Raw genomic sequence first — 71,379 nt, forward strand, 5'->3', positions numbered from 1 at the left:
ATAAGAAGGTTTTTCATGTATGACCTTGTGTGGCCTGTCTGTATACACATGTACCACATGCATAGCAGGTACAGGTAGCTTCCGATTCCCTGGAACGAGAGCTACGGAAGGTTGGAAGGTTGTGAGCACCTGTGGGTGCTGGGCCAACCGCTGAGCTGTCGTCAGCTCTTTATTTCTCACTCACTGTCAGTGTTTATGATTTTCCAGTGCTCATGTGTGGGTTCAGGATGACTACTCCTTTCCTGTCATGTCTCCCAGGCTGTTCTGCTTCTCTTGTGACTCATACCCTGGCAAACCCCAGGACTGGGAGTGAGTCCTCTAACAACTGGACCGCACCTTCTGTCTTGGCAGTAGGTGCTATGCCCCATAAAGTAGCTCAGGCTACTGTGTTAGATGATAGCCTGATGACATCACTCATCCTGATGCCTGATGACATCACTCATCCTGCCAGTTCTACAACTGAATTGTCACCTGTATTGGGAGCTGACACTTGATATTAATCATATAATGTGAAAGAAACCAGAAATATATCAAACATTAGTTCAGACACACTGAAAACATGTTTAATTTTTAAACAACTGTTCATGACCCAAAACACTATTTCTAACTTCTTTCAGTTACTGAGTCCAGATTTAGATTACAGGTGAGATTCAGTCTTAACTGAGAACATTTTTGTCAAATGACAACCTTTTATTTTTCTTTCAAGAGAACAAAAGAGCATTAGCAAAGAATGAGTCATTTTTCAAATATTTCACATTTGATCAGATTTGGCTCATGCTAATGATGTGCCCCTGTGATAAGCATGTTCTTTCTGTGGTTTTCAGTACTAGAATATCTCCGTGCTGAAGCGGCAGGCCACTGCATGGGCCTGTCTGTACAGAAACATGGCCACTGGAGGTTTGCGAACTATTTGGAGTGTCACTTGTGCATCACATGATAACGAACATTTAGAAACAGATTCAACACCAATGAAACACTTCAAATTTCAGGGAGTGGCCCCCCCATATTACACACAAGGTGAGGGCTATTTTAAAGTCACAAATAATCCCAAACATTTATGAAAACATCATATCAACAGGAAGTCTGCTCCCAATTTATTTTTACCATCCTGCATGTCAGCCCTACGTCCCTCTAACACAAAGGTCAAACATGATAAAACGAAAGAGCGTTCAGGACAGGAATGAGACACCTATCTGAGGTTTCTGTCCACTGGGGCCTTAGGGCTCTTATTTTACATGAGACAGGACTGGGTGAGAAAATGAACACTCTTAATATACACTTTTAAAAACACTTTCTCCAACCACAGATTATGTTGTTTTGGGTATTGTTTCTGTTTGTCTTACTGAGATAGAGATTTGCTCTGCTGTTGAACATCCTCCAGCTTCATCGTTTTGTCTAGCGGCAGCTACAGCACCAGGTGCCTGTCACACACAGTGCTGCGAAATGCCCACTAACATCCTCTCTCTCCTGATCCTTTTCAGGCAGTGTCTGGTGATAAATGAACTTTGGCATATATACAACTCTAAAACCATATATTACATATGTACACTTCTCCCATATATATTCCATAGTCATTCCACAGAGTTCTCCAGTTGAGTAATAACATGATAATTGGGTTCATGTACAGTCAACATCCAGTTCATCTCAGAAGGAAAGTTCTATTTCTACAACTTGTTCATTTCAATATGCATGTTCTTTTTTATTTGGAGGAAACTGCAGAATTCTCAAGTTATACATTGAAATTGTTTATAAATAAATACATAAAATTTCATTTATACCAAGAAGCTGGTTTATATCTTTATCTTGTGGGGAAAGCTATTTTATTTAGAGATTCATATAAAAATAATAGTTGGTTTGAAGAGGTCTAAGAAAATGCTGACTCTTAAAAGTTTCACTTACTGAGTGATAAACTAAGGTCATGTGACAGGAGACTTTAACTGTTAGATTCCAACGTAAATTCAAACTCCTCCCATAAAAAGTAATTTTCGGGGTTGGGGATTTAGCTCAGTGGTAGAGCGCGTGCCTAGCAAGCACAAGGCCCTGGGTTCGGTCCCCAGCTCCGAAAAAAAAAAAAAAGAAAAGAAAAAAAAAAAGTAATTTTCACGACTGTTTCCCTCACACTTAAATAAGCTGAATCAATTAAATCTAAACTCCCAAGGTCTCATCCAGGTTACTTTTATGAGTCTGTCTGCAGAAGCCACAATCCTGCCCATTCTATACTCCCAGGAAGGTCTTCTCACCAAAGAGTTAGGCCACATGTCCCTTCACTATGAGTACACAGCTTTAAACCGATGTGTAATTATTAAAGGGGTAAAATATTTGGGTGTAACTGGCATTTACAAAGGATTCATTTATGTCTATTACAAATAATTTATCTGGACTGATTCAATAATAAAATTAACTAGTGAAACTTTAAAAGAACCACCTGTTTAATAACATATAAATATAATGTCAGCAGAGGAAGAATAGAAGTTCGCAGGGAAATTATAATAACATAGTTACAGGCTTTTCAAGGTACTTTTTGAATTCAGCAAGCCACTGGGCTCCAACTGCTCCATCCACAACTCGATGATCACAGCTGAGTGTGACAGACATCACACTAGCCACGTCAAAGCTAGAAAGAAAAACATTGGTGGGTATTCTGAAGGGAACCAATGAGCCCAAGACAACAGCCGCCCACATGCTGATTCCTACCATAATCCTACCCAGGTAGATTATTTCCCTTTTATAATTCAGAGGACTAAATTTAGATCACTTACATGATGTGCAAACAAACAAACAACAAAATCTAGTTTTTAAATATCTGAGGCAGTTAACCAAACTGGTCTTGAACTTGCTATATAGCTGAGGTAGGCTTTGAACTTCTAACCCTCTTGATTCAGGCCCTAGAGTAGCTGTGATTGCAGATATGCATATGGAAACTGGGTCCATTCACCATTTATCTTTGCCTCAAACTAGGACCTTGCAGAAAACTAAACACATGCCTGTGAATACAGGTTGCCAAACTACAAAACAAGCCAAATTCTGGGGTTTTTTTTCTATTATGATGTGGAAGTCATTAGCATTTTGCCTTTAACTACTGTCACAGTGCACTGGCAAGGACTCAGTAACAGATCATTTAGTCCAGAAAGCTATAATGTTCACTATCTGACTAAGAAGAACATGCAGCTAGGTAGTGGTGGTGGTACATGCCTTTAATCCTAGCACTTGGGAGGCAGAGGCAAGTGTATTTCTGAGTTTGAGGCCAGCCTGATCTACAGAGTGAGCTCCAGGATAGCCAAGGCAGCACAGAGAAACCCTGTCTCCAAGAAAAAGAAAAAGAAAACACACCAACTCACCATCTAGAAATCTCAAGAGCACATCTCAACTATGACTGAAGTTAGTAAAATTGAAGTGGCTTCCACTGTATCTCACACTGTCTTTACTGATTCGACTTAAAGCCATATGTAAAGCTATAATGACATAATGCGATGGCATTCCCAGCCCTCTCCACTTCCCCACTCACCCTTTCTCATTATCTGCTGGGATCAGTTTATCCTCGGAAGTACCAATTGCCAAAATACATGCCTGAGGTGGGTTAATAATCGCAGAGAAATTCTTAATTCCGAACATCCCTAAGTTGGAGATTGTAAATGTCCCACCCTAAAGGAAAAAAGCATAAAAATAGATTGCATTGTCACCATAACCAAGAAAAAAATTACAAACATTCTCTAATGGGGCCATGAGAAAACCTTTTATTTGAGTAGGACACACATGATATAAACCAAAGTCAACCGACTGAACCAGCTTTCCCATGCAGTTATGGGACTATGTTATGAAACTATGTTTTCTGGCTTTTCCCATGTAACTCAATTGCTTTGTTTTGAAGACCAAGTATCATAAGATAGAAAATGCAACAAGAGAAGGAGGCTGAGCTTCAGAGTAATGCATGCCTTACAGCTGAGGAATGGCATCCTACCTGGAACTCGTGAGGCTGAAGTTTACCCTCTCTTGCTTTGGAGGCTAAAGAAACAACATCACTAGCAATGGTTTCCAGTCCTTTTATGTGTGCATTAAACACAATAGGGGTGATAAGTCCTGCGGGGGTACTGACAGCAACGCTGACATCAACCACATGATTTCTGTCAAAAAAGAAAATAGAGTCAAACTCATCACCATACAAGACTTAAGAGCTGCACGGCCAGAGGAAGGGTTCATAGCTGACAGCATTGGCTGCTCCCCCAGAGGACCCAGGTTCAATTCCCAGCTCACAGCTATCTGTAACTCCAGTTCCAGGGAATCTGGCATCCTCACACAGACACACATGCAGGGAAAACACCGATGCATATAAACATAAATACACCTTAAAAAGTAGCTGTAGCGTCTCCCTCAATTCTTCCATCCGTGTGCCTTGCCAGAAGGAGGAGGAAGAGGAGAAGGAAGAGGAAGAATAGGAAGGCCCACCGGAAAGAACCAGCTTAAAGAAAGTATGAATCCTGAATTTCTACTTCACACTATAGGTGTTTAGGATGTAGCTTAGGCAGTAGAACACAGAGTTCCAAGTCTGATACCCAGTGTCACTAATCTCTCTCTCCCTCTCTCTCTCTCTCACACGTGCGTGCGCATACACACACACACACACACACACACACACACACACACACACACACACACACACACACACAATTTTAGAAGCAGTTGTGCTACTGTTCAGGGATGTCTATCCTATGTGTTAACATCTTGATGTATCTTCTCTTTCACTTATATTTTTTTAAAAAACTGAAAGGGGACGGGGAAGAAACGTATCAGAAGGTTGCTTTCACACTTATCCCCCTTGCTGTTCTTGACTAACACACCAAGTAGCTTACAAAAACACCACCCTAATCAGCATGAAACAAACTGACCTTTCTGGGTTGTAAGTACAAGTACATGGGCTGGAGTAAGTCCTCAAGAAAGCCTGAGCACATGGAAAATGTGAGAGGAGGGGCAACTGAGGGGTGGGGCTGGCCAGGTGGCTCAGTGGGTAGAGGCACTGCCGTCAAGCTGGCAGCTTCAATTCAATCCTGGGAACTCACACGGTGGAAGGAGAAAACGTACTCCAGGAACTTGTCCTGAAGTTGGCCATGGCATACATGTACATCAAAGAGCAGGGGTTGGGGGTGGGATGAGGTAGAAAGGTAGGTAGAAGGGAAATAGAAAGGGTGGGGGAGAAAGGGAAACAAAACCAAAAAAAAAGCTGAGACACCATGGGGGAGAAACCAGAGTGCCCAGGACTCAGAGGTCATGACTCAGGAGAAACTAAGGGAGGCCTCCCAATCTTGTCTGGAGTAGATCAGCAAGGTCCCTATACCCTGGGCAGCATCTCTGGCTTTTATTTATTTGTTGAAATGTGTTTCACTCTGTAGATCAGGATGGCCTAAATGTTATCTGTACCCTCTGCAGAGTTTCCTCAGTGAGACACTACATGAGCATTTCTCTGAGCTCCGTGACTTGTCTTGCTGAAGGGGCCATGGGGACCTGTTTGTAGTCAGCTGCCAGAGAAGAGCATCTAAGAGGGGACAGTTATGTGGGTCTAAGGCCCAAGTTCTGAGGCCTAATACGATCTCCAGGTAGATGGAATTAGAATGAAGAATCTAGCTGCTGTCTACAACAAACTGACTGGCTGTTCTCTGAGGAAACGTGTGAGTGGCCATGTGAGTGCATGAGCACAGGGAAGGGGGAAAGGAATTTTTTCTTTTTTAAAAAATATTTTATTTATTTATTTATTTATTTATTTATTTATTTATTTAGCAGTCAGTGTTTTTAACCACTGAGCCATCTCTCCAGCCCTGGAATTTTTTTCTTTTAATAATAATTGTAATAATGCTGGGGTTAGGAGGAGGATCCGAATTTGGTTCTTAGCACCTATGTCAGGGAACAACTCCAGTTCTGAGGGATTTGGTGCTTCAGGTTTCCTTGGGCATCTGCATTCATTTGCACACACCCATACCCAGATTCAGATATATAATTTTAAAAAATTAAAAACTAAGTATAAAAGTGCCTACCTACATTCTAGAAAGGGCCAGGGCTTGAGTTGGAATCCTGACACTGATCAGCTTACTAAACTGGGACAAACTACAGAACTCCCTGAGCCTCCAAGCCTTCGTGTAAGCCATGGAAGTGAAAACACTCACCTGATAAAGTGGCTCCAAAGACCTAACGCGTGGTACCCAGCCCGTCGCATGCTGACAGAACTTACTGGTGTCCAGGGAACGAATCCCACCCTGCTTCCTGACAGTCATTATCAGTGTAACCAGACTGTTTTACACCAAATCCCTTTTACTGAACCCATCAGTCCCCACACCCCTACCTGCAGTCAGCAGACACGAGCTAGCTCAGGTCACTGTGCAGTCTCCAGTCACTTACTGTCGTATAACTGTGTCCATCCAAGATGAGTTTGCTTCAGGAACTTTCAGGCAGGCCAAAGCTGAAGCTTTTATGATGAAGTCATTGACGGAGATTTTTCCTTTACCTTCAAGCATCTGTTAGGCACAACAAGCAACTGGTTTTATTAGCCCAATCGTCCGTCCCACACACTCCCATCCCCCCCCTCCCCTAGCCACCCAAAAAGAAGCAGGTTCATTTATCTGCTGACTGGAAGCACAGCAGCAGCTGGACATCATGATCCATGGCAATGTCCCTATTTTCATTCAACTGAACCAAGGCGGGGTTCTTTCGTTTTTTTGGTTTTTTTTTTTAAAAGATCAAGTGAGCAACAACCACACTAACAAATGTTTGAAAAAGAGGAAGTAGAAAATTCCTCAAATCAGGAGTGAACTGGGGACATACTATCTTTCCAACATAAAAAAGAAGTACTATGAATACCCAACACCAACAAATTACAAAACCCAGATAAAATGCACAGGTTTCTAGAAACAACCAACCAGTAAAGAGTGTAAACTCAGAACAGATGAAACTGGTTGTGCAACCTGCTAACATAAACTAGACCCAGACTTTTTTTAGACAAGGTTTCTTTGTCCTGGAGCTTGCTCTGTACACCAGGATGGCCTCGAATTCAGAGATCTGCCTGCCTCTGCCTCTTAAGTACTGGGACAAAGGCCTGTGCCACCACGGCCCAGCAACTAACCCACACTACCAAACATTTAAAGGCTAACATAAATCTTCACCAAGCCTTCTAAAGAACAGAGACTCAATGACCTAACAACTCCCCAGTGTTAGTCTGTCCCAAAATCAGACAAAAACAACAGCTAAAACCTAAACATTACCTTATGAATATAACAGCAAAGCCCTTAATAAAATACTAACAGACCGACCCTAGCAATATAAAGGAAGGCCCATTAGCTATGACCAATGGGCTTCGTTTAAAGAATGCAAGAGTTGGTAACACTGAGGACCAAGTGAAGTGTGCAGAGCACCACATGCCTATTCTTCTGTCTCCTCTGGAAGCTTAGACAGGAGAAGCACTGGAATCCAGAAGCCTGGGCATCAATCACAGTGAGATCCTTTTCTTAAAAGGGAAAAGTTCCATTACTGTGGAATGCCCTAACAGAACAGAAAGATCACATGACTGCTTCAACAGCCCCAAAACACAAGAAAATTCAGTACTACTCTTCAGAACAAAACAGTTACTGAACTTGGAGGTCCTGATGAGAAAAAGATCTGCAACCTCCCATAATTATCTAGCCTCATACTTCATGGTCCAAAAGTTATTCCCCCTAAGATCACAAGACAGGCTGTCTCCAGGGGGAATCTGTCGTCCTCTTGTGGCTAGCCGCTGTAGGAACCTATAAGTACACACACACGCACACACACACACACACACTTGCACAGATACAAAGCACAGAATAAAGCTTAAAAAGAAAAAGACAAAGACAAAAAGGAAAGGAAAGAAGGGAAGACAGGAAGAAGGGAAATGTGCTGCACAGCTGAGCCTCGGCCATGGTGAGCGACAAGCACGTGAACAGACTTCCTAAGATCATGGGCAGAGAATTCCACTTCGCCTGCTGGTAAGTCTTCCAAGACAAAAATGTAAGACTGAGGAGAATGGAAGGATTGTGGCAAGGAGCTATTTGGGGTGGCAAAAATGCTCCAAAATTTACCATGGTATTATGGATATATTCTGAAATAGACGAGGGCACTTCAAATATGTGAATTGAACATGGCATTAAAATGGCATGAATATCTCAAAACTCATTCAAACTAATACACTAAATACAATGGATACATTTATCTGTCTTAGTACTTTGATTTTTAAAAATATTTTAGTTGTAGCTGGGCAGTAGTGGTGCATACCTTTAATCCTGGCACTCAGGAGGCAGAGGCAGGAGGATCTCTGTGAGTACAAGGCCAGCCTGGAGTACAGAGGGAATTCCAAGGCAGCCAGGTCTATATAGAGAAACCCTGTCTGGAAAAACAAAACAAAAAATGTTTAGTTGTGTGTGTGTGTGTGTGTGCGTGTGCGTGTGTGTGTATACATATACATGAATGCATGTCACGTACCACATGCAAATGGGAGCCTGTAGGTATTAGAAGTACCAGATCCCCTGGAAGGAGAGCTCCAGACAATTGGAAGTTGATGTGTTCATGTTGGGAACTGAACATAACATGTGTCCTCTGCAAGAACAAGTGTTCTTAAACCTGAGCCGTCTCTCTAGCCCAGTTCAGAATTCTGACTAGAGTGACCACCATCATCTTCAATCCCTGTGGCCACTCACGAGCTGTGCTGCTGCCTCAGTCATGCAGTCAGTGATGTGCCTCACCTGCCCACTCTGTGCTGGGTACAGCATGCATGAGGCACTGAACAATAAACGAACCTGTGCTCAGGGAGCAGACCTCACAGAAGGAGTCACTGTGTGCCACACAGCATCTTACAAAGTGTTGTGTGAATGGGGAGGGGAAAAGGCTGTAAATTTAGAAAGAGGAAGACCAGTCAAGTCCTTCAGGAGGTCAAGGAGAAAAGCACATGGACACAGTGGGGTCTATATGGAGAAAACACAAGTACAGAGTGTAAAGTAGGAATTCCAAGAAACAGCAAGACAACCGGCGTGCCTTCAGTGGTGGGTAAAGAGCTCAGAAAGGTCACAAATACCCTGTGAAAGGCCTGTATGCCACTCTAAGGAGCTGATGGATGGGGTTCTTTTGCTCTACTATTTTTTTTAAGAACTTTTACATTTATTCATTTTACACAGTTGAAGATGTTCCTCATTCACTCTCTGCCTCATTTATTTTTAAAGACTTATTTTATGTGCATGCACAGATGTGCATCCTGGGTGAGCCTGCTGCCTACAGCAATGAAGCACCAAGACTTTGGACTGGAGTTACAGGTAAGTTACCGTGGGTGCTCAGAACTGAACCCATTCTCTGCAAGAGCAACGAGCACGCCACCAAGCCATTCTCCAGCCCCTCTGCCTTCCTTCTTGAGACACAGTCTCTTGCTGAACATAAGTCACAGATTTAGCCAGACTAAGCCAGCACCAGGGATCCTGTCTGCACATCAAAGTGCCTGCTGTTTTACGTTAGTGCTGGGAGCTTCACACTCATGTAACGAGTACTTCATGGCTCTCCATCTCCCAGTCTTATTTCCATTTTTACAGTCCTTGACCCCTCTGATTCTCAACCATTAGCATGAGTTTTCTTCACCTCTCTGCTAATCCAAACACGTTACATTTTCCACAGTTTGGCCACATTTGTCTTACAGCACTGTGAATTCCCCAACTATCACTGGTCTCCTTCAACACTCTGCTGAATTCATACAGTTTTACTCAAAGTGTATTTGAGTAAAAATCAAGAGGCAGTTTGATAAAGAGCCTGGTCTACAAATGAATACTGCCACCTTTATAAACCACCTTCCTTCCTGTCACATTTAGTAGTGCCCTAATTCCATCATAAACTCGGCTGAACACAAACTGCTTTTGCTCTCTATCCTCAGAAGTACCTTATGCTGAGCTAAGAGCACATGTAGTGTCTGACTATAAACACATGAATACTATTTCTAAACTACCAAACAGCCCAAGCATCAGACCACAGAGAACTTGCTAGACTAATATCCATCTATGGCAAATGAGCTTCAAATGCTACATTCTCGTCAAGGGTTAACAGAAAAGCCAGAAAAGGTGGTGTACTCCTGCAATCCTAACATTTTAGAGGCTACAGCCTGTCACAAGGTCACTGCAGCCCTGGTTATATGGAGTTCCAGGTGTGAGGTATATAGTGAGACACTGTCCAGATAGTTGCAACAAATCAAAAGAAGTTAAATGAAGTTTTCCCAGGATATTCTCTATTTAACAATTTCGAGTGGCAATAATTTTCTATCATTAACCAGTTTCTAAAACACATGGCAACACAGCAAAGCTTTCGTAGGAAAGACAGAATTTCCGGGTTTTTACCTTATTAAGTTCCTTCCGCACCAACAGCACCTCTTCCATATTTACATCAACAGAAAGGTAATAATGAGGTATAGTCTGCTTCGACTGCATGAGCCTCTGCGCAATCACCTGAAACCAGAGGGAATTCAACATCAGTTCTCAGGTGGCACAGACTGTACCTAACTCAGTCTGCCTGCCTCTTCTTTGGCTCCCTGGTAGCTTACCTCACAGAACAGAGTAAGACAAAGGACTGCTCCTCCTAGATTAGCCGAAACAGAGACTTCTTTACCCCCATTACTCAACTGACCAAATCAAAGTTCCTTAAACTAATAATCTAGCATTTTCAACTGGCAAGGTCCTTTTTGGTGTTTTAAACTACCACACACACAACTAAACAACCAGAGTGGAGATGCCCACAGCCCCGGTTGCAGACTTCGGTGGTTCTCTTACTCGACGAATGTTGCTCATGGGGATGTCTATGAAGACACCTGCAGGAGCTGGTGCCACTCTTGGACCCGGGGGAGCAGCTGCTGCAGCGGCCTAAGAGGGAAAAGAAAAGGCTCTTAGTGACTGCTGGATCTTAGCATGTGACATGCTAAAGTGGAACAGCAAAGTTCTGAGGAGTAGCTGGTTCCACAGGAGTAGCTGGTTCAATCTCCATGGAGCAAAAGGGACTCGGATTAGACTATTTGAGAATATTGCTCTTAATTCTTTTACTTAAGAGTTTTAAATCATGTTTTAAGAGTTAGCATTTTTTGAGGAAGAGTATATTCAATGACTAATTTTTATTGATGTTGTAAAAGAAGTCAAGGAGTGGTGATATGTACCTAAATTCCCAGCACACAAGATGCTGAGGCGGGAAGACTTCGAGTTCAAGGTTAGCCTGCTTCCTCAACATAACCAGAAGAGGTGGGGTGTGGAGGTGAAGAGAAAACAAAGCATTTTTAAATTGAAGAATTAAAGAAAGAAATATAAAACAAAAGGCTGTGGACCAGGATGTAGCTCAGTTACAGGAGTGCTTGCCAAGTGTGTATGAAGCCCCCAAGATTTGGTCCCCACAAGAATAATAATTTTAAGTTGACTGTGGCTAAAACCAAATGAATGAATGAAAGAAAGAAAGAAAGAAAGAAAGAAAGAAAGAAAGAAAGAAAGAAATTATAATTTTAAAAAGCCAAAAATAACTCACAGGAGCAGCCTTAGTAGGCACAAAAGAGTCAATGTCCTTCTTGATGATTCTGCCTTCTGGTCCCGTCCCTGAAGAAACACATAAGTATCACATATGTGACAGCATACCAGTGGATCTCCAAGGTCAACACTGTGACCCTGAAAAGACCCTCTCTCCCTCAGAACAGTGGCTTTGTTAATTGCTCATTAATCCACAGAGTTCCCTGGATCAATAGGAGTTCTTCTGTTTGTTGGTTGTTTTAGTTTTTTTTCGAGACAGGGTTTCTCTGTGTAGCCATGGCTGTCCTGGAACTCTCTGTAGACCAGGATAGCCTCCAACTCAAGAGATCCAACTGCTTCTGCCTCCTAAGTCCTGTGATTAAAAGGCGTGTATCCTCCTGACCTCCCCCCCCATAGTAGTTCTTTTTAACTATTGTAAATAGTTTTATTCAATTAAATCAAATTCTTTTATTTTCCTGCATTTTATTTTATTTCTTTGCTTTTAAGTTCAGGAACACTGACATAAGAATAATACTGATTATAGCTTATAAATCAAAAAGGGAAATTAGCTGTTGACTGTGGTTATCTTAAAAAGCAAAACAAAGAAATCAAAAACAAAAACAAAACAGAAGCCCAACTCACTGAACCTTGAAACACTCTTATTTAACCATAAAGTACAACCTTTGTGTAAAGTTGACAATTTTCTGAAGAAATAAACCTTTTTTACTTCAGAATAGTATGAATAATGTGTAACTACAATGATCTCATTCTTAGAATCATTCATTTCTCATAATTTCCAGGTCTTTCACACCAACTAAAACTATATCAACCCACACTACAAACCAGGGAGGAAATATTACAATGTCTCTAAGAGACTTTCAAGTTCTCTCACAGCCTTAGTTTATTCAAATTCCCCTCCCTCCTCCCATCTTTACCTCAGGGTTAGGGTCTCAGTTTTAGGCTTAGGCCCAAGTACATCATCCTGACTTTGAAGCAAATTCAGAATTTAGTTATTATAATACCTTTTACACTGGCCCACTTCTAGAAAAAAATTGGTCAAATTGATTCATCTTCCCCCATGGCAGCCTTTTAAAGGATTCCTGTTGTGTGCAGTTCTTCCCAATTCCTTTCCTTCGTTATGAAAACAGAGTTGGCTAGAACTGTCTCTCCTCACCAGGAGCTCTAGAACAGAGGTGGCAGGCAGGGACCTCTATTAGATTCCCCACCTTTTAAGCACAGAGAAACCATAACCTCCCCTGCAACCGGAGCTGAGCTTGATGCCACGACCCTCTCAACCCCTCAAGAGAAAACCAGCTACCCATCACAGTTAGCGGAATTAGCATGTTTTATTGCTTTGCCAGCTCCCCAACAAAACACAAAGGGTGATCATAAAGCAGTGTGGTATAAAGGGCAGAGCTAGCCCAGCGGAAACACGCAGCTCTTGTTCAGAGCTATACTGTGAGAACAACAGGGCAGTGAGGCAGAAGGTGCACCATGTGCAAACACTCACAACCATGCACTGGGCTCTCAACACCAGAAGCCTCAGTTTCTTCCTCTATAGTTAACGTTTTGGCTAAATTACTATGCCCTTCTATCTGACTTTTGGTTCTTCTACAATGTAGTTTTGTTTTTTTCCTTCTCTTGCTCCCTCCTCCACAACCCCAATAATGAAATAAATACATTAATTAAAATCCCTGAAATCCACAACAAACACATTCTCTCTTTGTTGGTACTGTCATAAGATAAACATAGATATATTTGGTTTTTTTCCCCAGGTTTTTGGCATAGGCCTTCCAAAATCTAGGAAATTCCCCAAGTGATATTTGCTTTTTCCAATCAAACTTCTTTACATCACACTACTTTGTGCTGATGAGGTGACTGAGGGTGGAGCTTCTGGATAAAGGACAACAGTCTTGTTAGCCTAAAGACCACGTACTTGATTAGTGTGATAACTTTCAATCTTCTTTCCATTCCCCTCCCCTGCTTCTTGCACCAATTCCAACTAAGAGGAGAAAGAGTGGAAGTTGAGTTCAATAGCCACTGACCAGTGATTTATTCAATAATGTCTGTATGACATGTGCATGAAAATAATGCTGTGACATCCTGTGATGCTGTGGCTTCCTACTTGGTGAGGATAGCAATGTGGTGGCAGGATGGCAAGTCCTCAGAGTGCACAGGTGCTCCCTGGAGTCCCCAGAGTGCATGCGTGCACTGTGAAGCCCTCCAGAGTACATGGTGCTGTGGTATCTCTCCCTGCTATATCTTGTCCTATGCATCTGTACCACTGGCCGAGCCTGAGCTGTATTCTTTACAATATCTATCAGTCATTTTAGCCAATTACCAAACCCATGGAGACCTGGCAATCTATGATTTATTGCTAATGAATTAAACATGCAGGTGGCCCTGGAGACTTGGAAGGAATCTGAAGGAAGAGCTGCCCTCACCTATGGAGTCTCATTCTAATTGAGTCGTTAACATCAGAAGTGGACTGAACCATTGGACACTCAGTTGGTGGTTCTATGGAAAAACTCCAAATACTTGGTGTCAGTGAATCACACAATCCTGGATCCTGAGCTTGCTGAGCCAGGGCCACAAAGCCTGGTTCAAGTCCCAGGACTAAAATAAAAGTACACGGAAGGAGACTACACTCTACTGACCCTTCCACTCTTCCTAGCCCTGACCGTTATCCCCACCCCTTCCACCTTTCCTTCCCTTCCCCAAATGACATTTCTCAGGCTGTTAGAATCATCCCCTGCAAGACTTCCCAACAGTGCTAATCTTCCTTCAACACCAGGGGGACTAACTGTTGCTTGGAATAAAAAGTAGGCACTTGATTGAAAGCTCAGAACTGAAAACCTGAAACAGGGTTGGGGATTTAGCTCAGTGGTAGAGCGCTTGCCTAGGAAGCGCAAGGCCCTGGGTTCGGTCCCCAGCTCCGAGAAAAAAAAAAAAAAACCTGAAACAGAGTCACAGAAATTTCTAGAAACCCAACAGTCCCCAGAAATTGATCCCAAGCCCTAGGCTACTTCATAATCTCTTTAATGTCAGCCATTCCCAGACTCTCTCTAAACTGATAACCTTAATTTACAGAAAAACACTAGCAAGGAGGGCTTCTTCCATCACCGAACCAACCATCCATAATCTCATTTAAAGCAGATAAACTGTTCTAAATTCTACTAAAGGCCAATCCTACTTCTTTTGATTGATACTCAAGAATGCTGTTTCCTGCCAAATCACTCTACCCCCAACTGTCTCTAATGGACCAGGTTCTCAACGAGGGGACCCCTGGCAACAGCTCAAGATGCTTTCTGTGCCTCGTGATGCTAGCGCTCACACAGTGCTAGACAAGTGCCCTACCACTGTGCTGCAGCCCCAGCCACCTCGGTCTGTGCAGCCCAGCAGACCTTCTGGTCCTTCTGCCTCAGTTTTTTGATTATAGGCCTGTGCCAAACAGGCCCAGCTTCTGATTCTTCTCACCCTGGATTTCTATTCTCCCCTTTCCTCCTCATGCTCCATTATGTTCCTCAGACATGTCAAGGTTGTTTGATTCCAGACCATGGGATACTGGCATAGTGCCCTCTGCCAAAATGCTTTTCTCCAACCCTTCACAAGGCTGGTGCACAGGTGACTCCTTGTCTGGAGAGGAGGTCCTGTATCACTTCCTCAGAAAGATCTTCCTCACCCATCCTAAAAGTCACCACTCCTGTCACTGACCGGTTTGTCACTGAGTCTATTTCTTTTTAGCTCTTAAGTCACCTCAGTTCATAATAAAATGCAGAGCCAGGATAGCACATATGCTTTCTCTGCACAAGCACTGTTTACTTATTAATCTTCATACCGTATTAAGTGTTATTTTTATATACAAGTAACAGCGCCAGAAAAGATCACACTGTTAGCATAAGGCAGAGCTGACATTTAAGCCTGAGCATTCTAGCTCTGGATCCCACGCTTAGCTATAATGCTAGACTTTTGTTATTTCAATCACTCCTGTTGGCCAGTGGAGTCAGAATGTTCTCCATCTTATGAACAAGTACCTGATGCACAGATGCTTCTTCAATAAATATGTGCTTAATAATAAAGCAATCACTTAACCCAGCTGTAGGATGATGTCATTATGCAGCAAGGCAGGTCCAGGATAAGGAGTAGCCTATCACTGGACGAGAAGGAAGGGTAGGCGGGGAAAAGTCTCAGGAGGAGGGAGGAGAAAGAGGAGTGAAGAGAATCAAGACGGAGACAACAGAGGACGACCCAGATCCAGGTGGACTGGGTCAATTTTATCTTGTCCAGGTGGGCGGTTTATATCTTTATTAATTGGCAGTTAATTTATTGTGTGGATGTATTGTAGACTGAAAATTTAACATATAAATCTAATTGTTAAACTACAAGTTTCCAGAGCTTTGATTTTACTGGGCTACAGGGGATGTGAGCAAAGTTCCTGGCGGGCAGAGACAGTCTGTCTCAGTTCTGGAAGCTGTGCTAGGCTACAGAATGCCTGGGGCTAGTGTGGCATGGCATGGTGCCGTGCTAGAAAGGCCCATGGAACACCATATTTGTCAGGCGTGGTAATAACCCGCCAAGGGGATAGTGTGTGAAGTGACTGGCATAGAAACAGCTGGAGCAAGTGGCTCCCGCGATCCTTGCGGAGTGGGAACGTGCGGGTACTGGTAGCCACCAATCCATTTTTATTTTTACCGCAACACCTAGCCTGCATGAAAACAATACCAAGGTTCTTCAACATATCCCTTTAACAAAATAACCAGCACTGCCACCTCTCCAACAAATGACCTGACTAGTCCAGGCTCTTCAGGCACAATTACTAACTCAGCCCCTCTGTTCTATAAAACACCTTAAACTTGTCTGATAATAAGCACAGATATGTAAAGAATGCACCAACAAACAGTAGCTTGGTGGTGAGTGAGAACCAGACTGAGGGCAACAACTGCAGATCTGAGGACAGCACAGGGTAGTAGGAAAAATACAGAAATTAAAATAGGACTTCTAATCCTAGCTACTCAGGAAGCTGAAGACAGAACATTGCAAGTTCAGGGCCAGCCTGGGCAATTTTTTTTTATTTTGAGATGCTATAACAAAACAAAGAAAAGAGAGGGGCCTATGTGTATATATATATATATATATATGTGTGTGTGTGTGTGTGTGTGTGTGTGTGTGTGTGTGTGTGTGTGTGTGTGTGTGTTGCAGTGCCTGCCTACTATGATCCTAGGTTTCTGTTTTGAGAACAAAAAGCAACAACTGGGCTGTTGAGAAAGCTCAGTGTAAGGCTATTACTAATAGCCTAATGACCTGAGTTCACCCCTTATGCATAAGGTGCCACACTGCACACAGAGGTCAGAGGACAAACGACAGGAGCAGTTCTCTGTTTCTACTGTGGGTTCCAGGGACAGTACTCAGGTCAGCAGCTGCTAGCACTTTTACCTGACGAGCCAGTTTTGCTTATTGCTACACTCAGTTAACCAAATCCTGAGATGCAGCCATGTCTATAACTCAATATTGCTCAACAAACACATATACTTTTGCCAACACTTAAGTAAGACAGGATAAAGACAAGGAAATCGTAGGGATATGAGAAGGGAAAGGATACCCCTCTCTCTGAAGTAGACAGAAGCCTCTCAACTCCTGAGAAGCAAGAATTCCAACATTAACATCTGCTAAAGCTGCTTTTCCTCCCAGTAACAAACCAATAATTTTCTAGGAAGCTCATCAAAAGCCCCATTTATAGTAAAGACTTATACTACAACCCTTATGGCTCCTGGTTTTGTCTATAGATTATAGTTCCATCCACGACATCTCCCCACAATTCCACTCACCAAGGGGAAAAAAGAGACACCACAGTGGTGTGCATGGCTAATGGTGGCATCTAATTGCAACTCTCCCTGTGTACCCACACTTATACTTGGGTATGTCTGACCTTCTCTGACTGTCTCTTAAAAAGCCCATACTCACCTTTGGGTATGAATTATTATTTCCCAGAGAATATTTCTCTCAATCTCCATCCTTAAAATCTTCATTAAAAGAATCTTTTAATAAACAACACTGTTCTTTGATGTGCTTTTGATTTTTGTGTGAGCACATTTCTTCTTTTAGTTTTTTAAGACAGGGTTTCTCTGTGTAGCCCTGGCTGTCCTGGAACTCACTCTGTAGACCAGGCTGGCCTTGTACTCAGAGATAGGATTATAGGTATAGGCCACCATGCCTGGCTTGTGAGCATTTATTTTTAATAAAACCTCAACTCAGCTTCATTCCAACAAGTCCCGAAATTCTTTTCTGCCCAAAGCCACAAAGCCTGGGTTTGCCTGAGTCCAGGTCCATAAGATCACAGGAGTTAGCCCCTCAGAGGTCAGAGGGCAAACGTGAGTCACTACTGTTGAAGATTTCCTATGAATCGAAGAAAGTTTGAAAAGGCACACAGATTACATAGGCAATAGAACAAATAGAACACAGTAATGCTTTCCCTACTCCATGAGAGCAGCAAGGATGCCTCCTTCCAAGATGTGTACAGCTGGCCTTACACTCTGCATTTAACTAAACTCTAACTGGATAGCCCCTTTCTTCAGAAAGAAACTTACCTTTAACTTGGGTGAGGTCAATCCCTTTCTCTGCTGCCAATTTCTTTGCAAGAGGGCTAACGAACACCCTTCCCTTTGGTCCAGCAGGAGCGGCTGAGGGGGTAGGTGCTAAAGGCTGGGGGGTGGGAGGAACAGCTGCCACCTTTGGGAAAAAAGTTAGAGAGTATCTACTCATCACTGCAAAGATAATCTGACAAAACACATGTTCATATTTTATAATTTAATGATGTTTATGCACTTTCCTGGTTTGACTAACATAGAAGACGAATGGCAAGAATACTTTCTGTCAGACACAGAAACAGTTTATGCAAACAAGAGAGGTGTGGAATTAAAACTGACCTAAGTATAACATACTTACTGCCTGTCACTTCTTGTCATTTTTCCCCTTTGAGACAATGCAAGCCACTGTGACCTCCCTGCTGCAGCCTCCCAAGTACCTGAACCACAAAATACCTTGCTTCTTGTCAATTCTTTATCTTCACTGAGTATATAATTAACCTGAGTTCTGCTTTATTCAATCTCATTTCAGGATATAAAATGATAGCATCAGGTCCCATGTTTCAAGTACTTAAGGAATGGACCCCACCGTTCCGACAGCATCTGAGTCAATGCGAGACTGAGAATGCAAGCTTCCTCTGAGGAAATGTACAGCTCTTCTAACCCCATGGAGGCACTGGAGAGTGTAAGTGTATGGTGCTATTACAAGTCATGTCACATCAAGGTCCAAAGTCCAAAACATGGGCTTCATCAGCTACCATCACAAATACCAGAACTAAGAGTGGACACAGGTCGTTAGTTAAGCAACAAAAGATGTGGGGTGAAACCATCACCTCCTCCCATGGACATGACCATCACACCACTAACAGGACTTTTAACCTAGTTTTGTTCTCAGCAAGGCTTAGGATGGTGGCAGAGTAAACTACTAATCATCAGGTGGGCAGCATAGCGTGTGTGTGTGTGTGTGTGTGTGTGTGTGTGTGTGTGTGTGTGTGTGTAGGATGGTGGCAGAGTAAACTACTAATCATCAGGTGGGCAGCATAGCGTGTGTGTGTGTGTGTGTGTGTGTGTGTGTGTGTGTGTGTGTGTGTGTGTGTGTGTGTGTGTGTGTGCAGATTAACATGTATTGCCAGTCACTTTCCTTCGTGTAGGATCTGGACCCACAGAAACCTGAGATATCATCTGCCTGAATGGACTACTCCCAGGTTCAGAAGTATACTTACTGGGGGTGGGACAGGTGGTGGTGCCTGTGGCTTTAAGCTGGTCACTTCTGTTGGCCTGTAGTCTGCAAATGCTGCTATATCTTCCTGTTTTTCTACTATGATACATAGCGGGGTTCCCAGAGGAACATCCCTTGTGCCTTCAGGGACCAGGATTTTTGCCAGATAACCTTCTTCTTGTACTTCAAAGCCTTAAATAGAAAGAAAATGGTTATGGGACTTAGGCCTCCACCACTCCTACACTCTCACTAGGGTTTCAGGTAAGACATTTTTCATATTCAAACTACTGGTATTGTTTTTTTGGTTTGGTTTTATTTTTTGCAAACTATTTAACTTCTCTGTGCCTCCCTTTCTGTCTTTAACATGGGAACAGGAATAGTAGAGCCATCCCTCTGTCCTGCATCCCTAAATCCATTAATGATTAAAAGTGTACAGGGCTGGAGGCATAACTCGGTAACAGAAGTCTTACAAATTTGCTCAAGGTCCAAGGTCCAATTCCAGTGACCCCACCCCACTGTAGCCACTCATTTAGGGAACTTGCACATACAGACTTTCATCCTTGAATCAGGTTGCTAACATATATTCCAAGGAATGACTGACCATGCAATCCTTACATAAATGTTATGGATTTAAATCAATTAATGCTTTTAAGTACTTACCCTGCACAAAGTATAAATGAAAAATGCAATTAGCCCTCCAAATCTATGAGATCAAAACAATTTGGGGAAAAAACTGCACTTGTGCTGAGCACACATGAATGCCCTTCTGGAGCCAATCCCTTGTGCATATTGACCGTGTCTTTTCTACAGACACAGTGCAGACAGTGGCTCATTCTAAGAGTTACTGGAAATGCCCCAAGGGCGGCCTTATGTGGCACTCACAGGACACTAAGATAGTATCAGCTAGAAGTCAGCGTTACATGGAAGTCAGATTACAAGAACTACCAGCAGGACAGCAGCATGGGACTTCAGCAGTAAGTGTTCTCAGAGCTCCTCAAAGCCTATAGCTGGCATCAGGCTAAGTTTTCCAATGTGATGAAATACACTGGAGTATCACTGGAGTCTCTACATTACCAGGTAAGGTGTTACTCAGCTACGGCCTCTCTCAAACACTGATGATGTATAGAAGTAAAGCCTAAAGCTGGGCGTTTTCTTGTAACTACACCATCAGGAGCCTGAAGCAGGAGGATGGTAGCTCAAAGGTAGCCTGTGCAACATCAGTTCAAGATCAGACTAGATCACACAGCAAAAAGTTCCCTGGAAAGAACTAGCAGCACGGCACGATAATACATGACTGTTATGGTAGTACTCAGATCTCTTGTGAGTCCCAGGCCATCCACAGTGAGTGAGACCCTGTCTCAGAAACTTACTAATTAATTTAATTCAACTAAAAATAGCAAAACCAAGCTACTGACAAGGGCAAGTTCCACCACCCCAATCTTGCTCTCTGCAGTTATGTTCTTCTTGATGGACAGACACATCTCTAAAGATTCCTTCCACTTCCCAACTGGAAATATTCAAGAGAAGATGTGTTGAAGCTGGGCAGAGGAAATGCATATCTAAGGCTTGGCAACAAGCACCTTTGACCACACCAAACCATGGCGCTGGCCCTTGCTTTTCCTTTAAGGCAGAATCATTTCTTCTAATAGCTATGAGGGAATCAGGCATAGTACTACACGCCTATAATCCCAGTACTTGAACTTCAGTCTCATCTCAAAGAAAAAAGGAGGAGGAGGAGGAGGAGGAGGAGGAGGGGGTGGAAGAGGAGGAGGAAGAAAAGGAAGAAGAGGAGGAGGAGGAAGAGGAGGAGGAAGAACAAGAGGAAGAGGAGACAGAGCATGAGGAAGAGGAGAGGAAGAGAAGAGGAGGAGGAAGAAGAAGAGGAGGAGGAGAAAAAGACTATTAAAAAGTACAGTATGTCAAAGAATAAGCTAGTGAGAAGGGGTCTTACTCTTTGATTGGCACTTGCCCTAGGCTACCAAGAGAATGGTGAAGAGCACTGTCTGTGACCACTACTGCCTGATGATGATGTCCTGCTCTGTCACTATGGCATAGATAAGCCTTCTGCTCCTAGAAAACATGGAAGAGTGGAAGGAGTTAATGACACCTAGGATTACAATAGACGCAAGCACAGATACATGACTGCATAGTGGATAAATCAATGAAGGGGCACATGGAAATGTGATACACATGAAGACCAACATCCCTGTCACTTTCAGATTATGAGACTCATCTACACCCTGGGTACTGTTTTCTCTCAGAATTACCTGAAAGGCTTTGGTATTCTCCTGCCCTAGAGGGCGTAACTTTCTTCCTCCTCTCTCTTTCTTTTCCCATGTTAAGACAATGGCATTCTGGTACAACTTCTGAGTACCATAAAAATATAGCCATGAGAGCGAACTGGGCCTAAGAATAGACCCTGACATATCCTCCAGCGATGAGTACAGCTCAGAACTGACATGTGTGGCTGTGATGACTTTGCTGTAAAATATGTTCCAGGCAGCAAATCTCAGGACTGTAAACGTCACATTATCACTCACTCAGTTCAGGAAAGGATGGCCTTCCTCCTCCTCCTCCTCCTCCTCACTCAACTACCCAGAGCTGAAGAATCTCACCTATGGTGGCCTTGTCGGTCTCTATCTCTGCCAGCAAGTCTCCTTCACTCAGCTTCTCTCCCACTTTCTTTTCCCACCTCTGGACGGTGCCCATGGTCATGGTTGGGGAGAGGGCAGGAAGAACAATCTGCAGAGACAAATGCCACACATCAATGCTTAACCAGAAAGCACTACACAGAAAAGCATTCAGTGCAGTGAGACCTTGTCACCCATCACAAGTCTTTGTCAATCCTTTTCCCAGTTAAAGCATCCTTCAGAACAAGAGTGATTATACATGACCACATGACCAGACATCCTAACCCATCCTCTATCCTCCAAAGTGAAAAGCAACAGGGAGACAGGAAAGATTTCTTTCATATGGTCAAAACAACCTCCCTACACACACACACACACACACACACACACACACACACACACACACACACACACACACACACACACACACACAGTATCTTTGCAACCAGGTCACTGGTTCTTAATTTCTAATGCTGCTACCCTGCTACCCTTTAATAGTTTCTCATGATATGGTTACCCCCAGGCATAAAAATAGATTTGTTGCTACTTTATAACTGTAATTTTGCTGTTATGAATCTAATGTAAGTAGCTGATATGCAGATATCTGATTGTGACCCATGTGAAAGGGTTGTTTGGCCCCTGAACGGGTCGTGACCCATAGGTTGAATGATCTTGGTGGAGACAAAGCACTCTGCTGAATTTGTTGTGTTCTTCAATAAGCATCTTTTCACCCATAAGAAACCACACTTATTTCACACACACACCTAATAAGTGTGTGTGTGTGTATTAAATTAAGGGCTAGAGAGAGGGCTAAGTGCTTAAGAACACTTGCTGCTCTTGCACAGGACCTGAGTTTGGGTCTCCATGGGTCAGCTCCCAACCACCTGTAACTCCAGCTTCAGTGAATCCAATCCTGCCTCTGGGAATACCAGCATGCACATGACACACATGTGCACACACAATTTTTAAAAATGAACATTAGAGCTCTTCCTGGAACAAAGGATGAGGTTCAATAGTAGAAGAGTAGCTGACTAGAAGAACAATACATTATATTTTTTGAGACTTTTTAAAAAAAAAAAAAAAAAAACACACTCTCTCTCTCTCTGCGCGCGCGCGCGCGCGCGCGCGCGTGTGTGTGTGATATGCACAGGTGTACATAACATAAACGTCCAGTACAGAAGTCTGTGCTATCTCCCTCATTTCCTTGAGATAGGGAAGTCAACAAGCCTTGCTCTCTAACTCTGTCTTTGCTCCTTATAGCACTATGGTCACAGAAGAGGACTTACCCCCACGATGACCTCTACACAGATAAATGCAGTGTACCCACACACACACTAAATGCATGTAAAAAAATTTGTATTTTGGACATGGTTTCTCTGTATAACAGCCATGGCTGTCTTGGAACTCAATTTGTAGACCAGGCTGTCCTCAAACTCACAGAGATCTGCATGCCTCTGCTTCCAGTGTGCTGGAATTAAAGGCCTGTACTACCATGGCCAGCTGATACATATACGTTTTTACTTGCATTCCTATTTATATAATTGTGTCCACTAAATTTGGGTGGCTGTCAGTTAGTACAGATTTTATCTGCTATCTTTGTCTTTTAAATAGGAATAGCCTTATAGTAAGGAAAAAAATCATTTCAGTCAAAATTGTTTCTAGAAGTGGGGGAAAAAATAAAACAAGACAGAAAATTCTTTTCTGTTTTTTTGTTTGTTTTTGTTTGGTTTGTTTTTTGTTTGTTTGGCTTCTGCTTGAGTGCTGGGATTAAAGGTGTGAACCACCACGCCTGCAAGACTTAGAAATTCTTTAAAAATTATTTTCGGTTCAGAGTTTCTTTTCTTTGTTGCATAATCACCAGTGAGTAAATGAAAGTATGAGTGTGTGTGTGTGTGTGTGTGTGTGTGTGTGTGTGTCTGTGTGAGTATGTGTGTGAGTGTGTGTGTGTGTGTCTGTGTGTATGTTGTGTGTATATGTGTGTGAGTGTGTGTGTGTGGGTGTGTGTGTGTAGGTGTGTGGGGGTGTGTGTGTGTGTGTGTGGGGGAGAAATATACTCATTTATGTATCTTTACCATCTCAAAGGATTCTTAGGGCCCAATTCTAACACTTCAACACAAAGCAGGATAAAATGGAGAAACGAGGTCTTATGCAATAAAATAAGGTTGCTGAACTGAAAGAAATAACCATGAAAGCTAAAGGCCAAGAAAAATGCCTTCATAAGGGATTGTTAGCAATAGAAATGAAGCATGATTTCCAGAGAGAAACTGATTCACCCAGAAAACTTCTCATAGGGTTAAGGAAAGGTCAAATCTTTTTTTTTTTAATTTATTTATTTATTCAGACACACCAGAAGAGGACATTAGCTCTCATTACAGATGGTTGTGAGCCACCATGTGGTTGCTGGGATTTGAACTCAGGACCTCTGGAAGAGCAGTCAGTGCTCTTAACCGCTGAGCCATCTCTCCAGCCCGAAAGGTCAAATCTTAATCCTGTACATTTTACTTCCCACATCAAGACCACACAGGGGGTTGGGGATTTAGCTTAGTGGTAGAGCGCTTGCCTAGCAAACGCAAGGCCCTGGGTTCGGTCCCCAGCTCCGAAAAAAAAAAGAAAAAAAAAAAAAACCACACAGACACACAGAAGAAAATTTTAATATCTAATAACGTGATTTAGTGCATGTGCTTTGTCGTCTATAGACGTTTTTCTTCTTTGGCTCTTTTTTCCCATTTGTTTGGTCCTATTCTAGTTTATTTTTATTTTATTATTGTTTTTCTCATTTTTAGATTCTAATATAAAAGAGAAGGAAAAGGTACAGGTTTGGATAGGTTAGGGAAATGGGGAAGATCAAGGAGCTAGGAAACTGTAATTAGATTATGTAAATGAAGGAAAATCTACTTAACAAAACCATGACTTAGTTTCCTAGACGATATTAGGTTCATGATAATCACATCTATGGACACTAGCATTGTTACAATGTCATCCTGTAGACGTATTCGATACTGCTTGTTCTTTTTAAATGATTTATTTTTATTTTACATGCATAGGTGTTTTGCCTGTATGTATGTCTTTGTGAGGGTGCTAGATCCCCTGGAACTAGACTTACAGACAGTTGTAAGCTGCCATGTGGCTGCTGGGAATCAAACCTGAGTCCTCTGAAAGAGCGGCCAGTGCTCTGACCATTGAGCCGTCTCTTCATACTTATTTTTTCTTGTTATTTTCTCATTAATGAGTATTACTGAAATACTTCATCTATGCTTAGAAGTAGCCCACTCTAAACCAAAGGAAAACATCTGGGGACTTTCATTCAACAGAGAGCACCTCTTCTCTACTTAAATTCTACTTGTATAGGAAAAAAAAAAAACATTTGCAAAACCTTTAACATTGTTTGCGAATGAGAAAAACCAAGCATGATCCTGTATCCTGAGCTAAGGCTGAGAAAGGTTAAAGAAACTGTCCAAGCTCACACACTTGGAAACAACGAGAATACAAGCTGTCGAGCTTCACAGTTAAATCTCTGTGGACTGCCAGGGACGGGCACTTACATATAACAAGTTTTCAGGATGCAATCACCACCCATAAAGAATATAAAGAAGCAGTCATCAGGAGCCGGCACTCAGAAGCTGAGTCTTACCTGCATGTGAACGGGATAGGAGCTACCTGGAGCACTTGCAGAAGGTGCAGCTGGGGCAGCAGCTGGAGCTGCAGCTGGGGCTGGGGCTGCCTGTGTGGCAGCTGTTGCTGAATCCAATGTATAATTTTTAAAGGCCTCAATATCCTGAGGCCTGAAGAAAAAGAATACATAAATATAGAATTTATGAAGCAAATTCAATCCAATTCAAACCTCCCAGCAAGTCCTCAAATGTCTTTAACTTCCGAATTGAGTTAAAACATTTTAAAAGCACAAATTAGAAGGTTTTTTTTCCAACTCACTTTTCAACTGTGATACAAATGATAGATCCAACTGGAACATCTCTGGTCCCCTCAGGAACAAGGATCTTTGCCATATAGCACTCCTCCAAGCTCTCAAATCCAACAGTGGCTTTATCAGTTTCAACCTGTTAGCACAAGGCACTGGCTTAGGTTTGTACTGCCAACATGCAGTTAATTAGAACGTGTCTAGAAATCCACACCAAGATAAACCCACTACCACAGGCTTGAAAGAATGGTTTTAAAACATTTTGGGTAGAGGCCAGGCATTGCTAGCATTCAGCAGGCATGGCAGGCCAGCCAGAGTTACACGGTGAAACCTTGTCTCAAACAGTCACTTTAGCTAGCTGCTGACAACTTAGCTGACCAATCATCTCTAATAACTGGGAAGAGGGGAGGGGAGCAGCTTCTTAAAGAGAAAGAAGTAACTATCTACCAGAAGGCTAAGCCTCAGTCTATTGACAAAGCCACTCCCTTAGAATCATCTGCATATTTTAAAACTTACCTCTGCAATTAGATCACCCTCACTGATTTTTTCCCCTTCTTTTTTTTCCCAGCGGGCTATGGTGCCTGCCTGCATTGTAGGGGAAAGTGAAGGTAGTGGAACCTGCAGGAGAAAAAGAAGCATACATTTAAACAGGGATACTCAACTCTCTTTAGTGTGCTTTAGTTTCATCCCACCCAATTCCATGGAAAATATTTACTGAGTCCCATTACAAACTGGCACTGGAGATACAAAGGGAGTTCTAGCACCCCAGAAATTTCATGACTTTCAATGGCAAGTTGATCCTCCAGTCAGTCTGGTGGCTCTGAGAAGCACGTGAGACTTCATAGACCTTTTGCTTATATCCCCAGGCTTAAAGCTCTTCTTTCAACAGAAGAGATCCCCACTCGGAAGGTCTTGGGCAAGGGACCATAATAGATCTGAAAGGGAGTTGGCTGACGGAGGCCTCTCAAGGAGGATTCCCCGCGCCAAGAAGCGGGCTCTGAAGGACAACAGGCTCCGGGGTGGATCACTCACCTTCTGGTGCGGAGGGAGGCTATAAGAGCGGCGGCTGGGCGACCCCAGGAGTTGTCGCAGTATGCGGTTACGTGGGACGGTGGCGGAGCCGTAGCTCCAGCTGCACAACGAGCGGACCCCATAGCTGGGTATCCCACTGCCGCAACGAACTGCGGCGGGGCCGGTCCGCGGGCCCTTCAAAGTTGCCCACCGAGCCCTGAACCCCGCCCTGGGAACAGCACTCTGCGCCCTCCGCGCACAGACGCGCCACATAGTGCCACAGACCCCACGCCCCAAAGGCTCCGCGGTCTCCGGAGTGACCTCTCCAAGAGCAGCGCGGCTCTGCCGTCAGCCGCGCACTGCGGTCGCGCAGTGTCGTAAAAGCGGCTGCTTGGACGGGCGGGCGGAACGCAGGGCGTCGGCGCGGGTCTGCCCGGGAACTGGTCAGAGACAGCCGGGAGGGACCCGAGGCGGCAGCTCCGGATCTACGGTGACGAAGGCGTTTCCAGGCAGTGCGGGGGCAGTGCACGTTTGGTAGAAACGGGAAAGGCCCTAAGAGAGGTGTCGCAGAGGTTGGGAAGTACGGCCGGCTCTAAGGTGGTGGCCTAAGGGACCGAGAGTCGGACCGGCTGCAGCCTGCGGTCAGGGAGGCGGTGCCAAAAGGGACGGCCGTCTTTGCTTTAAGAAAAAGCTGGGGAAAGGAGTCTGGGCGGACAGTAATCCAAAGCTTTAGGTCAATGGGTGCGGGCGCACCTCCAAAAGTTGGAGAAAGGAAAGGCCCTCGAGTGACCTCCGGGGATTAGAGGGTGTCCCTTGACTGCAGAGCCCGCCCAGCGCAGGCTGTCGTAGGTCCTTAGCCCCCCCCCCCCGGAAACGGGAGCAGCAGGGTTTTCAGTCAAATGATATGAAGGGCAGCCAAGAGAAAGGTACCTTTTTCACATTTCGAGTTAGTCTCAGAGGACTGATTATAGTCCCAAAATAAAGATACTTGTTTGTAAAAATTGTTTTATTACCCCCAAATGACCACTGTATCCTCTTAAATAGCGAAAATATTTAAGACATACAGCAGACAAGGTGACACATTCCTTTAATTATAGCATTCCGGTGGCTGAGGCAGGTGGATCCCTAAGTTCCAGGCCAGTCTGGTCTATATAGTTAGTTGCCAGGCCAGCGTGGGCTACAGAGATTCTTTTTTTAAAGAAAGGTTTAAGATACAACTTTGCAAAAGCCATTGTCCTGCTATTCTGCAGTTCTGTGAACTCAATGGGAAAACATCAAAAACCTTTCATAAACTATGGAGTAACAATGTAAAGTCAAAAGAAAAAATGGCACCTTAAGCTTCTGAACTGAATCACACCAACCTAGGTTGTTTCTAGATAAGGCTGCCTACACTGAATCCCACCGCGTCACTGCAACTGTGGCTCTGAGGACACCTTTGCACTGCCTTGCCCTCGGTGTCACACAAGGCCAGCCAACACCGCTTGAAACACCTTGGCACAGATTCACCAAGCATGGTGTGATTCGCACTGGTTTTACTGTACAAAGTTTTCTGCTCTCACGTGAACATAATGGTTTTAATTTCAGAAAGCAGACATTTCCCACAGTTATTATATATAAACATTGTAGCAGTATAATCTTTAGGTTGAATAGTTAAGAGTATTTGAATCTTAAAATTGCTGTGGCTTACTTGAATTTCATCGAAAAAATCAATCAATGAATTTTGGTTTGATATTAGGACAAAGTTTTCCAGTAAATGTCCATATTTTGTTACCTATTTTTTAAAAAATTGACATGATTTTCTGTATATATGCTAACACACTCAACCTCTGAGCCATCTCTCCAGCCCAACACTGAGCTATCTTGCCAGCTCATGTTACAGATTTAGGTGAGGCAGCAGCCTCAATATTAACAACTATAAATCAAAATATTAGTCAACTTTATGTATTGCAATATCATATATTTAAGTTGTTTTTTTAAACTTGCAGCACAGTTAACACACGGTATCTCATTTATAAACCTAAACTATGTGTCCATACTAAAAGAATATCTAACTAAAATGAATATATACACATTGTAATTTTTTTCAGTCACAAATAATGGAGTTTGACATTCACAAAAATTATTTTCTCTCATTTGTGATCCTAGACTTTTGCTCAAAATCATATATGTCTGCCAAGGACATAGAAACGAAACAAACGGGATTAATGGGAAGGAGAAAGGGAAGAAGAAGAGGGGTAAAGACCATCTGATGTGGCACGAACATCATATAAATAAGGTTTTTCTTTTACTAATCTGTAAGGCAGATCAGGATCCTATGTGTTTCTCATTGTCTTCTGAATTAGCATAGTAGTAAGTGTGCCTGACTTTTCAGTTATCAGTAATGATTTATGTGCAACATTTATGAAATATGTATCTGTTGTATGGTCTATATAATTTGAAAGCCTTATCATTTCTGAACTGAAAGTGATATTAAATTAGGAGGAAGCATGTGCTGTATTTATACCAACTTCTCAGTGTACACATGGTCAGAGAACATCAAGAACACAAGAAGAAACTGGAAGAAAAAAAAAGTTAAAACTGATAGCCAGTATGGTGTATATGACTGTTGATCTGTTGTTCCAGCACCAGGGGGCCAGTTTTAGGCTAGCCTAGACTACCTACAAGTACTCTATCTTTCCCCCCCCCCCCCGAAGCTGGGGACCGAACCCAGGGCCTTGTGGTTGCTAGGCAAGTGCTCTACCACTGAGCTAAATCCCCAACCCTCTTTTTTTTTTTTCTTTTTTTTTCTTTTTTTTTTGGAGCTGGGGACCGAACCCAGGGCCTTGCACTTGCTAGGCAAGCACTCTACCACTGAGCTAAATCCCCAACCCCACAAGAACTCTATCTTAAAAAAAAAAATGTTAAAATTGCTCGCCCTTGAAAGAGCAGGTGGATCTCTGTTACAGAGTTCCAGACCAGCCAGCCAGCCAGCCAGCCAGGTCTACATGGTGAGACCCTGTCTCAGATACAGCAAAGTTGGAAATACGTAATCAGAAACCAAGTGAAAGAAAGCACTCGGAGCTAAAAGTTAAATATGTCAAGCATTTAAATTGGTAACATTAAGTGATAAATGAAGCCCGCTTGAATTTGGGAGAGGCAGCACAGCCTTTAAATTGATCTGTGAATCCCTTATTCATTTCTGGGCTGGGATGGTAGTCCATGCTTGTGGTTCCAACTACTGAGGAGGCTGAAGGAAAATGATTAATAATCTGGAAAAGAAGTATATAGATAGATAGATAGATAGATAGATAGATAGATAGATAGATAGATAGATAACATAGTAAGATGCTGTCTCAAAATAGAAAAATAAATATACATTTCCGACTAGGATCCTCAGCGTCTTGGTGACAGAAATTATGGTTCGCACGCACAGGGTTCAGGTTTCAGTTTTAAACACTTCTGAGCTAATTAGGGTTCGAATTGCATTTGAAGACTAATGTTACAGTTTATAACCTCAGGTTCTTCTGTCTATACATTTACATATGATTTCAAAAGAGGTGCAAAATTAGCTAGTCTTTTTTTATAGTAATCCACCTTAAGGATCTAGCTTGCGCTTACATTAGAAATACCAACAGTAAAATACCTCCAGCAATAAAACAGTCCTTATCTCCACCCTCCTGATAATGAGCAAACAAGCTACCGGGGCGGTCACTTGAGATTTACCTTCACTTCATGTAAATGGCTTCCTGGCTGGTCTCCGGTAAGAGAAAGAAATGAAGATGATGAGGTGGATTTAGTTTGCAAACTCCCTTTTATTCAGAGTGCGTGTGTTTGGTTTTGACTTGTTCACAACTCTGGTACATATAGGCAGTTAAAACACGTTATTACTTTGATAATCGGAAACCTCTGGTATAACAGTCTATGAAAGCACAGTAAAACAGAATACGTGGTAAGAATCTCTGAAAGCCATGGTTACAAACATCCATGTTTCTAAGAAAATAGAACTTTACACATATGTATTTTAAGCAAGCCATACCTCTTAAGTTTGACAAGTAAGAGTGTGTAATGATGATACTTATGAGTAAGATGAGAATTTTGATTATAACTGGTATGTTGTTCAGTAACTGATATTCTTAAGTTGGATGTAGAACATAAAGATCTTTTCATAACTTAGTTATCCCAGTCAAAAGAGCTGAAAACTCAGTCCAAAAGGAGCACTGGAGTTGCCAAATATATCTAACGCGTCCTTCTATTTAACCCGGGCACAGATCTCATTATAGGCCAGATCGGCACTAACCAGTACTCCTGCCTCAGCCTCCCAAATGTTGGAATTACAGGCATGTATCTATGACCAGGCAGAAGCTTCAGGTACAAACTGTAAAGTGTTCCAATGATTGAGGGAATTGAGCAAGATGATGATACTCTTCAGTTTTTAAATAACTAAATTAGCATTTGAGGTCATTTTTAAGATTTATTTTTACTTATGTGTATATAGGTGTATGTAGGAACATTTCTACAGATGAGTACATTTGTTTTGGTTTTGTTTTCTGTTGTTTTTCAAAGCAGAGTCTCACTATGTAGTTCTGGCTGTCATGGAACTTACTGAGTAGACCAGGCTAGCCTTAAACTCAGAGACCCCCCTGCCTCTGCATCCCCAGTGCTGGGATTAAAGGGTTGAAACCACTTTTCCCAAGGAAAGAGGATGTCAGCAATGGCAAAATGGACTAGCCCATACCAGTATCACCAGGAAGCAATAGTTTTAAGCCACAAGTTCTCCAAGAGCAGTGGTCTCAACCTTCCTAATGCTGTGACCCTTCACAGTTCATGTTGTGATCCCCACCATAAAACTAATTTTGTTACTGTTATAAATCATAATGTAAATATCTGTGTTTTCCAGTGTCTTAGGCAGCCCCTGGGAGTTGTTTGATCCCCAGAGGGGTCACAACCTACAGGTAGAGAACTGCTGTCCTTGAGTTTAGCCAAATAAGATATTATTTAAAAGTGAATGAATTTATGCTTGCCCCTGCTCTGAAGATTCTAGAATTATGGACCGGAATGAGGATGTGTGACCCACTGTGTACAGGAATTAATGAAATACATCCTCCGGGAGAGATGCTTGGCCATTTTACTTATGGTACATGAGGCTAATGAACTCAGTTCGACCTCTGCTCTGTGTGTAGGCATTGAGGCCAGGCAGGTCCTTTTCCAAAATGAAAAAAAAAAAAAAAAAAAAAAAAAAAACGATGTAGAGGGCTTGAAGTTTTTTCTCTGATTTAATTTTGGCTGAAAAGTTAATTTCACATAATGTTAAGACTGCTGAAAGGAAACGGACGAGGAAAACCTTATTTAAGAGCAGACATTCAAGGTAAGTTGTATCTGGACTACAGTATTGAAGTTTAGCCTGATCACTTTCATGCTGTCAGATAGTAAAACACTAAAGTTCATGCAACAGAGAAATTGGTGATACACGGACTTTTTAATCCCTTCAATTGACTTGGAAAAAAACGGAAATAACATTTTTCTTCTGTTGGCTTTCACAATGAGTTGTTCTTGCTTATGGCTGACTTTCCTGAACTTTCCTAGTTACAGCTCATGAAAAATTGTTCTTCAAAAGAAGACCAGGGTAGTGTGCATGGAAGACATCAGGTCTTTTTGATCTCATGTCTTTTAGAAGAGCAATCAACTAGAAAAAATAAAATAAAAAAGATCTCCACCACTAAAAGCAGGGAGAATTGGACAGAACAAACTGCCATTAGTATACTCGTAACAAAATAAAGCTTGTTCTGAAACCACAAGAGGCAGTAGGAATAGAAGGTAGAAAAGCTACTGGGTGTTGTAGAAAATGGATAGAGTACAGGGAACGTGAGATTACACAGAAGTCATTCGAGTTAGAAAAATAGACATGGTTCTCAGACGAAAGCAAACAAGTACAAAACAATTCTCAAACATGGACTATTTTTAAAAGACATGTCTATAAAAAACAATAAGACGTTATCTCAGCGTTCCAAAGAATATGCTGTTCAAATGGCTGAAAATGGGAGACAGAGACAGGCAGGCCCCAGACTGAGCCCTCTGTCCCACTCTTCTGTTTGGCAGTGTACAGTGTGGTTGCAGACTGCTTGAGGGACTGTATAAACAGATAACCATGGCTGACTGGCAGATGGTGCTAGGTGAGTGAATGAGAAAACCCAAGTTAGTGAGGAACCTCTGGAAGCTGAACTCTTTAGCTTCATACTCGGCAATGTTGCAATAAGAAATGACTTCACCTTGAATCAACCCTGCCATTCACAACTCACTCACGCTCCGTGCCCAAGGGTTCCACTGCGCATGGCCCTCAGGGAGCAACCCAAGCTAAATGTGTAATAGAAAGTAACTCCAGCAGTGAAGGGAGAGGCAGACCAGTAAGTCGTGCTCAGTACTCAACTCACAAACACAAATTAAAGGTCTGTCTCCTTGCAAAGGCGATGCCATGAGTTCGTGTCAAGGGATGTGGGTAACAGCACCTTTCTGTATCCTGGATTCTTCTTTTTCTTTTTTTTTTTTTTTTTTTTTTTTGGTTTTTTTTTTCGGTGCTGGGGATCGAACCCTGGGTCTTTTTCTTCCTTGGCAAGTGCTCTAACCACTGACTTAAATCCCCAACCCCTGTATCCTGGATTCTTAAGGAGCCTCTCGCTTCTCTCATCCTTTTCAAACACAAGGTTTATCTGTTTGGAGAAAAATAAAATGGCTCTAAAGTTAAAGAGTCCCCAGAGAAAACCAACAGCATGTGAAAAATGCCCGCAGTGGGCTAAGGACAAGCTGCAGAGCCAGTTAAAAACAGGAGGCAGCCCAAGGTCTGAGTTATGGTTTTGGCGTAGTATAGCACAATATGGGCGGCCCTCTCCCCACCCAGTCAACAAGTCAGTATCGTTCACGTCCAGGCCAGTTATGCATTTAGGCTCTCATCTTTGGTACCACCTCACAAGTCACTCCTGGTTTGCAGTGTCTGCAAAGAAGCAGCAAAGTTGGTACCTCTGCCTTGTCTGTAAGCACAAATGCTGGGCTCTGATTGCTGCAACCATCAAGGCCAACCGACGGAGTGATGCTTCCACTCCAGGTTCAGATCATAGCAGCCATGCCCCTACGAGAGAGGGGTCATCCTTCCCTGGTGGTTAAGGCCTTCGGTTTGATGTCCTCAGAGTAGAAGAAAACACTGTTCCCACCGACAAGGAGCTCCAGATGAACCCATACTCCTACGTTTTGGACAGAGATTTGAAGTACCAGATACGCCAGGCACACAAACAGGACTGGTCCGTGACCATCATACTTGAAGAAGCTTCTTTTTGGCAGCACGAATTAGAAACTTCTCAGTGTCCTCTGGTGTTAGTCCTCTTTCCTGAGAGAAGCAGCCAGGGAGTGTCCAGGTCCAGTTAATTCTCTCTATGATCTTCTACCCAGGCTACGATTTTCCCTTCCCATCCAGGGATGGCATCATCATCATGGAAAACCTAGTTTTAAAAAAAAAAAAAAAAGCCATAATGGAAAAATGCAGCCCAAAATGTGGTATCTGCCTATAATTGGAGAGCCCTACTGGCTGAGGCAGGAGAGGAGCTATGAGTTGCAGACCAGGTTGTGTCACAGTGTGATTGATACCCGATCTCAACAAGACAGAAACTATGATACTGGTAAAAGAGGCTTAAGGGCTCTAAGGTGGCCCAGCGGGTAAAGGCACTGTCACATGACCTAGATCAATGCCAGGACCCACATGGTGGAAAGAGAGTCACCTCCTGAGTCCACAACTCATGCATAACACAGACGTGGGGGTGGGGTTAGGGCTAGCACAAGAGAAGTAGGCTGCAGCCAAAAAAGCTGGAAGGAGTTGGAGATGGAAGTGCTCTGACCTCAAACATGAAGATGCTGATGCGAAGTGTGCCTTGCTGGGCTTTGGGCTTGCTTTGGTCCAGCATTCCCTCACTGCTCCCTTTCCTCTTGCCAGGGAAATGTGTATCATGTGCCACTGTTTATTGGAGGAATGTGATCTGCTTTTTGATTCTGATTTTACAGGGGGTCATAGTTAAGAGATTGCCTTGAATCCCCAAAGAGACTTTGAACTTTGGACTTTAATTTTAAAGTGTTGAGACCCTGATAGACTGTGGACTTTTGAAGTTGGACTGAATGCATTTTTGCATTATGATATGGTTACAAGCCTCTGGAGGCCAGGGAGTTGAATGATTTGAATAAGAATGCTCCCCTTAAACTCCGTATGTTGGAATGCTTAGACATCAGTGAGCGGGACTACTTGGGAAAGATTAGGAAGTGTGGCCTTGTTGGAGTGGGTGTGGTCTTGTTGGAGGAAGTTTGCCATTGGGGGTGGGCTTTGTGGTTTCTAGGGCCCAAGCCAGGTTCAGTGTTTCTCTCCCAGCTGCCTGCAAATCCAGAGCAGTTTTTCTCCAGGTCTACCAATCAACAGAACTATCAGCAACTCCTGCACCATGTCTGTCAACACACTGTCATGCTTCCCTCCATGATGATAATGGACTGAACCTGAAACTGTAAGCCAGGCTTACAGTTAAATGCTCTCTTTTATAAGAGTTGCTTCAGTCATGGTGTCTCTTCACAACAATAGACCACTGACTAAGATGGGAACTCAGGTACTTCTGGGAGCTAATTCAGGAGTGACCAGTAATACTCCCAACTTGCTCCTGGTTTCTGTACCTCCTCTTTGACAGTGCCAAACTCGGGATCCAGTGCTTTGAAGTGGTACCGGTGACTCCCTTCTCGATCAATAGCTGCTTTAAAGTCCTTCAGTGTCACCTCCCCCAGCCTGTAATACAGAAGAGTGTACCAAGAGTCTGTTAATCGTAGGCTGGGAAGGTAGTGTGTTAGCTTTAAATCCAGGCCCCGACCAAAAGTCAACAGGCAGAAACAGCATGGCTTCAATCCTAGGTCATAGCCCCTGATAACCCAGGTATCACTAAATAGAGTTTGGGCAACCACTGAACACTAGGAATGAGCGTGGCATTACCCATCAGGCGACCCAAGAACTCAGACGCATTGCCTTTGCTGTTATATAACCTGAAAATAAGGTATTCAAAATACAACTCATTAAATAACAATATTAAGTTTTCTCAGTTTCTCGCCTGACAAAATGGCCCAGTTTTCTTAGGCTGATAAAATTAAATTCATCAGGCATTTTTTGTTTTGTTAATTTTGGACAGGTTTCTCTCACTCTATAACCCAAGGCTGCCTTGACTTTGCTAGCAGCGTAGGTGACTTCAAATTCACAATCACGTTTCTGCCCCCAGCTGATCAGGTTACATGTAAGTGCCACCCAGCTCAACACCAGCATTCCCTCCATGTTTAGAAAATACGGAAATGCCCTGTGAAGGCTCACGCCTTTAATCCCAACCCTTGGAGGCAGCAGCAAGCAGGTCTCTGAGTTCAAAACCATCCTGGTCTACAGTTTCAGGACAGCCAGGACTACACAGAGAAACCCTGTTGTGGAAAACAACACCCACCCACCCCCCAAAAAAATACAAAACGAAATTTTAAAACCCTCACTTCTATCTAGTCCAAATAAGCAGACTCAAAGAGAGGAGAAACCTAAGAACCTCTCTTGGTAGTTCTTCAGGGTTTATTTCATTTATAAACCTAGAGGCTTAAGCAGTTTGAGGCAAGCACCCTATCACTGAGCTGCACTGGGAGGAACTGTACTGAGCTGAACTTCTGGGACGTTTTCCACGTAAATTCTTACAGGTATGACTTGCGGCATCACACAGAGATAAACACCCATGAATAGTGCCCACAAGGACAGGCTAGAGGTCATGGCTACCAGAAGGAGCTACTTTGAATACTTAAAAAAGCAAATTTTTCCAAATGTGTGCTATCAGAACAAGAAGCACAGTTATTTTTCCTGTGGTGCAGGCCTTTAATCTCAACACTTGGGAGGCAGGGGCAGGTGGATCTCTGGGAGTTCAAGACCAGACGGGTGAGTGCAGGCCACCCAGAGCTATACAGTGAGACCCTGTCTCAAAAAAAAAAACAAAAAAAAACTAAACTCAAAACAACATACAGTTGTTATTCCTGTGCCTAGCAATACCTCCTGCTTATCCATTACAACACCATTGGCTGCTGGGTGTGGCTTTATCCTCAGCACTCAGGAGGCAAGGCAGGAGGAACTCTACTAGCTGGAGGGAGGCCAACCTGGTCTGCATAGAGAGTTCAAGACCAGCCAAGGCTACTAGCCCCCTGCCCCCGCGCCCAAATAACAACAGTCCAAGCAAGCAAACAAAAACCTGCCAAGCCAGGAGCAGAATCTCGAAGTCCTGGGCTCTGGCTTCCTCACCAGCTGCTTCTCAAACACCCCCAGCTGCTCATCGGGCTGTTGCTGAGGGCCCTGCTTCTGTTCTGTTTGTTTTTTACAGTGAAATAATGACATGGGTGTCTCACCTCTTTGGTATATTGACCATGAAGGGCGTGAGTGAGCGGTCCGTGAAGTAGAGCACTTTAGTGCAGGTGTTGCTGACGGCCGGGGAGCTCTGGGAGTGAGGCAACGCTGCAAACACAAACAGAGTTAGGACATTCGATTCCAGCCACTGTTCGCCCTCCATTTACTCAAAATGTCTCCCAAGACTGAAGCTGCCCGAGGTCACACAGCTCCTCCATCAGCACTGCCAAAGCACCACGTCCCCAGAGCATGGCTCAGGATCGGCACGAGGACAAGAGGTGCCTTGGGCATGAGCACAGTCGTGGGGCCCCATTTCTCATTCAGTCCAGGGATTTCTGTCAGAGGAATGCCACCCACTCTACAGCACTGTTGCTAAAGGTCAAGAGGTCAAAGAGTGTTGCCTGCCTGGATTTCAGGGGACTCAGTAGACATCCAGCAGGACCTGTAAACTGCCTACATTCAGATTTTAGAGTAAGAATATTTACATGATTTGTAAAAAGAAAAAACAATGGAGGGACAAAACAGAGAAAACGACTATCAAAGTTCTGATCCCAAGGGCCTGTACATCAGCCTACAGAGGTGTGGTCCTGTGCTGTGTTTTGAGTTTGTTTTGAGACAGGGTCTCACTATGCAGCCGTCTGGCTTAGAACTCGATTCAAAACACCTAAATGACCTTGAACTCAGAGATCTATTTGCCTAACTCTGCCTCCTGAGTGCTGGGATGAAAAGCATAGGCCACCACACCTAGCCTTACAAGTATTTTAGTGTGGGCGTGTGTGGAGATCCAAAGGCAGATTTTTGGAGTCCGTTCTCTCCTTCCACCTCATTGGGTCAAGGACTAACTTAGCCAGTCAGGCCCGGCAGAGTGCCTAAAGGACTCTACTGGATGATATAGATGGTTCTGGTAACATCCATCCAGTCACCAAACAGGAGCTCTACTAGTAACGGATATGGCGAGAACAATCAGACCAAACATCTCACCATGCTTTCTGGCACTCTGAACGTTGTCAACCTCACCTTCTAAACCACACCTTACAGTCAATGGCTGTCAGAGAAGAAGGAAGAGAAAGAGGGGAAAAGAGGAAGAGGGGGAGAAAGAGGAGGAAGGAGGGAGAGAATTCTAGGAAAAATATGAATACCAAACCCCAAATACCTTCATAGGAAAGGAATTTTGGACTTTGATATTTTTATTATTACCTTGACAAATAGACTCTTTTGTTATTAAGCTTCTCTATGAATATGAAAATATATGCGATTTTATAAATGCCTTAAAATCTGATAAAGCATCAGGAAATATGCCTTTAAAATAAGAGTTGGGAAACTGACGAGATGGCTGCCTCAGTCTCTGGCAAGAGACCTGGGTCACCATAACCCACATGGTCCTGTTCCAAGGGTTCTTATGCCCTCTTCTGGCCTCCAGAGTCACTGCATGTATGGCGTCTACAAATGCATAAAAAGAAAAGTAAATCTTAAAAATAAAAGGTAGAGTTGGCCACAGTGATGCACACCTTGAATCCCAGCACTTGGGAGGCAGAAAGAGGCAGATCTCTGTGAGTTCAAGCCAGCCAGGGCTACATAGTGAGACCTTGTCTCAAACAACCACAATAAGCACTAGAGGCCTAAAGACCCATTAAAGAAGAATAAAACTGAGTCTTACACCAGGCCTCACACTGTACAGAAAAATGACTCTAAATGAACCACAAACCTAAACTTAAAACCTAAATACTGCTGGGCTTGGTAACATATTCCTTTAATCCCAGTACTGGGCAGGCAGAGGCAGGTACATTTCTGTGAGTTTGAAAGCCTGTTCTATACAGCAAGTTCTGGGCCAGTCAGGGCTACACAGGGAGTCCCTTGATGTCATTCCCACTTTAAGCATGTTAGACTCCTTTCTTCAGTATCATGGCGAGTACTCAGAGGGGCTGGCCCTGTAAGGGATCAGCCGTGTACTATAATCCTTCTAGAATCTTCCTTAAATGGATAGATTCCTAGCATATTCCACTCCCAAAGGAGGGTAAGGCACTAGGATCCAACTCCTAAATTTTGGCTTTATATCTCATTTAGATCGGCTCTACAAACACGCCCCCTCGAAAATCTGCCTAAGGGCTGTCCTCTCTTCTTCTGGTTGCTGTTGGATCTCCACTATATTCCAGCTGCCTCTGGTGGGAGTGGCTGACAGTAGGGGGCTTGATCATGTCTGCAGGATCAGGTCTGTGAGTAAGAGCACTTACTGCTCTTGCAGAAGACCTGCATTTAGTTCCCAGCACCCATGTGGCAACTAATAGCTGCCTGTAAGTCCAGTTCCAGGGATTCCAATCCCTCTTCTGATCTCCATGGGCAATAGGCACACATGTGTAGGCAAAACACCTATACAAATTAAGAAGCAAAAGCCGTGACTAACTGTTATGTGTTTGTTTTTCTCTCTCTCTCACAGACAGGGTCTCACGCAGCCCACGCTGGCCTCCAACTTCCTGTGTGGCCAAGGATGACCTTGAACTTCTGATTCTCCTGCCTCTACTTCCCCAGTCCTGGGATTACAGGCATGCAGCACCACAACTAGTTCATGCAATGCCAGGGATCAAATCCATGGCCTCGTGCACACTGGCAAGCTTTCTACCAAGTGAGCCACATCGTTAGCCCAATTTTTTGTTTTACTCCAGAATTGTGTTTTCTAACCAAACTCGGGCTCTCTTAATTACTATTATGCTGGCCACAAACTAGCTATGTATCCCAGGCTGGCTTCAAACTCATCATTCTCCTGCCTCAGCTTCCATAGTGGCACTGCACATATGTGAATGGCAACAGGTTTAGCTATTCAAAAAGAATTTCTATCCTACTGTTCTCCTTTGGTGACTCCAACTGCTCACATCTTGATCTGATGTCATTTGATTCGCTCTGCTCAGGCCCGGCTTCTTTCCTGTCCCTTGTTTTTTCTCTCCTAATGTTTACATTTTGCTAATTTCTATCACCACATTTTTAAGTTTGTGGATTCCTCGGTGGCTGTGTTGAGACTACTGAGGCCTATGTTGGAAACCATCTTCATATTTATCTGCTCTTTTTTGCTTGTTTTGTTTTTAAAGATTTCTTTATTTTATGTATGTGAGTACACTGTAGCTGTCAGACACACCAGAAGAGGGCATCAGATCCCATTACAGATGGTTGTGAGCCGCCATGTGGTTGCTGGGAATTGAACTCAGGACCTCTGGAAGAGCAGTCGGTGCTCTTAACCACTGAGCCATCTCTCCAGTCCCAAACTTTTGTTTTTAACCTTTTTATTTTATTCCTTATAATTTCTGACTCATTACTAAAATCTCTCATTGGTACATTTTTATCACAACAATGAACACATTAATCTGTTATTTATTTATAATTCCTGGTCTCAACATACCTGCCACACTTGGGTTTGGCTCTGTTGACTAACCTGGTTCTGGCAGTGGCTTTTTCTTTGTTTTGGGGATGTCTCTTAATTAAATATTTTTTGTTTGGGGGAGGGCAATGGGACAGTGTGCACAAACATGTTGAGGTCCATAGGACAATCTGAAGAAGTTAGCTCTTTCCTACCACGTAAGCTGTGCTGGAACTTGCTCCGTAGACCAGGCGGCCCTGAGCTTAGAGATCAGTCTGTCTCTGTCTCCTGAGTTCTGGGACTAAAGGTGTGTGCCATCACGCCCAGCTGGCCCTCATAATTCTTTGTATCAGCCATCAAGTGTTAAGGCCGTAGATGATCCCAGTACTCAAGAGGCTGGGGCAGGAAGACTGTCGAGCTTGACCACAGTAGCATGACCCTGTCTCAGAGAGGGCAGGGGAGAACACATCTCTGGCTGTGGTATACAGTGTCCTCTGCCAACACAGGAGTGGCAACGAAGTAGCTGAGGTTAGGCCTTTGGTTGCTGCTTCTCAAAAGCTAGGGTTAAAGGCCCAGGCCACCACTTCCCTGCTTTCCAATTCCTTTTAGGCAAAGACATGTTGTTTGTGTAACAGCTGTTCTAATTTTTTCTTTAGCTGCATATGCTTTTGATGCCATATCTAGGAATTCATTACTGAGTCCTAAAGTATATTTCTCCTTTTCTGGAAGTTATATAGATTTTTTTAAAAACATATATGGGGTAACTTGTAAGGATCCCATGTTATAGGATAGTCACTTGACCTAACTCGAATGACTATACATATATGGGTTTATAAATGAACTCTTAATTTTATCCCACAAGCTTACTGTGTTACTTTAAATCTGAAATAAGGGGCACGAGCGAAACCTCAGCATATGCCAGTCCAGTTTCCAGCACCCAGGTGGTGCACAACCCTGTGTAACTCCAGCTTCAGGGGTTCTGAAGCCCCACTCTGACCTCTGCAGACACCCGCACAACATATGTAGTATGCATAGACACACACACACACACACACATTCACACATTTCAAAGGCACTGAAATAATTGTTTCACCTCGTGAAACAATAGGAAAGGATTTGGCCGGAGCACAGCCAGAGTGGGATGGAGGCACGGCCTCACATACACTGTGTGCCCCCAGATTTTGTAGTGATTTTCAGGGGAATTCTCACTTAATGCTCAGATCTTCCAAGATTAACTCCCTTAGACAATAAAGAAACTTAGACTCAACGCCATTAATTAATGTTCTTGTCTATGGCCATATACTGTGGAGTGGCTACCCCAAGACTGCACTTCAGTCATATCTGTCTGATTTTATATTCTCTATTTTCCTGTTCTGTTAGCTTACATTCAGTTTGAGGAACTCCAAGTGCCTTTGACCTTACAAAGAGGACCATCTCATTGGCATCCAAATCCATATCCTGGAAGCTCAGGAAAGGCTGGGATGAGAATAAACTAAAAGTAACCCACACACAGGAATGCCTGAAGTCACGTGGAATGAAAGGATCCTGAAAGAGACTGAGACAGCTTAGGCATGTGGAGGGGAGGGGATGACTCGGAATTAGCATTCCAGAATGTGAGGAAAACTGTGGACTCTAGCTCAGCAGACTGCAATGAAAAGTGGCACCAGGTCCACCTCGTGCCAGGCCACATCCGCACAATCTAATACTGCAGGCTACAGGGCGCTCAATGTGCAGCTGTGGTGAAGGATGCTCAGTGCACCATCACCAGGACAGGCTTCTCAGCCTGAAACTGATGGTGGAGAACGTTTCTCAGACTACTCAGGAACGTTAGATGCATTTGAAAAGACAATGGAAGGCAAGGCCTGAGACGCAATACTTAACTAGACAGTAAGAATGTCACCTGCAGCCCAACAGTGAGGATAACAGAATAACTGGGTAGAAGTAAGGATGAGCTAGATGAGGTGATCCATGGAAGGAGGAAGACAAAGACAGGGCCAGAGAGATGTTAGGAGGAAAGACTTCTTGCTGCAAAGCTCAGTGTGGTTCCTGGAACTGACAGGGTAGAAGGAGAGAACTGACCCTTGCAAGGTGTCCTAAAGCTTCTACCTACGCACTGTGGCACATGGGCATGCAAACACACACAATAATAATAAGTGTTAAAGTGTAAAATAAAGAAAAGGAGAGGGTACATATAGACCTGTTAGTTAGTCTGATAAATGGGGGCTGGAGAGATGGCTCAGTGGTTAAGAGCACTGACTGCTCTTCCAGAGGTCCTGAGTTCAAATCCCAGCAACCACATGGTGGCTCACAACCATCTGTAATGGGACTCAATGCCCTCTTCTGGTGTGTCTGAGGACAGTGTATTCACATACATAAAATAATAAATAAATAAGTCTTTTTTTTAAAAAAAGGCAGTCTGATGTAGGAAATTAAAAGACATCCATAGTTAAGGGGCTTCCACATTTGCACAGGTTCTTAGACTTGATAAGGGGAGGGACACGCTGGCCTGTTTGTGAGGATGGGTGTCACTGGAAGTGTTGGTGGTTGGTCTGGTGCTGCTACATATTCAAATGTTAAATCCTGCTCCCCAGACCTGGTTGCCCCCAGACCTGGTTACTCCCAGAACTCCCAGTACACCAGTCTTTGTTGTATAAACTTTGCTTCCAAATTTAAAGCTAAATAAAAGTGGCTACAGCCAATTACTGGGGAGAATAGAGGTAGTCGAGTTTTCAATTACCAGGCTGGGTGTCACAAGTAGGGACCATGAGGACAGAGAAAAGAAGGAGGAGAGGGAGAAAGAACAAGGAGAAAGAAGGAGGGAGGAGGAGGCTGCCATGAGGCTGGGTGGACCAGGAGCACGTGGCCAGGAGAAACAGACCCTGAGGAGCGGCTGATGGAGCAGAAATTACCCAGACGAGACTCAAACAGCAAGTGCTAGGGGAGTGCAGCTGGGGCATTAACAAGTCTAGCGTATAGAAAATAGTTAGGGGTAATTCACCAAGTAACTGTGCTAAAGCCGGTTTAAAACATTCACAGGGCTCTGCCTTGATTATTGGGGGCTGACTGGGTCATATTAATAACTAATAGAACTTATTAAAACCCATTCACATGAAAGTTCTGGATTAACATTCAGATCTCTAAGCAACTATTAACTTAGCCTAATCCTTTAAATGATACTATATGTATGCATGAAATAATTAGTCTAAAAGGGAAGGAGTTATTATTTGAAAAAGAATTTCTAAGAACGTTTAAGTTTACATTGGCAGTTTATATTAACCTTGAATAACCACCAAAGAGGATAACAATCAAATTAGAATTCTAAAGAAGCATGGTAGGGCATGTCTTTAATCCCAGCATTCAGGAGGCAGATTCAGGAAGATCACTTTGAGTTTGAGGCCAGCCTGGTCTACATAGGCCTACAAACACCCCAGTACTCCTAGCACATAGGAGACAGAAGTGGGATCAGGAGTTCAAGGTCATCCCAGCTCCATAGTTTGAAGTTAGCCTGGTTTACAATGAGACTCTGTTTCTAAAAACAAAACAGTTAAATAAAAAACAGACTACAGAATAAAACCCTTAAAATATTTGCACAAGTATGAGATGTAAAAATTCTTGTAGAGTAAATTGTGTTCTCAAATTTCTGACTGCAGCATTTCTCTAAGTGAGAATCTGAGGCTGCTGGGAGAGAAACCGATTATTTTAGTTACAAAAATTAGCTGAGGAATCTTTTTGTTTCCTAAGAGTTCTTTGAAATACATTGAATTCTTTTGCTTGTTCAGTTGGTTTGATTTTCTTTCATTTTGTTTTGGAATTTTGTTGTTGTTGAGACAGTCTCACTAGGACTGGCCTCAAATTTGTAGTCTTTCTGCTTTAAGCTCCCAAGTGCTAGGATGACAGCATGAACTGCTGTGCCCAGCTTTTATATGGTTTTGGAAAAGCTGCTCTTCTAGAGGACCTGGGTTCAATTCCCAGCACAAGGTGGCTCACAAATGTAACCCCAGTTCCAGGGGCGCTGAAGCTGGAAGCCCTCTCCCAGCTTCCCCTGGCACCGGTCGCCAAGTGGTACACAGTCGTACATGCAGGCAAAACAACTCATACACATAAAAGACAAATAAAAGCGTAATAAAAATTGTGTATACACCAAAAAGGGGGAAAGGAAAACTAAATTATACACACAAAGATAATGGCTCTAGTCAGCTATTTGATCTTCATTTAAATTGTTTGGATTCTTTAAAATTGGGCCTGGGTAAAAGAAAAAATGTGAGAAAATTCAAACATTACTGAACCAAGATTCAAAATGTCTACTGCTGTGAGACTGGCAGGGCAGAGGGAGCAGCATTCCAACCAGGTGAACCAACCTGAGGAAAGTGAGTGCACAGGAACTGGTCCAAACGCACCTCCTAACCATGCCACTGGGCGGTGCAAAGATTTAGCAGGCCTTAAATGAATGGCCTGGACACTCAGACATTTTAAAGAAAATCCACGAAGAATTTGAACTCTGAGCCCCTAGGAAAAACAGACACTTTTCATGTGTTCCATAGGAGACTGGCATGGCCTAGATATATGTTTGTTGCTTTATGGTTTATTCAGTATGAATGTTTTGAACTTGCATAGTCTCCAGATAGTTTAGCCCACATCAGCAGAATCCTCCAAATGGCTGATGGTGGTGACGTCATGAGTGTTCATAATCCTAGAGCTAATGTGACTCTAGTTTGCTTAAGGAAAAAAATCATAAAAGTGAAAGAAACACTGCCTAAAAAAGGAGTCTACCCAGAAGCTAGAAATATGGAAATTACAAAATGTCTGATTGGCACAAGAGCAGACACAGTGATCACTGGAATCGAATCGAAGATCTAGGTGTAAAGTCACACTCCTACAAACATCTGATTTTTGATAAAGAAGCCAGAAATACACACTAGAAAAAAAGACAGCATCTTCAGCAAATAGTGCCGGTCAAACTTGTGTGTTTGCATGTAAAAGAATCAAAATGGATCCATGTTTATCACCCTGCACAAAACTCAAGTCCAAGTGATCAAAGATCTCAGCATAAGGCCAAGATACACTGAACCAGATAGAAGAGGAAGGGGGGGTTGTTGTGGATTGGTTCTAACGCTATTTGTATAGTCGGACTCCCAAAACTACATGAGAACCGGCACATCTGCCTGTAAGAAGCTGCGGGTCCCTGTCCCCAGTTGGCTTGATTGGTGAAATAAAGTGGCAGTGGCTGCAGCCAATGGCTGGGCAGGTAGATGGCTGGGCAGCCAATGGCTGAGTAGGTAGACAGATGAGGGGCTTTCGATTTCCCAGGCAAGGGAGCAGGAGAGGAGGAGTTTTTAGAATTACCATGACAGGGAAAGTAAGTAAGTAAGTAAGTAAGTAAGTGTGTGTGTGTGTGTGTGTATGTGTGTGTGTGTGTGTGTGTGTGTGTGTGTGTGTGTGTCTTTCATTCTCGAATCCAGAGCATTTTGCCAAGTAGTATCTATCGAGAAGCACCTGCCACCGGCAGGAAGTTGAGAGTGGATTAATAATTTACGGCTTCAGGGGATAGCTTTGAATGCACTGGCACAGGGGGACAACTTTCTAAACAGAACATCAATAGTGCAGACACTAAGATCAACAATTAAGAAATGTGACTTCGTGAAACTGAAAGGCTTCTTCAGGCAAAGGACACGGCAGCTACAGAATAGGAAAAGATCTTCACCAGCCCTACATCCAGCAGAGGGCTGATACCCAAAATCCATAAAGAACCCAAAACTAAATATCAAGAAAACACACAACCCAATTAAAGGCGGGGTACAGATCTAAACAAGAATTCTCAAAAAGGGAGGGGGGACCTCAAATGGCTGAGAAACACCTAAAGAAACAGTTAACATCTCGACCCATCAGGGAAATGCAAATCAAAACTACTTTTTGAGATTTCATCTTACATCCATCAGAATGGTTCAGCTCAGCTACACAAGTGGTGTTGAGGATGTGGAGAGTGGGAAACACGCACCCCCTGACGTAGGAGTGTGCAAACTTGAACAGACTCTATTGCAGTCAGTGTGGCAGTTCCTCAGGAAGATGGGAATCCATCTGCCTTTGGGTCCAAAGGACATGTCACCCTCCCACAGGGACACCTGCTCAACTGTGTTCATTGTTCTCTACTCCTCATAGTCAGAACCTGGAACCAGCCTAGATCCCCTCAACAGAAGAATGGTGTACATTTACATAATGGAATATTACTCAGCCTTTAAAAAGAATACCATCAAATGTGTAAGTAAATGGAGGGAAGTAGGAGAAATCATCCTGAGCGAGGTATCCCAGGCCCAGAAGACAAATATGCTGTGTGTTTGCTTACTGTGTATGTTGGCTGCTAAGCCAGTATGTAGTAGCACAAAGTTAGGTACAGACTAAGGGACTTGAGGGGACGGATAGCTCTCCATAGGAAAAGGAAACAGAATGGATAGTTATGGGTGGATGCGGGGTGGAAGGATTAGTGAGGGGAGGAGGACAAGGGAAGGAGTATGAGGAGAGAGGAAAACCTAAGGGTCATTTGGGGAGTAGCATGGAAACCTCAGGAAAACTTGCTAAATTATACGTATACGTATATGAAGGTAATTTAAATGAATTTCCAAATAATGGGGGATATGGAGCCACAAACTGGACATCTCTTGTCAACAAACGAAGCTTCCAATACCAAGATTGGGTTACATCTAACTGAGTTGTTGGCCAAAGGGTCCCACGGGAATCCCAAAACCACGCAGGCTGTTGCCACACCTCTAGGTCGCTCTACACAAACTGACAGCAAGGCCCTATTGCTGAAGACGACGACACCTACACTGAATGTGACCAAGTCAAGATGGTGTCTACATGGGGCCTTTACCCCTGTGTGCTAGTGTCTGTGTGTGGTACAGAAAGGTAATCTGCACCTTACCAGAGGAGAAACAAAAAGCCGCCACCAACAACAACACCCTTACCTCCCCAAAACAAGAAAAGAGAAAGAGAGAGAACCAACTTTCACACAGGAAGGACGTCTAATATCCCAGACATCCTTCACTTACTGGAATTGGGGGGCCAGGAGGCTCGATATTCACTGCTTGCTTGATTTCTGGGTGACCGCCCCCGAACCTGCAAAGCCACAGTGATATCAAGAGTTATTTATGATCGATGGAAGTATTTACCCACAATATTTAAAACACGAAACGAAGCATAAATTATATCCTTTTCTAGAACGTAGGAAATGTGGCATATTTATCTTGGGAGCATGCACAGCTATTAAAGGTTCGCTGGTCTTAAGTGCAAGTCCCAACTATTTTCTCACCCAGAGTTAGCTCCCCTTGGAGGTGGGGAGGCACCACACTTCCTTACACAGCTCCAAGGCTGCTGAGCATAAATTACCACATATTCCTTCCCTGGACTGTCACACCACATCCAACTATCGGCACCACTGAGACGGAAGCCCAGCCGGAGCACCGAGTGGGGTCTTGTACTGCGCCATGTGAAGGCAGACTCCTGAGACCAGGCTGCCTCGGGGGCTCGCCCACCAAGGCAAGCAGTATTACCTTCCTTTCCTGTTTCTTCTGTGTCTCTATGACATGCAGACGCTCTATGAGGCTGGAGATTCCCTGCTCCAGGCTGTCAATGGTGTGATGCTGAGGGTCGTGACCACTGAAGCTGTTTCGCAGGCTGCGGAGAGCATCTCGGACGAGCTGGAGGTCACTGCTCTGTGGCTGAAAGGAAAGTGCAGGTGGCACGGTACAATGTCATATTTCTATCCCCATCCCAGCCACTGAGCTAAAGAGGATTAAAGGGAAAGTTCCTAGGATAGAAGCCTGAGTTCTATGGAGGAAAATCTGCCTCAAGTACCCACTAGGTAATGCTTAATTTTTAAAAATTTGGGTACTAAATGCCTCACACGTGAAAACGCCCTTGCACATGTAATCAAAGGCCTGGGATATTTAAAGCTTAGCGGCTAGTGATGCCTGGGGCATTGCTCTCGCTTCAGCTGGTTCTCTAGTCCTAGGAACCTACCCCTCTGTGGGTGGCAGTAGTGGCGGCTCTCCCTGCCACCGGAAGGACAAAGCCATTGCGCTGAGAGCTGTGACTGTTGTAATTTGTCACCTAGAGCATCAAGAAGAAACAAAGGTTGTTAACAGGAGAATTCCAAACCAAGGCACCTCTTCCTTTAGCTTCCTCACTTTCTGGTGTAGCATATAATTACATAACGGTTTCCTACTTACATCGAAAGTGTTGTGTGGGGGCTGAGGACAGGGCTCAGTGAGGAAAAGTGCAGCAAACCTGAAAACTGGAGTCTGATCCTGAGAACCCACATGCAAAGCCAGCTGAAATGAGCACGTGTAAACCACACCCTCCACAGTGACATGGGAATTAGAGAGTCACACACACACACACACACACACACACACACACAGAGAGAGAGAGAGAGAGAGAGAGAGAGAGAGAGAGAGAGAGAGAGAGAGAGAGAGATGAAGATGTGGTCTCCTTTTCCCCACTGCTGTATCAAGGCCGCAGTTGATATTTGGTCATCGTGAATCAGAATGAATGATATGGCAACCTTGGCCTAGAAGCCCCTGGTACTCTAGCCTTCTTTTCTTTAAGCAACCAAGAATGCAGAGCAAATGCATCTTAAATCCGACTCTGTGTTAAGTGGCCTAGTAAGACTGTAGTCAGTTGCTTACACAGTTCAATACTCAACAGAGAGGGTCACTGTCACTTTCACATTTCATTTCTAAGTGTTAGAAGCTAAGTACCACCCTGACCCTGTGGCCTGGGTGATGGAGAGGGAACCTGAAATGTTGAGCAGACCAGGCAAGGGCTCTACCACTGAGCCACATGCCCGGGGCCTGGAGCCTGCCCGCAGTCAGTGCCCACTCTGGGGAGAATCCTAGCGTTCTCGGTTACCTCATCTGTGTCTCCTTTCATGCGGTGAGCCAGAAGGACATCTTTTTGCTCTAGCTCCCGTTCTAGATCCACCTGAAAACAGATCAAATCAGGAAAGTGTTTCCTTCAGGTCAGAGGGCCAGGCAGGCCAGTGGCTGATGCATCCTGACCTGCTGGTAACTGGCGTCTGAGAGTTTCCGAAGAGCATCTTCCAACTTGGCCTGCTGCTGTTGAAGAAGGCGGTCCTTCTGTCCCAGCTCTTTCTGCAAAAGAGAACCGCAAAGAATATCAAGGCAAACCCAAGGATATCAAGGGGTTCACACCCTTGTAATGCAACCTAAAAGAGCCCCTGGGTACACATTTCTTCATTCTGTACCCAGGAGGCTTTCCACACTGTAACAGTCTCACGTGGTGCCAGGATTCTTAGAAAGACAAAGAGGGAGCAAACTGCCTATGGGAGAGCTGCTATGGGCGGGCCTGCCACTGGCTGTTGCCAGGCTCCCGTGCTGTGCTCCTTTCCAGAGCTTTGCTATCTACGCTGCTTCGGGGCTAATGGAAAGATTTCCTACCCGAGAGCAAAGACGGAGCTGAATACAAAAGTGTTCTTTGAGCACCAGCTAACAGGAGCTATTCACAAAAGTCACCTGGAGGGTATTTCTTACTTTATATTCTCCTAAGAGCCGGTTCCTCTCGTCTAGCTTCCTCTGCAGATCCACCTGCAAGGCAAAAAAAGAATTCAGTGGCGTGTAGGTATTATGCACAGACCCTCAGGGAAACCAGCCACTTGGTAACCAGATTTAACAGACAGTTACAGTATACAGCACTTGGAGGGTAGGCCTTGACAAAAACATACGCCAGCCCCACGCGTCTTTAACAAAATAAGCAGACTGTACTAACACAATTAGGCCTTAGTGTTCTCCAAGCTGAGTCAAGGACCATCCAGGGTGCTGTAGACTTAGGTGCTGTGGCCTAAGACCAGAAATGAGTCTTATGGGAATAAAAATAACTACAGACATGGAAAGAAGGCACCCCAGGAACAAACTAAGAGAGATTACAAGGGCAGCTCATGCACCATCCCACTTGACTAATGGGTTCTCTGAGGTCAAAGGTCACACATTTAACTCACATTCTGGTTGTGCAGCTCATCCTTATCCATATTTGCCCTCAGCAGCTCTTGCTTGAGCTGAAGAACGGATGTGTCCTGCTGAGTCAACCTCTGCTGCAAGGCATCCTGGGAGAATAAGGACACTATTTGACTCCACCCATCACACAGCCAGATGGTACATGTTACTGACCCCTCCACGGTGTGTGGAGCATTGATTGCACTGGCAAACTGGGAGAAGACAGGAAACAACAAGGGCCTCTCCACAAGGACCTGGGCAAAGATTGTTCCCTCCTCTTCAAGACACCATTATCTATGAGGAGAATCACGCATGGTCCTACTGTGAGAAACTTGGCTTTCCCTCACTCGCCTACATACATGCCTGGCATCACGGGTGTACTATTCAGACAAGGAGTAGCTTCTGAGACAGACAGACCTAGCTTTATATTAAATGCCCATGACTTCCTACTTGGAGGCGCTGTCCTTGAACGTGTGATCTTCCTCCTCCTCCCTCCTAGTTTCCTCGTCTACCTCTTGGGTATATAAATTCTCCACCTGACTCAGAGCCTTTTCCTCCTCTCTCTGTCCAGTCCCCATGTCCTAGAGCAGTAGTTCTCTTTTCTTTTTTTTTTTTTTTTCTTTTCAGAGCTGGGGACCGAACCCAGGGCCTTGTGCTTGCTAGGCAAGCGCTCTACCACTGAGCTAAATCCCCAACCCCTAGAGCAGTGGTTCTCAACCTTCCTAATGCTCTGACACTTTAATAAAGTTCCTCATGTTGTGGTGACAACCAACCATAAAATCACTTTTGTTGCTACTTTATAACCACACTAATGTAAATATCTGATATTTAGGATATCTAATATGCAACCCCTGCAAACCCCAAAGGGGTGATGATCAGGTTGAGGACCACTGCTTTAGGCAGGATAGCCTGGCCTTGAATTCATGATCCTCTTATCTTAGCCTCCAAAATGGTGGGACCACAGGCCCCATAGGAAACCCATTTTAAATTATCCAGCTGACAGGACAGTACATGACAGAGGCAAACTAAGATATGCCCGGCACTGTATCCTGGACATTCCAAGTGCACCAACAGCATGTGTGTTAGTGAGTGACTTAGGGAAAGAGGAGCTGTTACACTCAGTTATCCTAAATGTGTTCAGGGCAATAGCTTCAATTTCCAAAGATTTTATATTTATCTGTGTGCCTGTGTATTTGTGTGAGTGCATGCGTGTGTGTGTGTGTGTGTGTGTATGTATCCTGTGTGTCTGTGTGTATTTGTATGTCTGTGTGTCTGTGTGGTCTCTGCATGTGTCTGTCTGTCTGTCGAGCTCATGCTCTCTGTAAAAGCAGTATACTTTCTCACCCACTGAGCAATGTCTCCGAGCCCAGAGCAATCACTTTCTGAGGTCTTTTAATGTGAAATTATTTGCAATGAATCTTCAAGCCTATCAGAAATTTCTCAAACTTAATCAACCAAAGGGCACATTTCTATTTTGAAATACTTCAGTAGGTTACTAAATATGCTTTGGAAAGTGTTACTTAGTTAGGCTTGGCTAGCCAATGAAGGTATGTGCAAGAAAGAGGGGAACAGTAGAAGCTTTAGATGAAGATTTGGATGTTATGAGTGAATAACATATATTCAAGGTTATTAGCACAAGCATTGTATATACCAGCAAAATAGTTCCCCCAAAGCAGCTAGTCTAAAATACCACCAACAGGAGAATGAGTAAATACATATTTAATTACACACACACACACACACACACACACACACACACACACACACACACACACGACTATTATGGGGGCCAAAGAGATGGCTTAGTCATTAAGTGGACTGGCTGCTCTTCCAAAGGACCTGAGTCCAATTCCCAGCACCCACATGGAGGCTCACAACCATCTGTAACTCCAGTTCCAGGAGACTCAACACCCGCTTCTGTCTCTTTGGTTACCAGACATGCACGTGGTGCAGACATACATGCAGGGAAAACACCCACACACATAAAACAATTATAAAGAAGAACATTATGCAAGTGTAAAGAAACCCTAAAATGGTTTTTACTCCCAAACACACAGCTAAGTAAAGCAGCACAGGGCTCAGCTGTCTTCGAAGTATACTGTTACTCAGGTTGAAAAGCAGGAGAAAGTTAACTAGAATACTGGATAACTGCTACGTTGCCTCAAGCAGGGAAAACAGGTTGTGGTGACAGTGGTAGGTTGGGGGTGGGGTGGGGCAGAACTAGTAGAAGAACTTCCCCGGTGCTTTTAAACCATTTGAATATTATTAACCACTCCAACATGGTTCCTTTTTCTTTTTTCCTAAAAAGGACATTTTTAAAACTGAGAGTGTTTCACAAAGAGCAAATCAAGGTGGCCCAGAGGCAAGTGACAGCACCATGAGTCACAAGTAGGAGACATGAGTCTCAGCAAAACAAAGATATCTTCCTCAGCCTGTCTCGCTACCCACCACAAAGCCCTTTCCATACCCCCAGCACCAAGCCTGTAAAAGAGCCCTAGCAAAATCCCAACAGTCCCAAGGGTGCCTGATGCTCTCAATACTCACTAATAGAGCACATTACCTCACAGAGGCTTACAAAAAATAAACCTAAAAAGACAGAAGGAAAGAATTCAATGTCTTCATTTTACCTTTATCCCCTGTAAGTTTCTGGCTTCTTGTTTGCATTTCAGCAGTTCTTTCTACAAACCAAGCATAGTGAGATCAGATGGTGGCTTCTGAGTTGCTTCATAAGCATTACCTCATTCTGTCAGCAAGAAGACAAAACCCAGTTGGCCAATCCATGAAGATTAACCCATCAGCTGAGGTACAAAGCAGATCCAGTCCTGTAAGCAGTAAAGACTGACCCTCTGTCCTCCGGGTACCCAGTGCTGAGATGCCCAGGCAGGGAGAAGGCACCCCTCCAGCCACACAGGCTTTCCACATGCAGCAATCCTTGTTAAGAGGAGGACGGGATAAGAGCATCTGAACCTCCGTCCAAATCTGTGGTCTGCTTATCTCTTCTGCTGCCCAATACTTTATTTTGATTTTATTTAACTTCAGTAAAGGGTTGGCATACTTCTGATTCTCCAAAAGGCTATTGTCTTTTTTTTTTTTTTTTTTTTTTTTTTTTTTTTTTTTTTTTTTTGACTGAGGCTATTGTTCTTTGTGGTCCAAACAAAAATGAACTTGGCTTTATAATGAGAAATTGAGTAATTGAATTTCCATATATATGGATGCAACTAAAAATAGAGATTTGAGAGAAGCAATGCCTGTTACCGAGACTTGGGTCTCTTCCTCTTGTGTCACATAAAAGATTCATAAGTAGCTGATCTAAAATGGGATTCTTACCCTGGCCTGCAACAGATGGGATCAAACGTTATCAAAAACACAAGTCTAAGTGTGTACACATGCGCACAGGCATTTGTCTGGGGAGACGTGTTCAGTCACAATGCTCTACCACTGACCTAGAAGAACTCCAGAAAATGTTCATAAAAAAGAACCACACTAATATTAGACACTCTCCCCCCTTTTTGAGGCAGGTTCTCATTATGCAATTCTGGTTAGCCTGGAACTCAGTATGTAGACCAGGTTAGACTCTAATTTATGTACCACAATGCCCAGTGTAGAGTCATCTTTTTCTCTCAATTAAAAAAGGGATCTAGAAAAATTTCAAACTTACAGAAAGATATACCCCAAAATAGGATAGATAACTACTATGTAGGTTTAAGATTAAAAAGGTTGTCATGGGCTGGAGAGATGGCTCAGCGGTTAAGAGCACTGACTGCTCTTCCAGAGGTCATGAGTTCAATTCCCAGCAACCACATGGTGGCTCACAACCATCTGTAAAGAGATCTGATGCCCTCTTCTGGTGTGTCTGAAGACAGCTACAGTGTACTTATATATAGGATTTAGCTCAGTGGTAGCTGCTTGCCTAGCAAGCGCAAGGCCCTGTTTCGTCCCCAGCTCTGAAAAAAAAAAAAAAAAGTCAAACATATTTATAAAAAAAAAATAAATAAATAAAATAAAAAGGTTGTCATGAGCGACAAACAGGTCAGATGTGTCTCTCTCCTCCAAAGATAGACATGACACGGATAAGGTTCAGGTAGCCCCTGGCACCGCATGCCTACCCCTCTCTAGAATGTCCCAAAGCTGGCACATTCCGTCCCCACAATTATTTTCTTTTTTTTTTTTTTTTTTTTTTGGTTCTTTTTTTCGGAGCTGGGGACCGAACCCAGGGCCTTGCGCTTCCTAGGCAAGCGCTCTACCACTGAGCTAAATCCCCAACCCCGACAATTATTTTCAAAGGGGAAAATGTACACGTCATATCCTACCTTAAGGTCCTGATTCTCCTCCATACTTTGATCCAGACGGCTTCGGATTATAATCTGAACACAAGACAAGAGACGGCCATGCGTCAGTACTAAAGTTCACTGGCTGTCAGTCAACAAACACTCACTGGGCACCTACCAGACGCCACTCCCATCAGGGGAACACATGCCCTCTTCATACAAGCAAATGCTCCATTGCATGACATAAGACAATACGGATGAAGCTTACGGCAAGTGTCCTGGAAGGAGCCGATGGAATGGGGAAAGAGGAGCTGAAGCTGAGGAGGACAATGGGAGTCAGACCATGAAGGGCCGAGGAAGACAGTGGGGAATTAACACAATGGTATTTACAAGATATTTATGTTTATTATTTGTATGTGTACCTGCGTGTGTGCCCATGGGTATGTGCTTGCTGAGTACAGGAGCCTTGGAGGCCAGAGGCAAAAGATCCCTTAGAGCTGCAGGGAGCCACCTGACATGGGCGCTGGGAATTTAACTCCAGTTAAGTGCTCTTAACTGCCGAGCCATCTTTCCAGCTCCATCAATAAAAAAGTTTATACAGAGGGAAGACAAAATAATCCTTAAATTATTCCTATAATTTCATTGAAAATGGGCAAGCAGAAGTTAGGAGAATCTCGATTCAGGAAAACCCGTCTCGAGGCTGCTGGGATGCTGGATGAATGAGGGCCCAAACTAAGAAAATGGAGACAGTGGATATGAGAGGAGGAGGAGAAAGAACTCAGGGATGGTATTCAGGTTTCTGTTTGGAGCATCCGAGTAAACGAGGAGATATGAGCACAAGCAGGAGACAAAGGGTCAGTGGCTAAGTAGAGGACAGAAACACTTAGCCGAGGACCCACTGCCACTGAGCACCGATGAATGAGAAGCTTTGTCCTGCACACACAGCTCTACAACTCTGTAGAGACCTGAACTGGAAATCCATCTATGAGAAGCAGGTACAGAGTGAGTGAAAACACGGAAGGCAGATGGCACTGCCCAGTCACTGTAAGACTGATGAGGACCAGACAGGAATGCCGAGGAGATCCACATTATGACAAAGAGAAAAGGAAAGTTTCGGGGGAACAGGCCATAACCTGAAGGGCAGTAGGGCCATAGGCTTCTTCGGTCATTACCATATCTCTAGCACCGTGGCCTGGTGTCTGACTCACAGTCAGCACTTTCTGGACGTCTGCTGATTAAAGCAACAGGGAAACCAGGAAGGAGTAACCAAGAATGCAAACAAACTCTAGGCATCAGGAGAGAGGACTTCAAGGAGGTGAGGTCAGGTGTGAGAACAGCCAGGCCTAGTACCCAGCCAGACATGGAGTTTACCAGCTGTTCCTCGGGATTGACTCCTGGTTCACAGAGGGCCACCGGTCTTTCCTGTTCATCCTCCGGGAGAGAGCCATTGAGTAGCAAGGCCTGGATAAACCACAAAGAGAGGAAAAAACTGAATTCCCTGCCACCTGATTCGGTCTAGAGTTAGGCTTGGTAAGTTCACCACAAATACAAATCATCGGATAAAAAAACACGTTTCTGGAGGAAGCCAGCCGATAAATAACCTCTGCCTGTTTCCAATGGCCCTGATGACACACTGCTCCCTCCATAGGCCCCTCCCCCCAAGTTTAAAGAGTCTCATGTGTCCCATAATGGCCTTGAATAGCAGAGGGTGGCTTTGAACCTCTGATCCTCCTGTCTCTACCTCCCATGTGTGGGGATTTCAAGCATCTATGCCTAGTTTACATAGCAATATGATGAGACCTAGAACTCCGTGCGAGCTACAGAGGCATTGTACCGACTAAGTTACATGCCCAACCCCATGGATCGCTTTTATCTCTCTGGATACACGGACCCTCTGCTCTGAGGATCCTAGACTCAGGAGAACTAATAACAAACCTTCCCTTTGGAAGTGTCCAAATGCATTTCAAATTCAAACTGCTCACATATAGTTCTACCAGCTGAAGGGGGATCTAAAAATCATGTGGAATTTTCCTGGCTGAGAGATTACAGTATATTACAATGAACTGTCTGAAATCCATTGAAAAACAGGGTCTGGGGACTATTTGCTTTTTGTTTGTTTGTTTTAATAGTTCTGCATTTCACCCCCTGAGGCAACATGAATAGAAGAAAGAGCTTTACAGAGATGGCCTCATTCATTTCAACACCAGGCTGTTTTTCATTAGGGCATTAGTGAGTAGGAAAGGGGGCAGATATACCCAGAAGCTCAGGAATCTCAGGCTTTGGTACATTGCCTCTCTCAAGAACCCATGCCTAACATTGCATTAACAGTTTGTAATCTCATTCCTTTCCTTCAAAATTTACTTTGAAATTTATTTTTATTATTGATTGATTCTAGGTAAGTCCTCACTATGTAGCCTTGGCTGATCTGGAATTCACTGGCCTCAAACTGAGAGAGATCTATCTGCCTCTGCCTGCACGTAGCATCTTGTTCTGTTACAGTTTATTTTTATTTTTAATGTCTCTGTGTGGATTTCCGCATGTGACTTCAGCGCCCACAGACACCAGAAGAGGGTGTTGGATAGCCTAGAGATAGGTACAGTCACTGCCTGACGTGGGTGCTGGGGCGTGAACTCAGGTTCCATAAGAGCAGTACACGCTCTTCCCAGACAAGCCATCTTTCTGTTGTGTCTCGTCTCCCCTCTCCCTCCCTCCCTCCCTCCCTCCCTCCCTCCCTCCGTGTGTGAGAGTGTGAGTGTGTGTGTGTGTGTGTGTGTGTGTGTGTGTGTGTGTGTGTGTGTGTGTGTGTGTGTTCTCAGTCTTGGCAGTCCATGGCTTTGCCTGTGGGGCCATCTCACCAGAATCTTATTCCTAGAGCAGCTTTCTGATATACTTTAGGACCCTGAATTTAGATCTGCCTGCTCGGGGAGGTATTATGAGATGTTATCAGGTGACTTAAGGGTGGGAAACTGTAACTGTGTTCTCCTTGTCAGAGTTTTGTTTCAACTTGAAAGACAGCTTCAGAGGAAAAATACAACCTGTCTGAATAAATAGAATGCAAATTCATCAGATGTGTTGATGGAGAATGTTTAAAATTCAGTCAATGGTTTCTCTACTAAAGACTGACGATAATGTTTGAGAAAATCAAATGAACTTGGTTTTCCCATGGAATCCTGGGGAGAGGGGTGGGCGAGCAGGCACAGTGCCTCAGGCTGCAGGGAACCGCAGAATCGGAGACGCTGTGAAAGCAGTAAGCCTGGGGGCGACTGCTCAGTAGTCTCTAACGATGGCAGACTAGTAAGTCACAACTCCTCATCGCTGAAGGAGCTGAGGAGTTGGTGGACACTGCGAGCCCTTTTGTGCTCCTCAGTGTCACTGGATCCTCAGCATCACAGAGTGGCAGTGACTTACGACTCCTCCGTTGGGAGGAAAAGTTAGGCCATTGCCTTTCTGTTTGTCAACTTTCTTTCTTTTTTGTTATTTCTGTTTCATCAGTCACTGAATTTCTCGTAATCTAAGGAACACGACTCAAACAGAGCCAAACCGATAGTTATACATGCCTTGCTCAAATAATGCAAATTATTTCAGGGGAGAAAAACCTGGTTAAGTAACTCCACCCCCGGATTCACGGAACACTTCTTATTAAAACAAGAGTAAATCATTAAGTACTTATTACTGGAGTTGCAGAAAGGGATCCAACAGAATGCTTTTTAAACACAGAGCAAGAAGCAGACACCATAAACTTCAGGAATGTTTAGGATGTAAGCCTTCCTCCAATCGGCCTGGGTTCCTGGGGCATACATTATGCAAATCATTTTACAGAAGCACCAATCTCCTTTTTCTTGAGGAACCCTTTGTGTACCCACCCTGTCACTGACTGGGAGCACGCCCTCCACCACCCGCCAGAGCCTCACGCATAATGTGGGCTTTGTTTATGTGTCCATAAATATTTCACAATTCAAAACCGGTGCAGTTCCCAGCACAAACAGAATGGAATATTCCTAGGCAAAGTCAGGGTCATCAGCACACTATCAGGGCTCCTCCAGAGCCAATCGGAAAAGGGACAGAGGGTCGAGGGGGTCACGGTGGGCTCTTATGTCAAGTGGGTCAGCCAGTGTCTGGGGGAGATTTCCCTAGCCGATAGCACAGGTATAGAAACAAACGAAGGGCTGTTTGTCCACGGCAAACCTCTGCTACCACAGCACTGGCCTTGGCATCAGGTGTTGGTGTTAGTAGGCAGCCAAGTCCCTCAGCCAGACACAAATGGAAACCTGGTGGCATTGCTACCTTCTTCCCCGTCTGCTGCAGAATTCCTGGGTGACAGTCTCTGCTAGAAGCTGCAGTTGCAGGTCGGGGAGTGCATAAAAGACACCCACCTACCCAGCGGGAGTCAGTCAGAGCTCCCTGTGGAGCGTCCACAAATCCTAACAGCTGGACAGTAAACAAGGGTCCCAAAGTCCACTTAAAACATTCACGACAGGCACTTTTCACTCTTTGCTACAACTCACACAGCTAAAACCAGGTGTGTGTGGTTTTTTTCCTTTGCAAACGGATACTACCAACTTAAAAGGAATAATTAGCTAGGGCACTGAGAACAAACTGTGAAGGAGAGGGCTACCTGTAGTCCTGAAATCATTTTCTTGGCTTCCTCCATTTCTTTTTCCAAGTGTTCTTGTTGCTCCAACAGCTGTTCTTCCCATGTGGCTTCCAGGTAGGTTCCTGGGCTCCCCGGCCTCCAGTCTCGGGATAATGGAGAGCCTGTCTCGTCTGCAAAACGAAAGGTGGGACCGTAGTTCATGATGAAGAACGATTTCCGGCAGACAGGCAGGCAGAGCGCAGTGTACTTCAGAGGTTCAGGTCACCTGCCTTCTGAACCCGTCTGCACAGACGCACTGGCTCTCCACTAGGTGGGGTTGTGAGGCACAAAGAACTGGTTGTTAACTGAGGTACCCGGCTCAGGAAGGCACTGTAGGAAGCAGCAGGGCTCCTGCCACAGAGACCTGTTACAGCACACAAACCCCCAACTCTGGAATTAACGTCCAGAGTCAGACTTGGCTTCCCCTCATAACCGACTATAATTTTCAAGCCAAATTAACCCTTTCCTCCCCAAACCATTTTTGGTAGTGGTGGGGTTTTTGTTTTTATCAGAGGGGTGAACTAAGACCCTAGCACCCTAACTAAGACAATCCTATTCCTTTCACCCCTTGAGTCATAACTAAGTCCTTTTCACACAACACCGTGTGAGTCAATCCTGAGAAAAATTAGCAAAGCGTGCTCACAAAACTTGAATATCACTCCCCAGTTTATTTCCTGGCCTTTAAGACCTCGTTGAACCCCAGAGAAGGGAGATTCTAAAGGGGTGAGGAGGGAGTGGTTGGGTGGGTAGAGGAGCACCCCCTTAGCAGCAAAGGGGAAGGGTATAGGGTGGGAGATGGGGAAAGGGATGACATTTGAAATGTAAACAAATAAAATTATTAATAATTAAAAAAGAAACAGAAACAAAAAACAAAAAAAGAAGAAAAAACTCAAAAAACCAAAAAGACCTCTTTGCTCCAGCGTCCCTGTCTGCTCTGCACTACTTACAGGCATCACCACTTACATGCACTGTGGAGTAGAGGGGGTGAGCCCTTCAGTGAGCTTATTTACTGCTAAGAAGTGCACAGTAATCATCTGGGTTTAGGATTAAAGATGTTAACGTACACCTTTAGTCCCAACTCTAGGGAGGCAGAGGCAGGCAGATCTCTGTGAGTTCAAGGCCAGACTGGTCTACAAATCCAAGTATAGGACAGCCAGGGCTCTGTTACACAGAGAGATCCTGTCTCAAAAAATAAATAAATAAAAACAAAAACAAACAAAAAAAATTTAATGTAAAGATTAAGGAGTAAAGCACAAAGGACTCAGCAGTATCTAACAGTGCAGGTACTCAATAAATACTGCTCTCCTCCCTCTTCATGGCCTTAAGAGTTTGACTCTGTGGGTGACTCTTGGTCTTTGAGACAGGGTCCCAGGATAGTCCAGGTTGGCTTAGAACTCACTAGTAGACTAGTTGGCCCCAAATTTGTGACCCACCCGTCTCCATCTCCTAGGTGCTGAGAGTGTGACACCCCACCCTACAAGGCTACAACTGGTACAAATGTTCGGCAAGCAGAGAAGACTTTCATTTCAGTTCTTGTTTTGCAGGGTTCAGTTTCATTACAAGTGGGCCTCAACCCAACGCTTGCACTTTGCTTTATCCGAGTTTCTTTTCGTGTTTAAGTAGGGGGAAAAGAAAAAGATACTTGAGGCAGACTCAGAAGTTCAAACAAAGAGAACTCTGTGGTTCTTTTGTAGCTAGCCCTCATACTAAGCCCTGTACTCTGTTGCATGTTCGCTGGCATTTTGGTTCAAACTATGTATTCCTGACTCCAACCTAAGTCAGCGAAGCACCAGAATTATCTTCATGATATGGGCATAATAGAGCTATTTACACAAAAAAGGCTTCTGACTGACAAGGCTTCTGACTGCTCCAATGCCATTTATCTAATTTGTAGGTAGCCAGCTCCGTGAGGCTCCGTGAGGCTGGTGTGAGCTCTTCTGACAGCCTAATACCAGAACTGATGTTCTGTAAGAGGATAACTACATTAATTGGCTCAAAGGCATTAGAGCCCGCTGGAGCTGATGCTCCATTCACGGACAGTGAAGACAGACATGGTCAGGAGGCTTAGTAGTCAGACACACTAAAGACTTCAGGCTTTAAAAAGCTCCCCTGAAACAACCCAGGCAGGCAGGCAGGCGGGCAGGCAGGCAGGCGGGCGGGCGGGCGGTACCTGTTCTGTTCTCTATTCCTTCAGAGGGAATAATCACAAAATCGGCCTTTTCCTCTGACTGGGTTATAATGGATTCGCTCTTTGCACTGTGGATTGGACTGGGTGAAGTCAGACTGTGATCAAACAAAAGAGAAGAGAAGCAATCATTACGAACCGGTATACAGAAGACGGTTTTCACAGCTCATCTCAGAGCTGTATTATTTACACCATGCCTAACATGATTCCTAGCTCACAATTAGAACAAATGAAATAAATGTTGAATGAATAAATTAAAAAAAAAAACTAGTCCTTTCAAGCATTTTTGTTTTTCATGTCATTTAAAGATCTTATTTTTAATTATATGTAATTATATATATGGGTGTGTGTGTGTGTGCAGTGAGTGTGTGTATGTGTGCAGTGGGTGGGGAGTGCAGTAGGGGTGTGCATGTGAATGCAGATGCCTGTAGAAACCAGAACAGTGTTGAGTTCCCTGGACCTGGAGTTTCAGAAGTTGTGAGCAATTCAAGGTGGGCACTGGGAACTGAACCTGGGGCCTCTAGAAGAGCAGGAATCACTCTTTACCACGGAGCCATTTCTCCTACGCCCTAGGGAGTCTTTTCTATAGTAAGACTGCCTTTAAGCATACGTGATTAAATGAGAGTTACCAGAATAGGCAACAAATCGTTTTTTAAGAATCGTGTGTATCCGCCACTATCAGTTCGCAGACCCACACTGACAGGGTGATGCTTGTGCTCCATTACTTTTGGTGCTGGGTCAAAATCATATTTCCAATAATCTGCGTCTCTGACAAGTAACCAGAGATCATCTCTTAGCTAATCCCAAGAGGACCAGTTTGGGAAAGAGACGGCTGGAGTGGATGCGACATCAGGATGGGCAGAAGGGCAGGAATTCATCCACAGGTGAGCAGAATATAAGAAGAGTGCAGACTGGAAAGGCAGCTGACTGGGCAAGAGCACTGACTGCTTTGGCAGAGGACCCAGGTTCAGTTCTTAGCACCAAGATAGTGGCTCAAAACCATCTGTAACTCGAGTTCTAGGGGATGTGACATCCTCTTCTGACCTCACAGGCACCAGGCACATACGTGGTGCGCAGACATAGAATGCAGACAGAACAATCATACATATAAAAATAAACCATTCTTTAAAATAGGAGGAGCAATAGGGCAAAAGGAGAAAACCCTGCTAGTGGCAGCCAAATCGAAGATTACTTGATTAGCTCTAACTGAAGAATTATTATCTTTGCCATAGTTTCCTAGTTTCAAATCATCTTGAGACACCTTTCAATAATTCCTGGTCTGATGTACCTTTGGGAGGAACTGCTGAGATTTTTCCAGGAAGCAGATTTTAAATCTTCCCATGGACAAGACAAGATGGGAGCATGAGGCTAATTATCTCAGGGATCAGGAGTCTGCGGGGCCCTTTCTCCTCACGAGACACTATGAGAACATCAGCTCTAACACAATCTCAGGGGCTGTGGAGACTATGGCTCTGCCCCCTCTTAGGAATTCTTTCCAAATCCATCACCCAGACAACAGTGAAGCGTCTAGGACTCACTGACCCCCTTAATGTGCCCCTGAAGTCTCACAGGCTAATCCTCACAACCACAAGCAGGAGTTAACATTTCCTCTTCCCAGAAACCACAGAAAAATTAAAGACAAGCACAGCGGAAGTAGCCAGACTTCAAACCCCGTGTGTGGACCAGTGTCTCACAGGTCTCCAGAGCTGACCAACTTTAGTGGAGAGGATCTCAATTGGTGCTATGCTCTCTTCTTTCTTAAAAACTAGAAGAAAAAAACTTTAAAGCTTCACACCACTGCAGATCATTGCTTTACCTAAACCCATAGGTGCATAGATCAAACAGGTGAGACAAGTGAGGGGCCGCAAGTAGCTTTCAGAAATGTTAAGTGCTTTCTAGAACTCTCTTTATCTATTTTCACTATGTAGGCAATCTGACCTCCAGCTCAACATGAATTCACAGCCAAAAAGCTGTAAAGGGGCTGTGTTCTTGATAAAAAGGGATTTATGAGTGCCCAGACCCCAGCATTTACCACTTACAAAACTGGGAATCCAGGCGCACAAAGCCCTTGTCAGCTGATCCTCTTCCTCAGCTGACAAGGTGCTAGAAGGATAACAAGCCCCACTGCCTGCATCTGGCTGGACCGCAGGAGGGATGTGCGGGACAAACCAGAGGGAGGGCATAGTGGGGATCTAGGATGCTGAGAAACCGCTTTCCTAAAAGCATAGACGCATGCTCAGTTCCACCTCTCCCCTCCAAGTGAGCTGCCTCCCATATAAGGGCAGAAGGAGGCGGCCGTCTGGATACCCAACCCCACCGGGGGAGTGGCAGAGCAGCCAAAGGAAAACAACATTTCTTTTTCTTGAAATGAGACTGCCAGGGTAAGGCCACGGAGGTAAGACTAGGAAATTAGATGACCAAGATCAAGGACCTCGGAGGGAGGAAAATCCTGAGGCGTGTGTCAGGGCAGCAGCACCTTCCTGGAAAAGGAAGGAGCTTTTAATCTTCAGCCTCAGGTCAGAGAAAAGTATCTTCATGCTAATTAATTGTAAGACTTGGGCTCCTCCCTAACTAGCTTAAAAGTAATATTTGACAAACAAGTAATCTCTATTTACCATCATAATGCTCTGAGAACTATAATAATCTTGTCAGAGAACTGCTGATTACAAATGGGTCCTATATATACATTTCTTAATCTACTATCTCACCAATATTAATTTATTATACCAGCAAACCCCAACAAAGATATTGCTAAATTAGACTTACATCAATTTTTGAAATGGGTAATAGACGAAAAGGAAGAGTCCTGTCGCCCTTCTAAGTGCCTCCATTAGCAGACATACAGGCTTGGTCTGTGTGTGGAGCCTCGAGTCGGCTCCAAATTCCTAAAATCACTCTATTTTGTAGAGCTAATCCCACACCAGCAGCCTGTCCTCACAGAATAGCGCCCCCAATCATCTCTTGTCAGGGGCCAACCAGGACCCCATCCTGGCCCTGCTTCCCCTCATTTCCCCACCTCAAGAACCAAATTGGCTTCAGCTCACCATTTGACTTGTGTCCCTCCCATGGTCCCCTCCTGGCTCTGGCTTCAGGAAGCCTGCTTCCCTGGGTGAGGTAGGAGGCTGAGCGTCACATCACTCCTAAATTCTGGCATATCCCCCCCGCACCGGAGCTCGAAGAACGGTTCCAGAGATCAGCCAGCCAGCGGAACGGTTCGCCCGGGTCTCCGGAGAAAGTAGGAAAGGGAAAAGGTGGGCGTCCTGTCCCGGGGGACCGGGATGCTCCCCAGGGTGAAGCGCGCTGTCCCGGTAGTTCAGACACGGCCGCAGCCGAGCCCCAGCGGAAGCTGCCTCCCATCGCCCGCGGCTGGTCGCTGGCAGCTGCATCTTGGTCCTTGCGGTCGCGCGGCTCCGAGCAAACCCCCGGACAGCCGCATTTTAACCTATCTCCCTCGGGGCAAGAGGCTCCGGTAGCTCCAGCTGAGCGTCGAGTGGAGTCTAGCGTGCGGTGCTCCGGCTCGGCGCCGCCTCCCGATCCCTCCCTGCACCCACCCCACCCCCCGCTCCTCCCCCTCCCAGGCTGTCACACGCGGCCAGGCAGCGCTGGGCTTCGACCCAAGCGCTGCCGACCGCTCTGGGCGGAGAGGTAAGGGTGCTGGCTAAGGCCCGGGCCAGGGGCGCGGTCCGGACCTGGCGGGGCTGAGGGCGATGGAGCCTGGGGAGCGGCGGGGGATGGGCGGCGCGGTGGCAGAACCTGGTGGATCTGATAGTCCTGGTGCCGAGAAGCCCAGCAATGCTGTTCCTCTCTGACCCCTCCCTTCTTAAACCCGCGGTTTCAGGACTGACCTAACCCGGGGATAGGAATCCCAAGCCCTACTCTCCAAGGACTGGGAGATGCTGGCAGGATGGAGATTGGAGCTCTCCCACAACCACCAGCAAACCTACAGAACGCCCCCCAACCCACCCCCCACCCCCGTCTGCAGCTCCCACCTTCCTTCCCCTCTATCAGTTCCTGTGTTGCTTACCCTCACCTCCCTTACCCCCTCCCCCAACTAAAGGATTGTTCTGCTTGGATACAGAGAGAGGGCTGGTGGCCTGTTTTCTGGAGCAACAGGAGGATTGGGCTTTGCCAGGGCATCCTTGAGAAGCAGCCAGGGAAGGTGTTTTGACACCACAAGATGTCTATCTTATATTCACAGCTACACTCCATCCAAAGCTGCAACATCTCCAAGATTCCTGGTTGGGGGGGGGGTGTCACAGAGCCATTAGGTTGTGATGGAAGTGGGCAAATGGCAGAACCTGCTAGAAGCTCTTCTTCCTTGAGGAATCAGTAAAGAAATAGGCAGAGTGCTGGCTCTATACCAAACAGGAAAATACTCTCTTTTGGCACTGCTAAGACTGTTGACCCAGTGCAGCCTTATGTCCAGCGTGAGTCCCTCATGCTGATCTCTCAGCTCCTGCTGCAATCTGAGTCCTGCCTAGAGCAAGGAAGCAGTCACCCCTAGGAGAATCAAACTCTCTTTCCAATTCATAGACACACTCAGGCTTGGGAAAGCCAAAGGCCAGCAGGCATGCAGGAAGCAATAGACCTCATTATACAACAAAACTGCCTTTGATTCTGTACTGACATAGACAGTCACAGCCACAAGCAAAAGAGCAATGGTTTGGAGTCTCATTAAAAGCACACCTACTGCTTCACGGGAGAGCTGCTTTGGGGGCTGGTCAAAATGCCCTCAAGTGGACAGAGATGAACTTTACAGAAAATTATGGGGACGCTACACTGAACACTGAAATGTTTAAAGGTGAATGGTATGTTGTGGATCCATTTCAGAAAGAAAAACTACACCCATTATGTGTAAACATTTTAAAGTGGAGCTGGGCTAGCAGTACGCTAAGATGATAGAAAGAGTCCCACAGGACCTCAATGCATCAGCAGACCATCTGTCAAGCAGGATGAGTGGAAAAAAGCAGGAGAAAGAAAAAAGATAGAAAAAGCACATAAGGCACAACGAGACTTAAATAGATCAGACCATGCTGGATTGGAGGGAAAAGTAGGAGGGAAAAGATCATCAGAGGATACATTAACTACAACTCAGCATCAAAACCAACTTCGCAAGTAGACTGGGGATGTGTTTATAGGGGCACAATCTCCATGAGCCAGGACAATCATCTTTTTCGGCCACTACACTTGGCATTGGTCAGGCTTTTATTACTGCAGAGTGTCCTATTCTGGCCTCTGCACTTGGCTCTATGAGAAGCAGTCGTCCTCTCCACTAGAGTCACAAACACCCATAGCCCACTTAAATGCATACCAATGTGCCCCAATTCTCAGCCCTATAAACGAATGTGGAAATGCTAATGCGTCAGACAGTCGTGCATAATTCCTTTTCTTGCCGGGAGCTTTTTCCAGCCTTTTGTGGCTCTAACTAAAGACTCAGACTCAGCCTGCAGGACAATGCCAGGGAAATGGCTATCATAAACACTAGCAGCTCATACACAAACACTGGGCTAGGCTAGGTTCTGAAGGGCCCAGTCACGCCCCCATGTGGTCAGAGCTAATTACTGTCCCTGGGATACTGCAGTTTCTGTGGGTGGGGAATTCACTAATACTGTATCCCATGCTTCTGTCGACACAGAACCCACAGGTAGTGCTGAGAGCTAGTCCTTGAATGCCAAGCATAAACTGAGGATGGCAAAGGAGGTTAGGTGCTTTTAGCTTGTCAGTACTAGGGGTTGAACGCAGGACCATCTAGCAAGGCAAGCACTCTATTACCAAGTAATACACACATCCAACGGCAGGGAGCTGAAAAGCCATGGGTGGACAGTTAGGAAGTGGATGAACTCCTGAGTGAATGTGTATTACTGACCCAGGCACTGTCATGTCAAGGACCAATGCCTCAGACCCGTGGGAAATTGGCAAAGCCTTCCCCAGCTTGGTCAACTGGTAAAGCCTTCCTCTGGCGTAAATGCAAATGCTGACAGTAGGCAAGTATGAATATTTACTAATGATTGACCAGTGTGTAGAAAAACTAGCAAGTCCTGGATGCTGAATGATGACAGCCTGAGACTGTTCACTTAGAGACCTACAAGACTAACTCATTCTTCCCCTCTATGCTGTACCTAAAAAATACATCAGGGGTTCCAGGCTGCATGTAGTAGGTGGTACCACACCATTAGAGCGTGCGCACCTCACCTGACCCAGCTTTTTGGCATATGTGTGGATCATTTCTTTAGTGTTTGTCCTTTTTTCACTCCCTCACTACCCATCAGGTTTCCAGGCCCAAGCCTAGAGGGATATGGTACACAATCCCACAGATGCCTTCTTGCTTTTGGTCTTGGTACTTGAAGCTTAGAATCCCCCTGAAATGCAGCTTTCTGCCAGACCGTAAAGGTAAGAATGGGAAACCATGGTTACCTGGAGCAGCTGGACTCAGATGGGGACCTTTGCTGGCCTTCGTATTGCTGCACAAGTGCTCGCACACTCCAGTATGGGTTCTCGATCTCCTCATCCACACTGGCATTCCTAGGGGTGAAGGTGTGGGGTGGAGACCAGAAGAGAGGACAGTATTAGTTAGCCCTGCAGTTCAGGTCAGCTCTGCAGAAAATGCAGATGTCCTGCCACTCAGTCTGCAGTGCAGGCAAGAAGATGAAAAAGGGAGCCGGGTAGGCACACAGCTGTCATTCCAGCACTGGGAGGCAGAGGCAGGAGGATCAGAAGTTTGAGACCAGCCTGGGCTGCACAGCAAGATCCTGTCTATAATCAATCAATCAATCAATCAATCAATCAATCAATCTCTCTTTCACACACACACACACACACACACACAGAGGAATAAATATAGAAGGTAAACAATTAAAAATATTGACCTTTTTCTATGTCATTTAAAACCTAGGAGCGAAGGCATTGTCTGTGATACCGTGGGATCATGTTCTCCTTTAACAACTATACAACCCTCAAAGCACTTCCTACCATGAAGTTCCAAGGCAGTCTGGCCTTGTGGATACAATCCCAGGATACAACCTCCCCAAGATGGACTACATATCTCCCAGTGAAGAAAACACACTGTGCCAATCACATATATTTAAGTTTTCAGGATGAGAGCAAATTTCCACTCGTGGTTCCTTAGGTTCTGCTAGCTGCAAAATAAACAGCTGAGAAAAGAAGGCTTAGCCCGGCTTGCTGCTGTGAGCCTGTAATCCTATCTATTCTTGAAGTTAAACAGCAGGAGCCTGACTGGACCACAGGCTGATTTCGAGGCCAGACTGAATAACTTAACAGAACCCTGTCTCAAAATAAGGCATAAGAAGGCCAAGGATCTGACATAAAAGCAGAGGTCTTGCTCCGCATGTAGACGGGCTCTAGGTTCACTACCCTGTATCATCAGAGAAAGCCGCGCTTTCCTCACTAAGATCTCCCTCCCAAACCTCCAGTCGCTTATCTTCACTGCACTGTGGGGCTGTTCAGTTGGTATTTCCATCTACTCACGCTGTGATCATCTAAGCAAAGAAACGCCAGAGCGAGGAGCCAGTTCCCCTTCCCCAGACTTTTACCTCTGTCTGTATCTGAAGACATCCCGTCCTGACCGGGACATGTCATGGCACACATCAGCCAGAGCAGCCGCTGCCCCTTGGGCCACAGCGGTGGCACAGTGTGGTTGATGACTCTGCACAGAGGTTCTGGAGTCTCGCCCCTGGCTCACCGTCCTGCTAGAGCCAGGTTTAAAATGAGCTGCCAAGGCAAGGACCAGCCTCATGATAGACTTCAGGTTTCCTTCCACAATATCTGCAGGATAAGAGAGATCAACAGGTGCTGAGAGGGAGGCAGGGTAGATGCATTTAGTATCTATCGCTGGTACTATGGTCAACCAGGCAGGCAGTCTCCATAGCATAAAGCCATGTTCAGTGAGGGACACAGAAGGTTTAAAAGCAAGTACGGTGAAGTATCACAATAAAATGGTTAGATCAGAGAGGCACAGGGGGTCTCCAGGAGTTCGTGGGGAGTTACCGTCGAGGTATCAAGGATGTATTACTAGAGGAAGCGAGTCCTCAATTGGGGCTGTCTGGGGGTCATGCTTTAGTAGCTAGTAGGAGAAGAATAAGAACAGTCCAGGAAAAGGTACATACAGAGCTCCAGAGATCAGTGTAATAGGGTGATATCATCTGTTAGGAGAGCTATGGGCTACGTGCGGCTGCTAAGCACTTAAATGCTACTACTCGGAACTGAAATGTGCTCTAAGTAAGTACTATAATTAGATATACAGTAAATATCTTACACACACACACACACACACACACACACACACACACACACACAGGAATGCTAAAGATCTCGGACAGTATAAAGAAGATAGAATGTGGGGCTGGAGAGATGGCTCAGTGGTTACGAGTACTGGGTACTCTTTCCAGAGGACCCAGGTTTGATTCCCAGCACCCACATCTGTAACGGATGTTCACAACCATCTGTAACTCTAGTCATAAGGGATCTGATGCCCCTCTGGCCTCTGAGAGCACTAGCACACACACAGTACACTGACATATATGCAGGCAACATTCCTATACACATAAAAATAAAGAAAATAAAATGTAAAGTATCTCAGTATTAACTTCATGGTAAAGTGATGGGCATAGTGGGCTAAATAAAATATATTATTAAAATTACTTCCAGTCCTTGTTATTTATAATGAGGCTTTGGAAACCTTTTAAGTACTTATATGACATGTGTTCTATGCCTATGGTCCAGCACTACGCTGGAGAAAGGGAGAGAGTTGGGTGTGGTGCGAGCCCCAGAGCTCACAGCGGAAGTGAAAGCCAAGAAAAGGGAGGGATGAAAGGGTGGGTCCTTTGGGACCAGGGAAGCTATAGGAAAGGTGCTGGAACTTTCCCCAAGTGACTTCCAGATGCACATGGGTAGGGAGCCCATGGTACCTGCTCTTGGATCACCCAGCTGTGGGTACGGAAAGCTGAAGGGAGAGGAAACCGAGGCAGCAGGACTAATTAGGAAAAGACAATGAGGCCCTGAATGGAGTCTTCCCTTAAAATAGCCCACTTTACTGGGCCAGATCCCCAAGCCCACTGCACATGGGGACTGGGTTAAAGCTATCACTGCTTGATGCCCTAGAAAAAAGAGGAAAGAACACACACACACACACACACACACACACACACACACACACACACACACACACACGAGGGAACACACGTTCTGAGAAGTGCTGGTTAAAGTTAATACAAGGAGAGGAAGGCATTCCATTGCTTGGCTTTATAGCCTTTCAGATGGACAAAGCACACAGGATTATTTGATGTCCTCTAGCAGATGCTCTTAATGGTCACTGTTTGCTCACCTGAGTGACTTCAAACACACACCAATAACACAACATGAAAGGGCTTCCTCCCGCCCTCATGCTCAACAAACCAACCTACAGACAACAGACCCAGGAGCTGGTGCTGAACAGAAGCAGATCTAGTCAGTTCTAGAAAAAGCATCAAAAGAAGGAGGCCTCTGCTTTCTGAGGGTCCCAGCCTGTGTGCTGCCCTACAGCACGGGCAAAGGGTTGCACCACTAGAGAAGAACACAGAAATAAAGGCTGCAGGGCTCTTTTTGTCTGCATGGAATGGTCTCACAGGGAAAAAGGAAGCTAAAAAATAATTTCTTTTTAAGTTAAATGTAGCACATAC

At 44.5% G+C, this 71,379-nt stretch overlaps 2 protein-coding genes across 5 annotated transcripts in view; both read right to left on the minus strand.

The window, feature by feature from the left end:
• Positions 1 to 2,405: 2,405 nt before the first annotated feature.
• Positions 2,406 to 27,216, minus strand: Dlat (dihydrolipoamide S-acetyltransferase). The gene is made up of 14 exons (XM_032909729.1): positions 26,886 to 27,216; positions 26,370 to 26,471; positions 25,868 to 25,992; positions 25,569 to 25,719; positions 21,923 to 22,049; positions 19,312 to 19,499; positions 18,092 to 18,233; positions 11,530 to 11,597; positions 10,794 to 10,883; positions 10,365 to 10,472; positions 6,385 to 6,500; positions 3,959 to 4,121; positions 3,506 to 3,642; positions 2,406 to 2,614 (listed from the first exon to the last, which is right to left on the minus strand). The coding sequence occupies exons 1-14, from the start codon at positions 27,135 to 27,137 to the stop codon at positions 2,485 to 2,487; spliced, it is 1,899 nt and encodes a 632-aa protein (XP_032765620.1). The 5' UTR covers positions 27,138 to 27,216; the 3' UTR covers positions 2,406 to 2,484.
• A 6,277-nt stretch (positions 27,217 to 33,493) lies between these two features.
• Positions 33,494 to 71,379, minus strand: part of Dixdc1 (DIX domain containing 1) — a 69,519-nt gene continuing 31,633 nt past the window's right edge. For 3 of the 4 annotated variants that reach the window (XM_032909234.1, XM_032909233.1, XM_032909235.1), the window contains 17 exons: positions 69,256 to 69,487; positions 68,120 to 68,227; positions 61,691 to 61,803; positions 59,503 to 59,651; positions 56,259 to 56,348; positions 54,930 to 54,983; positions 53,247 to 53,297; positions 50,625 to 50,729; positions 50,161 to 50,214; positions 49,669 to 49,761; positions 49,520 to 49,591; positions 48,629 to 48,718; positions 48,160 to 48,327; positions 47,659 to 47,725; positions 37,272 to 37,377; positions 35,538 to 35,646; positions 33,494 to 34,330 (listed from right to left, as the gene is read on the minus strand). In XM_032909234.1, coding sequence (XP_032765125.1) covers positions 34,253 to 34,330; positions 35,538 to 35,646; positions 37,272 to 37,377; positions 47,659 to 47,725; positions 48,160 to 48,327; positions 48,629 to 48,718; positions 49,520 to 49,591; positions 49,669 to 49,761; positions 50,161 to 50,214; positions 50,625 to 50,729; positions 53,247 to 53,297; positions 54,930 to 54,983; positions 56,259 to 56,348; positions 59,503 to 59,651; positions 61,691 to 61,803; positions 68,120 to 68,227; positions 69,256 to 69,487 — 1,739 coding nt within the window. In that variant the 3' untranslated portion in view covers positions 33,494 to 34,252. Of the gene's footprint in view, positions 34,331 to 35,537; positions 35,647 to 37,271; positions 37,378 to 47,658; positions 47,726 to 48,159; positions 48,328 to 48,628; positions 48,719 to 49,519; positions 49,592 to 49,668; positions 49,762 to 50,160; positions 50,215 to 50,624; positions 50,730 to 53,246; positions 53,298 to 54,929; positions 54,984 to 56,258; positions 56,349 to 59,502; positions 59,652 to 61,690; positions 61,804 to 64,749; positions 65,195 to 68,119; positions 68,228 to 69,255; positions 69,488 to 71,379 lie in introns of those variants that run through there. The other variant, XM_032909237.1, reaches the window with a different exon arrangement.

This window comes from Rattus rattus, chromosome 8, assembly GCF_011064425.1.
Source record: "Rattus rattus isolate New Zealand chromosome 8, Rrattus_CSIRO_v1, whole genome shotgun sequence".
Lineage (NCBI taxonomy): Eukaryota > Metazoa > Chordata > Mammalia > Rodentia > Muridae > Rattus > Rattus rattus.

Bases quoted from the DNA above. Each gene is read 5' to 3' on its own strand.
- Dlat (XM_032909729.1), bottom strand. From the start codon at position 27,137: ATGTGGCGCGTCTGTGCGCGGAGGGCGCAGAGTGCTGTTCCCAGGGCG. The intron at 19,500-21,922 runs GTGAGATTCTTC...TTTCTATTTAAG, and splicing joins GACCGACAAGGCCACCATAG to GCTTTGAAGTACAAGAAGAA. The intron at 2,615-3,505 runs GTGAGTGGGGAA...TTTTCTTTCTAG, and splicing joins CCAGCAGATAATGAGAAAGG to CTTTGACGTGGCTAGTGTGA.